At 51.3% G+C, this 69,612-nt stretch overlaps 1 protein-coding gene and 1 long non-coding RNA gene across 5 annotated transcripts; both read left to right on the forward strand.

Moving 5' to 3' along the window:
- Positions 1 to 17,733: 17,733 nt before the first annotated feature.
- Positions 17,734 to 40,420, forward strand: BCL2L11 (BCL2 like 11). 4 transcript variants are annotated; one of them, XR_011140551.1, is made up of 4 exons: positions 17,734 to 18,350; positions 29,988 to 30,100; positions 33,492 to 33,571; positions 35,000 to 36,236. XR_011140551.1 is itself a non-coding variant. In XM_068940445.1 (3 exons), the coding sequence occupies exons 1-3, from the start codon at positions 17,852 to 17,854 to the stop codon at positions 36,332 to 36,334; spliced, it is 702 nt and encodes a 233-aa protein (XP_068796546.1). In that variant the 5' UTR covers positions 17,734 to 17,851; the 3' UTR covers positions 36,335 to 40,420. The 4 variants fall into 4 exon arrangements, 3 of the variants coding, with proteins under 3 accessions (XP_068796546.1, XP_068796548.1, XP_068796547.1); XM_068940445.1 differs by lacking the exons at positions 33,492 to 33,571; positions 35,000 to 36,236 and adding an exon at positions 36,245 to 40,420; XM_068940447.1 differs by having other exon boundaries at positions 33,492 to 36,236.
- A 13,358-nt stretch (positions 40,421 to 53,778) lies between these two features.
- Positions 53,779 to 57,674, forward strand: LOC138066894 (uncharacterized). Its single transcript, XR_011140553.1, has 2 exons — positions 53,779 to 55,653; positions 55,983 to 57,674. It is a non-coding gene; the product is annotated as an uncharacterized lncRNA (long non-coding RNA).
- Positions 57,675 to 69,612: the final 11,938 nt, after the last annotated feature.

Consider the following 69,612-nt stretch of genomic DNA (forward strand, 5'->3'; position numbering starts at 1 on the left):
GTCCCATCTGTCAGCAGGTGCACGTCTACTCGTAGGGACGTGAGTGAGTGAAGATCAGCCTCTCCCCAGGGCCTCTAAGCTGATGCAGCCCCTGGCTGGAGAAAGCCAGACCTGCATTACCCCATCGCCTGCATGCTCTGTGGTGTTGAGCAGCAGTGCCATGTGCTTTCGAAGAGTTTGGGGGTTTGTGGCACCTGGTCGGCATGTTAATGACCTCCTGGTGCACGAGCGATTTTGGTGACGTCACCTGCAGGTGTCTGAGCCTTGTGGTGGAGGGCGGCAGCCTACTGTGTGTTTCACGGGGTGCTGTTAGCCACATCTGTGCTCAGCTGTGAAGGCTGTATTAACCAGAGAGCTCCTGTGAAGGATGTTTTTAACCAGAACATCCAAATGCAGTGAGTAGGCATGTTAACTCTGTGCTTTTCCTGCTACAGCTTACTCCCCATGGCTGTGGAGCAGCTCACGCGCCCAGCTTCATCAAAGCATGCTGGGGAAGTGAAGCCGTATGCCCACATACACGATTCAGCCCTTTCTTCAGTTTCTAAAGTGCTTTCTTCTTTAAACACATCAGAAAAATATCCTTCTTTCAGATAAGGGTCTCCAATTTTTTCTTTTTTGCTCCTGTGATATCTTTAAGGTGTTTCAGCAAATTCATGAACAGCTCTGTATTTGTTTGTACATTATGAATGCTGAAACACTACTGTATTTAGCATAAACTGCCTTGCTGTGTTGCTGCACTACAATAAAGGTCAGATTCCAAAACTGATTCAGATAAAGTCTCGTATTTAAGACATGCGGCTTAAACTGATTTTATCTATGAGTCTCAAGTGAAATAACATTTATCACAATGGGTTGGAGAAGCAGAAGTCATATTTTTCCATTCCTAAGTGTTGTATAATTAAAACTGAGTTTGGTGAGCAGATGATTGTAAAGTGTGTGGGTTTTTTTTTCTTTTTTTCTCTCGTACTATGGATTTCCAGCTATTTGTGGCAAGTTTGGGTCTGCGCTGGCAATATAAGAAAATCCTTAGTCTCCCAAAACCTGCTAGGATCTTCTTTGCATTCCTTCTTTGCTCCTCCCAGTTCAGTCCAGTAGAGTAGTGGTTTTCAGTGGCAGCGACAGACTGTCGGCTACTTCTAAGGGGACCATGAATGGTAACTAGAAAAAAAAAGGCAGGAGAGCAACTAGAGCAGGCTAGGAAGCTTTGGTGATGTTTCTGTTGCTGCTGGAAATGTCCAGATCAGTTCACTGGGTGGGAATGTACCTTTTTTGTTTGTCCTTTTCATGCTGAAGATTTCTCAGTTTTTGGATGGCTTTTTGCTTCAGAGTTGGAGTGGGGACTAATCATGTCCCTGCAGCATGGGAAGAACAAGTGTTGCAGTCGTTTCAGGCCAAGGTCTCCTCTAGGTATTAGCTAAGCAGTTGCACCTCCAGACCCAGCTATTCTGGTGTAGGACCCTCATCTGCTCATTTTGGGGCAGTGAAGACCCATGAAAATGAGTCTCCCAACATCCTGTGCCAAGGGAGGTCTCTGCATGGAGACCGTGGTGTCATTCTCCTTCTGTTGTGTCCTCTGGGAATCTAGTGATCTGAGTGTAAGGCTGCATGGAGAAAAGGGCAGCCCTCTGCCTCATCCCCTGAGCCAGCTCCTCTTGCTCTCCTAGGACCAAAGCATGATGCCCAGGAAACACTGGGGCAGCCGTAGCGTCGCAGATGCTGAACATGGTGCTCCTGGTGCCCCACGCAATCATCTTTGTAGAAACCATGCCAAAACATGATGGCAGTCAGGCACAGTAGAATATAGGCAGTCTCTTTGAAATTTATCAAATGTTATATCTGGTGACAGATAACACAGCTGAAGCCAAAGCTTTGAGGTTTTAAAGGAGGGAAACACTTGTTTTTTGTTAGTCAGTATAGATAGTTGGGCTTTTTGTGGGTTGAGTTAGCACAAAGGGAGGGCTGGTATGAGAGTGCGTAGGTAGCTGAAATGAATGATCTGTAGCAATTAATCTGTAATCATTTGGTGGAACTGCCCCCTTTAGATGGAGCAGCTGAGCTCAGGCCTGCCCCAAAGGCAGTGGGAAACCCCTTGCTGATCACTCCGTTTCTCCAAGTGCTTCCAGCCGAAGGCCGTGGTGGAGGACGGGCTGGAGGGAACAAATCACAGAGACCAATCAAGCAAGCTGGAGGCAGGGCTGGTGCCAGGGGCACCCTGTGGGCTGTGCAATGGCTCAGGAGATGCTACTGCTGCTCGTGGGCTGCGCTGGGGCCTTTTCTTTCTAGCTGTGATGTTTAGTCTGGCTCTTTGGTCTCCAGTCTTTGTGAGTGGCCTTGCTATTCGTCCCTTCCCCCACAGCACACGTATGGCAGGTCAGACATCTCCTAGAAAAGCCCTTGTTCTCGGGTGTTCCTAACCTCTAACCATTAGGCAGGACTTCTTTGTGCCGGTTGCCTGTCTCCAAATCATTATCTGATTTTAAAGCCTCTGCAGAAACAGCTTAGCCATGTCCCAAAGCAAAACGAAGGGAAAAGGCAGGGCACCAAGCTAGGAGATGCTGTGCAGAAACGATGGTCTTGGGGGTGAAGGGTGGCAAATCAAGCATAGGAGAGCCAAAAAACAGCAAGGGAAGGAGGTGAAGAACTGAATGCAATGAATTCTGGCCAAACTTGGGCTGGGGACTGGAGCCAGAAACCTCCCCAGCAAGAGGACGTTGTGGTGGAGTATTTGGGGCTGATATGTGCCGTCTGCCTGTGGCAGGGTTGTACACACGCACATGGGGCAGGCCGGGGTGCAAGAGAGGGCTCACGAACTCAGGCAGACCACAGGTTTTAGCCACTCATCACCTCCCATGTTTGTAGCTATGGGTGTGGGTGTGAGCGTGAGAATGGAAATATTTACTGTCCCTCCTTTCCTGAGCTTTACATCCCTTTCTTGAAGCTCTGCTAGCCCTGCCGCTGGGTTTTGCTTAGCCTTACAAACCTCACCAGTAATTTTCTGCTGGGAGAAAAGAAACTTCCTTATGGAGTAGCCTGTCATATTTTTTGTGGCATAAGCAGTGCTACGTCCAAACAGAAATTTTCTAATTGGCTGTTAGTGTGTGCCTCCTGCTCTCGTGCCCTTGGATGTGTCCAGGTTCCTTCCATCAGAGCCGCATGCCCGACCCTGTGGGTCAGACCCCCGAGGGGAAGACGGAGGCTGTGATGTGGCATCCTTGACACAGCATCCTAGAGGGACTCAAGGGATGGATGACGTGCAGTGCAAGGCTGTCCCTGAGGAGTCTGGCTCATCTCTCCCTCCCTAATCATCTTTCATGGATGACACGATGGGTTGCTTTCCACCAGCAGGCGATGAGGCAAATTGGTACATCTCTTCTCCAGCTCTCCCGGAGGTCAGGTCCACATGAGAACTGAGCCAGAAAGAGCCAATACAGTGGCAATAGGAGGGTTTGAATTAAGATATTCGCTGTGAGTGTGGCTGATAGCTGGAAGCACTCTGACAGCCAAATAAACGTCCAGGATCTTTCCAAAATCACCATCCCAAGTCTGTTCATTATTTCGCCTGTTTCTATTTACTCTCTCAGTTAAGGAATTGCAGTTTTTCAACCCCTCTTCATCGGCAGGTTTCTCCTTCAACAAGAGTGCTCAGTGCTGCACAGCATCCCACCGGACCTGCACTGGCTGACTGCTTGGCGGCAGAGGACAATAGCCATGGTATTTCTCCAGTCCAGGCATGGAAAGCAGCACAGGCTGCTACGCACAGGCTGAGCACAGATATCCTTTGGTTTGTCTGCATCGCTCCCCATTTTTCTTCCTGGAGTTGATACGGTTCATTCAGAGTGCTTTAAATCCAGGACTGGCTTGTTTCTGCTGCTAGCGTGAAATATTTCATGCTCCTGACTCCTGACACTTTGCTTTCTGCCCCACTGGCTGTTCTCTAAGCTGCACCTCACAGGTCCCCAGTGTCCAGGTCTGTGTGGGAGTTGAAATGGATGGTGCCACTCAGCAGAGCATTCCTGCAAGGAAGTGTGGGAGGAAAGCGATGCAGTCTTCCTCCGTAGCCTCTACCTTGGCAGGTGCCCGGCAAATGATTATCCAGAAGGTGTTTTATTGCTCTGGTTTCAACCATCATCTCAACCAACTTGCCAGTGATGCTTGAACAGCTGCCAGGTCTTTGAAAAACTCACAGAGACTTTTCTATTTTAATGTAGAAGCAGCATTTGCATCCTGTCCAGCCTCCTGTTTTACATCTGCCTCTCTGGCTCATATTTGGTTCGACCATATAATGTCATCCTGAAACTAACTCCCAGATGAGAGAGCATCCAAACCACTGCAGGGGGTTGTAGTTCCAGTAGCTTTAAAGGGAACCTTTTGTGTTCTCCTGCAGTGTGTGGCACTGGGTCCCTTTTCTCTGTCTGCTAGGAATAGGGCAGGCACGATGCTATTATTCCCAAAGGCTCAGGGCTTTCAGATCTTTGTGTGTTCACTTAAGAGTGACAGAGGGCTTTTGCTTGAACGTGAAGTGACTTCCTCTCTGTGCTACATTCCTCAATTCCTTCAGCTCGGTTTTGCTGAGGACCTAAGTCATTCTCTAGCTTGGACTGGCTGCTTGGCACAGCTTATGCAAAGCCATTCTGATGTGTCGAGCTCAATCTCCAAGTCTCTGGTGGAGGCCCACGCACTATTTGGGTACAACAAACCCTGCTGATTAAACTAAGAGCAAGGCAGAGAATCCAGATGGTGTTTCTTTTTTGGGTCAAAACTGGCTACCAATTTTGAGGCCTCCAAATGGTAAGTTACTAATAGCCTCCCCTTTAGATGGGGATTTGCCCCGAATCTTGAATATTTTGTCAAGTATCTTAAAGAAAATGGGAAATGCCTGCTACTAAAGTTTGCTGATGATGCAACTTGGAAGGCGTCTTAGCCATGGACGGAGAAAGATCTGCATTGCTTGCTAAGCCAAACAATGTTGAACAAGACACATCTAACCCCACTACACAGGGTCATACATGTGAAACCAGCAAGATGGGCCATATTTTCAGGACATCTGGAAAGCAGTAATTGAGGTAGACCTGGCACAACAGTCAACAACCAGCTGAACTAAATTCCTAGTGCTATAAAGTCGCTGGAAAGAACCAGTGTGATCCCAGAACATAGAAGCAGGGAAATATTGAGTTCAAAATGGCATCGCTCCCAGTGATAAATATATGGCATATGTTTGGGACATAGGACAAGTTAACAGCAGGGGGAGATAAGCCCCCAGTGCCCTCTGAACTAAGCAAATGTATACGCAGCACAAGCAGTGGGGTCTGATGCTCTGAGAGCCACAGGAACCTCTCTTCGGTCATGTTTATTGACAAGTGCCATGCCAAACTGGTTAAAATTCGATGACCTTTGAGATGTGGCTTCAATACAAATATATCTTAATATCTGAAATAGCTTACAACAATAGAAATGAGGACAAAGTCGAAACAGATTTGTTCCACGAGACCAGTGCTGTGATTCACAGGGTAAGAATGTGATTAGAGAAAGAGAAGTTTAAACAGGCGATTATCATTGCTCTTTACAAATACGCTGCAGATGTGGGGAATGAACTGCTGGAATTGCTTTGCAATCACTGCTTTTAACGCTCACTAGGAAGAAAATTGTTCCCTGGGGAAAAGGAGCCTGCCTGGCTGACACGCTACCCAGGCACCAGGAGTGCCCGGCCAGGATGCTGGTCCATGGCACAGGAGATGCTTGGCCTTCTCCACTGCCTCTTCAGGACAGGGGAAGAAGAGTCTAGCCCTGCAGAGCAGAGCGGGTGGGCAGTGGACAGAAGCAGAGGTATTTTTAGAAGCTCAGGAAAGCCTTTCTCTAGGAATCAGGTAGAAATCACGTTGGCTGGCAGAGAGGTATCTGCCCCTCCCGACTGCCATACCCAGGGCCCGAGCAGGGTGAAGAGGTGTACCTGGGAGCAGATGAAACGCTGCCTCGCCGTGAAAGAGCTCCCAGGATAGGCCACCTCTGGCAGAGCTGTCTCATGCCTGCGCAGGACCATGACCCTCTTCACCGACACCTCCCGGAGCATCCCTCTCAGGGCTCTCTTGCAATTCTAAGAAATGGGCACGTTTTATCCCTCTAAGTACACTTGAAATGTGGACTTAAATTTAGGTTTTTAAAGGACAGCCTGTTCTTGTCTTGCAAAACATTTACCCAATAACCTTTCTGTTCACATGAGCCACCCACACAGAAACCAAAATGAACTACAAGGAGAAAATAGAAAAAGCATCTGACTGCTGAAAACCATACCTTTTAACAGCCCTCTTTCATTTTTAAATAATCCTCTCCTTGCTTTTTGACAATGATCTGAATATTTTGAAATGCCTAACTGCATGTTTACCTTGTAAAGTTTAAAAGTCAATACTAGAGGATGCAAAAATTTGGGTGGCTTTTGGATCCAACGGGAAGCATCAGGAAAGCGATTCTGTCCTTTCAGAGCCATGGCATTTCTTTTTCATAGGCACCTGCTTCATGAAGTTCCAAAAAGGAGGCAGAAATCTACTTTCCTGCTCTGTCTTTGAAGGCATTTCATGGGATCTCAGCCCTGCAGACAAACAGGCTGCATTTTATATGGATATCTCCTCACTGGAGATACCTAAGTATGTAAAGGTAATGGTGCCGCCAGATGGGAAGGCCTCACATGTGAGACCTCTTTACCTCCCTCTCCTTCTGTAAGCTATGATAGCGGCTCCAAAACTGTTTAAAGAAAAATTTGAACTATTTTTCACATTCACTTTCTGAATCTCAAGCCCTTAGTCAACATGAACAGTTTTCTTCACCACTGCAGTAGCTGGGACTCATCTTTTTTCGTGATCCCAGGACTCAAAGACCTGGGGATTTAAGAAAACCATTAATATTCCTAACACTGGATAAAGCAGTGGCTCTGGACTGGAAAAAGAGCTGCACATGACCGATCAAAGCCAGCCCATATGAATCAGCATGAAGAAGCGTGGCCCGGATCTGTACAGGGCGAACCTGAGCTTTTATGACGTGATTATGAGTTGTGTGCCTTTTTATGGAGAAGGCTACATAGGTCAGAGTAAATGAGCACTTATTGCAGGCATTGCTGCACATGTGTCCTGATAACTTCCATGTGTGACAAATGAAAAGGTTTATTGGAGGCAACTGATTATAGCCTTGTGTCTGCTCCCTCAAAGACAATGGCAAAACTCCCATGGACTTCAATGGGAGCCGACCTGAACCCTATTAGTGTAGCACATGGACGCATAAATATAGTTATGCTACTCCCAGATAAAGCTCTGTTTCCAAGTCTTTATGGCCCTGATGTATGCCCTCTCTGCAGACAGCAGTCTGGCTCGCAGTTCTAAGGCAAGATGTCTTGAGGTTTGCTGGCCTCTGCCTAAATATCTTTAAGATCTTTTGGTGAACCTTCAAAGGTGCTGGCAAACAGCACACAAAATCCCATGGGGAATTCTGTGGTCACCCTAGACACAAGTGTTCCTCAGGGTTTTGGAATAAATAGGAGCCAATCAGGAAACAAGGAACAAGGACCAGCCACTACAATCTGGTAGGACAGCAGTAACACCTGTGCTGCATTTCTCTGTTTCCTGGTTTTCTTGGATCAGCCAGAAGTTGTGTGAATTTTGGTTCTGATGAACATCCACAGATATTGTCATGTTGCGCTTTGGGGGATGCAGAACTAGCAGTAGAAAAGCAGGAGAAGAGCTGGTACCAGAAAAGCACTATCCAGTAGCATCTTGTTTTTTCCAAGCTCTAGCGCAGATAGGATGCTAATGTCAAATAATCCTGCCACGAGTTCCGCACAGTGGTTTCTGACTATTCGATGTCCTTTCTAATTACTATTTCAGAGCACCTGAGCTAGAGTCCAGGCCCTGACGAGACCTCCTGCATCCAGGGAGTGCTCAGGTCTGGGGAAGCCCTTAACCAAATGCCTGGTGAAGGCATACAGATTAACCCACTGGGCTGGTCTTGTACTTAAAATTGGGCTTGGAGGGACCATGACACCCCCCTCCACACACACCTGCCCTCAGCATCAGCCTGAGTTATCATCTAAAACTAGATCATGCCAGAAATTTCCATGGAGAGTAACTGAATTGCAGCTGCGTTTGCTGGCAGAGCTCTCCAGGATAGTGAGCTGAGCTTTGTGCCATGGGTGACTTGTAGTAATGAGGAAAGTCCTTGTTTTTTCCCTCCTGACCACTGCCACTGGAGGAATACAGCTATTTCTGGCTCCAGCAGCAGTCCCTCTGCACCCACAAAGCACTATGGATCTCCAACAGCCTCTGGACCATGCAGATATAGGCTCAGGGTGATAGACCCAAGCTGTGGACACTTAGAGAGCTATGTGATGGCTGTGTGGGCTGGCCTAGTGGGAAGGCAGTGTGACCGAGAGCTGTAAATCAGGTCACAGCATCCCCTTTCCTTTTGATGGCCTGAACCATCGGAGTGGCACCAGTTATACTGGGGGCAAGGCTGTTCTCGTTGCACCCAGACTCTCATACCCATGGGAAATCTCCAGAAGAGCATCCGTGAAGAGAGCAGATGCTTGCTGTCCTGCCTGACGTGTTGGCTGGACTTTCTCCTGAGAGGAGCTGAGGAGCAGAACTGGAAGACTTGCTCGAACCCAGGTCATCGCAGAGGAAAAGCAGGTGAGTGAGAATGACGCAAGCCCAGAGAGGCAGATGCTGCTATGAAAGAAAAAGAACGGAGTAGGCGAGAAAGAGGACAAAGCCCAAACGTCCCAGAGCTTCCAACCATTTCCATGTTCTCCAGCAAAGGCTGGCAGACATGCTGGCTGACGGCAGCTCTGAAAACACCAAGCGGCAAAATAATGAAACCAACATGAAAAGCACAATGGATGCTGTGCATGGGACATGTAATCCCAAGGCTGTCCCAACAATTCATTTTCAGCAAAAGAAGGACTTGGAGGGTGTAAAGTACTCCCTCAATTCAGGGCAGCTTTGTAGCATGTCTGCAGCTGAACAGCCCTGGAGAACGAAGGGCCTGAATATATCTGGGATGAAGGGAAGTAAGGAATTAGGTGTGAAAGCATCCCGTCGTGAAACGAGTTGTTCTTCAAAGACTCGTGCCAGTATTAGAAATGCCCATTTTTTGGTCAGACCCTACTCAGAAAGGGCATTACACCAACAGTCAAAAAAGACACAAGCATTAAGCCAAAGCCTTTTTAAAGGTCATCCCTACTGAATAAAATGTTGAACGGCAGGCAGAATGTTACAGGTTTAAACATTGTCCTTAGGCCAAGCCTCTGCCTGAGTGCTTGGTTAACTGAGACTTCCCTAATGGAAAACCTTGACCGTCTGTAATCACACCATGCAACTGGGCACACTTCCTAGGAATTTCCAGTGTGAGCTGTGGTTTGAACAGTTGTCTCATCCCATTTTTTTCCTTCTCCAGCTGGTTACTTGTTTTATTTTTTTCCCTAATGTTTTTTCATCTTACATGACTATCTGGAGGCACTGCTAAAAGGCACATAAGGAGATACTCCATGCTCTTTTGCTTCTGATCCCTTCAGAGCGATGCAAAGGGGATGGGAAAACAGTTGTTGAAACCACAGTGGTTGTTGGGAGAGTGGCCAGGGAACCCCCGGGCAACGGGTAAAATAAATTGGCTTGTTGAATGGTCTTGGGCTCTTATTTATTTGATAACAAGCCACACACAGAGCTGGCTTCAGGCCTGGAAGAGGGTGATATCAGCAATGGTGTGTCTGCTTGTGCCAGAGCTAGAGGAAGTAATTTCATTCAGAAATATCCCAGAGAGGAAGAGGACACGGACAGATGCATGATACAGGGTGTGCGAATAGCAACAGCTTTTGTACATGGGATAGGGACACAGCGGGGGTGTAACAGGGAAGGAGAAATGTGGACAAAGCTGTGTCCTAATTAAAGTGCTCTTCTAGCACCTGTATGGGAAAATGTTCATAACCTGACTGTAAAGTCTCTGGAGCTGGGACTGCCTTCTCGTCTTTCTCCAAACCTATTACCGTGATCTATGGCCCGAGCTCCACGGCTGACTCGGCCTAGATAAATTACAACACTCTCCTGGATCTTTCGAGATGGTCTCATTGGTGGCAGAGGGTTGCCAGCACCAGAAAACCGAGCAGCATTAATCAAAGCTTGCTCCAAACCAAGCAGCACCTGCAGGACTTGCAGATAGCTCCAAGGGGAGGGTTACCCCCGAAAGCAGGGAGCCCATTTATCATCCGCACGTTTTTACGGCGCAGTCTTGTCATCTGTGAGTAGGAGGGGCTTGGGCTAACGAACACAACTGCTGTCTTGAGATGGCAAGCGCGACAGGAAAGTGGGTGTCAGGCACTAGCAGGGAGTTGAGTGAATTCTCAAAAGATCTCAACTGGTTTGGTTGAAACTCTTGTGTAGCCCAGAGGCAGAGTGTGACGGAGGCATGCCTGCACCTGTACCCATCCCAACAGAAGTGACCTCAGATGGACTGGAAAATCCTGCAGTACGTCCCATTAATATCTTGCACGCTCTATGGATACACGAGCTGGCCAGATGAGGTATAGCCAAGCTTGCTGCGTCTATGATGTGGGACATCTGTAGTTGCAAGCTGCGTTCTGAATGCGTCCCGTGTCCAGCACCAAGGGGACTGCCAGTGTGAGCGCACCTCACTGCTCAGTGAAGGGGTTTAGGTCTCCTGGCTAGATCTTTGACTGTGTCTTTTAAAACCTCTTTGCACTGCCTTGTTACTGCTTTGGGGGAGGGTAGTTAGGAAACATTAGCAACCATGCAAAGAAAGGTCAAAACTAAATCTAGACAGTGGGTTTTGTGCAAACAGCTTAGCACCAGGCTCCATCTAACTTGGGCCACCTTAGTGTTGCTCTTTCACACAGCTGCAATGGCCCTCCTGCCACCTCAGAACCTATTTTAGACACAGACCCTGCCCCTTGCATGCTGACATGTGATGCTGGGGGTGGGAGCTGTGTACCATGACTAGGCCACTGACTGCCCTTTGCTGTGCTGAGCCCAAAGTCATGTGCTGGGAGCTGATGACCAGCAAAGCCACCCATTTTTTTTCCCAATTGAACTCTGAAAAGTCTTGAAGTCCCAGATATTCGCCAGCCCCTGTTGCACATAGGCTTTGCCCTCCAAGGGGGTCTCCAGTGTCAGGATGAGTGCTTGGGCAGCAGGGCATGTTCAGGGTGTCCCCTTCATTTCCTTGGTAAGATGCACCAAGGTGTTTCTGGGGAGTGCAGGAGCTGGGCAGCAGGCAGCCTGAGTTCACAATCTGGTCCACAAGAGCAGGCTGAGGAGGCCAAGGATTGCAGTTGAGAGGAAGGGAGCTGCAGAATGAGCCCTGTGTGCACACTGTGCTGGACACAGCTCACATGCATGTGCGCTACCAGCATTGGCAAGATGCCATTTGGAAGCCAGGACAGGAGGTCAAGATGGGGAAGAAGCAGGAGAGAAAGTGGGTCCATGTCCGCGGCAGCTCCCTGCCTCACTGGAGATCAGCGTAGACCTTACAAGAGGAAGGTTTAGCCAAGTGCCTCTGGAGCCTGATCTTCTTCCAAGGGAGCCAAAGTGCGGTTAGAAGTGTGGGAGTACCTTGTACGATTATCTCAAATACCCTTTCTTTGCTGTATCTCAACGCCTTCATGCAGAGCAGAGCTAGCTGGAAAACAAGCTCATGGGACGGGCTACACTTCAGGAACTTTTCCCCCGGACACTGGCTAGAGGAGAAGAGACTTTTGTCATTTGTGCTTATGATGTTCTCCCCTGCTCTCAGGCTCCGTAGCACGGTGGGATGCTACTTTTCCCCTGGGCTGTAGGGAGAAGCTGTCCTGCTGTCCAGGACGCGTGGGCTCACAGACACTTTGACACTTCCAGTGCTGGGCTGTGAACCCTGGTGTTACCCTGTACATCCTCCGCTGGCTCTTAACAACCTCTCCGGGGCCAAGAGTGGCACCCACCCCGGCAAGGAGCGCAGCTGGGCTTGGGGATAGGCGGTGCGGGAGGGCACAAGCCCCACGCTCTGCAGATAAAGGCACACCCTCGTGGCAGCAGCTGGGGGACAAGATGTCCCATTGCACAACGGGGTGTTTTTCAAGATCGCCTTGGTGCTTCGTCTAGGTGTCTGGCAAGGCAGAGCACAAATCCTTTGAGAGGCGCGTGGCTCTTTGCAAGCCTGCTCGTGCAGGAGGTTGTGGGTGAGGAGAGCAAAGTGGCCAGCACAAGAGCAGCGTCCTTGGGAGAGGGCAGTGAGGGGCAAATTTCGCTTTGCCTGTCCTCGCCAGGACAAAGAGTTCAGGAGCCGTAGACCCGCACCAGCCTTGTCCTCCAGCCAGGTGGACCTGCAGCCACCTACAGTAAAAGGGTTTGAAACCTTTTGGTTGAATTACAACCAAAGACAGAAAGAAGAAAGGCTGCAAGAGCTAGTTGTCCCATCCCACACACCCCTCATGCGAGCTATTTTGGTATTTATTTTCAAAAGTACCATTGCAGACAATTCCTAGTGGAGACTATCAGGCAGCAAAACTCATCCTCCGGAAGCTGAGCCATTTTGCTAGGGGCTCCTTTGTATTTTGTTGGCTGTTGTTTTTTTTTTTTAATTTCCCCAATAAAATTCCCAAGTCTTACCCAGCTCTTGAAGTTAAGGCAAAGCAAACCGCATGAGCAAGCCACTGTCCACTACTGGAGTTAACAAAAGTGTTTAACATCTGTGTTTTTATAAGGATGTTTATTTACTTATGTAAGAGTTGGATGTAAAAGCGGACCCAGAAGTAGAGAATATGCCAGTGCTGTCCTCAGGTTTCATGCACGAGTCAACATTTGCACAGTAGTTCACAGCGAGGTGTTGAAAAGCAAGTTGTTAGCCAGAGATAAGAGTCCCCCATTTTTAGGCTTGTTAAATATTGGGCGTCTTTCTCTGCATTCCTGTTTGTTTGCAGGCCTCTTGCTAGTTCAGTCAGGCGGGAGGAAGTGGAAAAGAAGCTGTAAGGCACAGTGACGTGACTTTACTTTTTAAATAAATACTCTGCTTGCTTGCTGCCCAAAGAGAAGCGTATCCATCCAGGTGTTCGGCTTTATTGCCATGGGAATGTGGCTTAGCCCTGATCATCTCAGGATGAATTCTTCCTTGGATGGATGAGCACATGAAACCTGTGCTGGCATTTCGGTCTCCTCGGCTAACCCTGTCAAACTCCCAAACAAACTCCTCAGGGACACACTGCCAGCAGCTCACGCCTTCTCCCCCAGTGCCCATTTTGGTTAGGAAGCATGGATTCCCCTGTTCTCATGTAAAAAAGCCTATCTGCTATTGTTACCTCCTTGACAATACCTGACCAGGGCTATGGGACCCCTCTCAGATCTTGCTGACCTGGCGGTTTTCTGCAGGGACTCTGCTGCACCCTCCCAGGAGACCCACAAGAAATCAGCAGAGGCTGTTTGGCAGGGGCCTCGGGGGCCAGGGTCATAAATCCCCGGCTCTCTCGGGGGGCCAGGAGGACAAAGTATAGGCATGCGGGCAGGAATTTCTCGGTGTCCCTCCAGCCCTTTAGGGTCACGCTGCTGTCGTTCAGCACCCTTCTTCTCCTTTCAGCTGTAGCACCAGAAGCGACCCTTGGCTTCATGGGAGCCAAGAAGCGTAGGGACGAGCCATTGCCTGAGTCCCTGCGCACGGTGATGGCTGTGCCCAAAGGCAGCCCAGCTGCTCTGATCCAGAGGTACTCGATCCCACAGGCTGCTGAGCGCAGAGTGCTGAGCACTGGCAGTGCCCAGCTGAAGCCAGAAGACGCCTTTGGTGTCACGGGCATGTTCAGTGCTTTGAAGGACAGGAGGCTGAGGAAAGTGCTTTCTCTGCGGGGAGGTGGAAGAGCAAATAAATCAAGAGCAAATGTAAGTGAATAGCTGTGTTGGAAACAAGGCTCTCCTGATCTATATATTTAATTTCCAAAGTACTTAATCTCTTTATTTATTGAATAAAGGATTTTCTGAGGCAATCGGTGGGAGTCTCACCAACAGTCTGCACTCTCCATGACGCGAGGACGAGTCTGGGCCTTTACAGAGACAGAACCGAGAGGAAAATATGGAAGGAGCAGATAGCCCATCAACAGGAACGAGATGTTTGTATGGGGAACAGTCAGCGACATTCACTGCCACGAGTCTGGTATACAGACAGAAGCCGGAGTTGCCCGTTGTGCCCTGGAGAGCGTCTTAAGCAGAGCAGGAGGACAACAACTATACAAGCCACGGCAAACACTCGGGGAAAGACCTCTCCGAGGAAGGGGGTGTGCGAAGGGCAAGGGACGTGCCGGAGATGATGCAGCTTGTGCAAAAAGCCCGTTCGGGCAACGCGGACCGACATGCGAAAGTGCTTTTGGCCTCGTAGCGGGACTCAAGCGGCAAGGTGCCGGCGATCCCGTGGCCTCCGCTGGGCCGAGCCTCCACCTCTGTCCCGCGCCGTGAATCAGCAGCAGCGAAACCACAGAAGAAAAGCCGTTACAGCAGCAAGAAATTAAACTGGGACTCAGCTCCTGCAGTGAGCCAGACCAGCTCCCCCGGTCGGTGCTAGCGAGGGAGACACGCGTGCCGAGGCTTACACCCTCCGGCTTGGGGGGGGTGTCTCGCTGCGAGGAGGCAGAATCCGGCCCAGGGGCGGGGGGCACAGGGTCGGCGGGGGGATGCGGCAGGAATAGGGGATGTTGGAAACGGGAGGCGGCGTTTCGTCCCACCCTCCCCGGGAGAGCAGTTTCAGTATTAAAACACGCCGCAGCTGAGTCATGACGGAGATGAAGCAACGCGAGGCTGGGTCCTCTGAAGGACCTTCGGGTGCCTCCAGCCTCAAATTCTCCCGGGTGCTGCTCTCTCCAGGTGCTTTCCCCCCCGAATTCCCCCAGGAAACACCCTCCGGGCTGGCTTTCTCCTGCGGTCCAGCTGCAGGGACCGTCTCCAGGGGTGGCACGAGGCAGAGCCCTTAGGCAAGCCCGCGGGCAGTGGCTTCTCCAAATCTCCCCTTTCCAGCCCCCCCCATCCACCGGTGCCAGACTTCGGTCACCGAATCATCCTGGGCTTCCTTTTTCTCCCCTCCTCCCAGCTGCCAGAAGTTAATAAATCAGACCAAGGGCTGCCCAGGAGTTAGGCAGAGGAAACAAAAGCACGCTCTGAAATTTGCTCGTCGTCATTTCGCCCAAGAGCTGAGGCGTTATTTCCTAGTTTCTAGGCAGCAGGTTAATACCTCCAGGTCCTGACTGCTTCAGGATGACACCTCGAGGCCCCTGGGGAAGGGGGGAAAGGCACGCCGGTGCTCGGGGCGCCCGTGCCAGCCATCCTATGCAGCACGGAGCGGAGGCGTGGGAGTTGCACCTCCGCGTTTGGAAATCTGCTCCAGTTTTGAGTGGGATCATTTGAACTTGCTTCCCGCTGCTCCGCTGCGAAAAGCAGGGGCCGGACGGCGCTGCAGAGGAAACTGTGGTCTCCAGTTATCGGCTGCCAAAGGTGCAGTTTTGAGTTAGTCACCACAAAATAATATTGTGATTGTTCATGCAAAACATATCGTAAATGATTTTTTTTTTTTTTTCCACGGTAAAATTAAGCTCTGCAAAGCCGCACTGATTTCTGGGGTTATTCATCTCTGTCCTGCCGGAGGAAGGTGCGATCCCCCGCCGCAGCGCAGGGGCGAGCGCAGCCTGCGCGGGGCTGCCTCCCCGAGGGAGCAGCCTTGCCACGGCGGGGCGGCGGGTGGGCGACGACGGCCTTTCGCTGGCTCCGGGCGGCCGCTGGCTGGGGGATCCGGGCCGGGAGGCGGCCGGGCCGCGGGGCTGCGCGGGGAAGGCGCCGCGCGGGGCCGCCCGCTGCCGGCTCGCGGCTCCGCGCCTCTTTCCACGCGCGCGCGTGGGAGGCGGCGGCGGCGGCTCGGAGCCGTCGTTTCTCCCGAGGTGAGAAAGTCGGCGGCAGCTCCGGGAGGCGCCGCGGGTGCCCGCTCGGAGGGGCGGGAGGGCGGCGGGGTTGGTTTGGCCCGGCGGCGCTGCACGTCCGGCCGCGCTGCTCCGCGCCCGGCCGGCCCCGGGCGGGGGGGGGGGGGGTGCCGGGCGAGGCGGGTGTGCACGGTGTGTGGGTCAAGGGGGACAGTGCAAAGGGGGTGCTGGGTAAGGGGGTGCAAGGGGTGCGCGCAGTGCGAGGTGTGTGTGTGTCAAGGGGGTTAGTGCAAGGGGGTGCTGGGTAAGGGGGCTGCAAGGGAGTGTGAGCACAGTGCATGGTGTGTGTGTCGAGGGGGAAGGTGCAAGGGGGTGGTGGGTGTGCAAAGGGGTGTGCACAGTGCAAGGTGTGTGTGTAAAGAGGGATAGTGCAAGGGGGTGCTGGGTAACGGGGGTGCAAAGGGGTGTGTGCACAGTGCACGGTGTGTGTGTCAAGGGGAAAGTGCAAGGGGGTGTGTACACAGTGCAAGGTGTGTGTGTCAAGGGGAAGTGCCAGGGCGTGCTGGGTAAGGGAGGTGCAAGGCGGGGTGTGCACAGTGCAAGGTGTGTGTGTCAAGGGGAAGTGCCAGGGGGTGCTGGGTAAGGGAGGTGCAAAGGGGTGTGTGCACAGTGCAAGGTGTGTGTGTCAAGGGGAAGTGCCAGGGCGTGCTGGGTAAGGGAGGTGCAAGGCGGGGTGTGCACAGTGCAAGGTGTGTGTGTCAAGGGGGAAAGTGCAAGGGGGTGCAGGGCAGGGGAAGTGCACGGCGGGGTGTGCACAGTGCAAGGTGTGTGTGTGTGTGTGTGTGCTTTCTAAGGGAGGGTTTAAGGGTGTGCATGGATGGGCGTGTGCGTCCTGCACGGGGCGCGCGTGTGTGCAGCGCGGGGTGTGCGTGCCAGGGCGTGTGCGTCCACACAGCGCAAGGGGCCGCTGCGGACGGGGCGGGTTTGCTCAGCGCGCTCCGTGCAAGGGGACGCGCCTGCGGTGTCAGGAGAGCGTGTGCAGCGAGGGCGGGAGCGCACAGCGCGGGGCTGCGCGCGGGGCTGGGCGGAGGGGCTGCGCGCACAGCGCCAAGCCGGGGTGGGGGCGTTATGTAAAGGGCGGGTGTGCGCATAGTGCGGAGGCGGGGGAGTGCGCAGCGCAGCGGGTCCCGCGCAAGGCGGGCAGCACGCAGCACGGCGCCCCGCAGGCGGCGCCCGGCGGCGGCGGCGGGGCGCGGAGCGGAGGGCAGCGGAGGTGACGGCGCGGCGGCGGGCGCCGCGGAGCTGGTAAACACGAGGAGGAGCGAGGGCGGAGCGGGGCCCCATTGGCTCCGCGGCCGGGCGCGGGCGGAGCGGGGCCGCGCCGCGCGGGTGGGGCGCCGCGCCGGGAGTCGGCGCGCCGGGAGTCGCCGCGGCCGCGGGAGCAGCGCGCACCGCGCCGCTCGCCGGCCGAGGAGGAGGAGGAGGGAGGAAGGCAGCGAGCCGCCGCGGAGCAGCCGGGGGGGGGCTTAGCCGTAAGCGCGGCGGGGGCCGGCGGTCCGTGCGCGCGCCCGTGTCTCCTCCTCCTCCTCCTCCGCTGCCGTTTCGGGCCGCCTTTTGTGTGCGTGTCGGCCGGGCCGGGCCGGGCCGGGGCGCTCGGCGCTGCCCGCGGAGGCGGCGCGACGCGACGGGACGGGGCGCGCTGCCGCCGCGTCGGGGCAAGCGGGGCCGCGCCGGGAGGGGGCGGCGGCGGCGGCGGCAGCGGCGGGCTCACCCCCCCCCCCACCCTCCAACCTCCCCCCCCCCCCCTCCCGCGGCGGCGGTGCCCGACGGGGCGGGCGGCCCCGCGGCCGGCACAATGCCTATTGTGACGCACTTCGCGCGAGCGGCGGCCGCTGCCAAGCGCCGGCCAGACTTGCTGGGCTCAGCACTTTCGGCAGAACAATGGGGCCGGCCCGGGGGAGGCGGCCGGGGCCGCCCCGCTCGCCCCGCACCCACCCTTGTCTCTCTCCCCCTCGCAGGCGACCGGGAGCCCCGATGGCCAAGCAACCCGCCGATGTGAACTCGCCGTGCGAGCGCGCAGGCGGGCAGCTGCGGGCGCCCCAGAGGCCCGGCCCCCCCGGCCCGCACCTCCGGCCCGGCGCTCCCACCTCGCTGCCCTGGGGCGAGGGGGACCCGTCCTCCGTCTCAGCTGCCTCGGCCTCGTCCTTGCCGTCGCCCCCCGTGGCGCCCCCCACCAGCCCCAGCCCCTTCGCCACCCGCTCGCCGCTCTTCATCTTTGTCAGGCGCTCCTCGCTGCTGTCGCGCTCCTCCAGCGGGTATTTCTCCTTCGACGCCGACCGGAGCCCCGCGCCCATGAGTTGCGACAAGGCCACGCAGACCCCGAGCCCCCCGTGCCAAGCCTTTAACCATTACCTGAGCGCCATGGGTAAGCGAGACGAGGGTAAGAAAGCCGTTTGGCCTCGCCGGCCGGTTTCCCCGGGGGCGAGCGTCTACGGCGGCGCTGCCCGCCGGCCCCGAGCCCCCTCGCCTCGGTTGGCGAGCGTGTCCTGGACGGGGGCCCCCGCGGCGGGACAAACGCTGCCGGGGAGAGCAGGAGGTGACGGGTGTCCCCCCCCCCCCCGACCCCATCCCCGGCTCGTGCCGGCCGTTTTGCCGCCGCCGGGCAGAAGGACTCGGCCGTGGGAGCCGGAGCCTCTGATCCAGAGCTGCTCCGGGGACCGCCGGCGATGGCTCGCGGTCTGGGCGCCCGGGTCGCCCGCCGGCGAAGGAAGTCGCAAGAGCAGGGGGTGGAGGGGGCGGCGAAACCAAAGGCTGCGCTGACGAACGCGCCCCCCCCCCCCTTGGTAACAGGCTCCGAGGTTTTGGGAGAGGTGTTTAGGGAGTTGCTTTTAAATCGTGGCTTTTGGGGCATTCAAAATCGCCTCTAAGACTTCCCTCCCCCCCCCACCCCCCCCCCACCCCAGGACTGAAACCTTCCAGTCTGGGCGATGTGAAAAAGATGCCAACTGAGATGCAGCGTGCAGCTTTTTTAATAGGAAAATAGTATACTCAGGAAGAGCTGGCATGCTAGCTGCAGCTTTCTAATAGGAAAATAATATGCTGGATGTGTTTTGATTTCCACCATCTGGTTTGGCGACGGTGATTTTTTTTTTTTTTTTGGTTCAGTGTTTCAATTTCATGCGTTTGAATCGTGCTCCGTTACAAGATCTGCCCGCCCTCCCTCCCTCCCTCCCGGCTGTAACCTACCCCGGTGGGGAGCGTACCTGCGGAAGAGGATTGCAAAATACTCGTTCGGGTCTTGAACCTGGGCCAGAGAAAGTTTCGGACGGCCGTAGCCTCTGGATAACTTCTGCGCGCTCGTATCGGCGCGGCGATGGGCAGGGGGCTCTTTTTGGCTGGGTTCACCCTGGGAGCTGTTCCCCGCGTTGGTGCGGCTCGCGGCGGGCTGGACGTTTGCCCGGGTAGCAAAGTGTTGGAGGTTTTTGTGAGTTGTCCGTCTCGAGGCAGAGAGCACAGCCTGCTCCACATACCTGCTTTTCCCAGCCCATGTGGGGGCTTTAAATAGCTAAAGGATACCCAAGCGGGTGTTCTTCCAGCAAATTTTGGGGGGGGGGTTATTTATTTTGGGGGGACGTAGGTTGATTTCTGCTTGGGGAGAGGAGATAAAATTAGTTGAAGCAGGTGAATCCTGCTTCACAGTCAGCAGCAGGGCTGACTGCGCACTGCTTTTATGGTTGCTTGCGAGGCAAGACGAAATTTTTTTTTATTTTTTTTTTCTTAAACAAACTGCTCAGGCTCGTAGGTGCCACGGTCACAAAACTCCCGTTTGTGTTAATGAAACCAGAATTGGTATTTGAAAACATCATCTGTAGCTGGTCGGGGTTTGTGTTTACACGTGGCTTAGCAGGTAAGGCTTGAATTCAAGGCACTGAAGAAAGCACTGATATAACAACTTCTCGAAACATTTCGCTGATATCTTTCTGCTCTTGTGATTAATTCCACTTAATTGAAAGAGTGGATGCTAACCTCCACGTGGCAAAAACGAAGGAAGGTGGGCTAACTCGCGTGGTAGTGATGCAGGGACTGGTGTTGATAACGTTTCTTGGTGAATAACAAACATCATCTTCAAGCTTTACATGATCAAAACATCTTTTTTTTTTTTTTTATATAGTTAATGGCTGTGGTTACAGCTGCAAAGTGCTTACTGTAATATGCCCTTAGGAAAGATTTTCTGACATTATTGCAGTAATTACAGCTTTATGCTGGTTTCACAACCTTATGCAGAAAACACACGTAGCATTACTAGACAAGGATACTGGAGTCCTGTAGCAAGGATGGTCATAGCTATTTTTCAGCACTAAATAACCTTTTTTTTTCTTTTTTTTTGTACTCCAGAAAGACATTGAAGTTTTCTCTAAGTTTCCAAACTCCTGCTTTTCCATCCCTATGGAGAGCTCGGTGAATGCTGCTGAAATGATGATTTTACTCGAGTCTTTGTTCTGTTATTGTTGCTAGGGGCATCATCCTAAACAACTATAAGCAAACGGAAAATACGCCAGCTATTTAAATGAGACCCTTGGCTACTTTCAGACATGATTAAGCTGGAAATGTGAAGCTGCACAGCTATTTTATTCTCGTTCAGGGACTGCAAGTCCCCGAATGTGCCTTGCTGCTCGGCTAGCCTTGAGGAAGGCGTATGGGGAAGGGTTCAGAAGCTGTGTAGTTTTGCCAGATGAGGACCTGAACCTGCGGGGCTTGCGTGGCTGATGTCCTGTGGCCTCCATGGAAGCGTCTCTGATACAGGACGTGGAAGACCCAAGTCCTACAAGCTCTCCGGGAAGTGCGGGCATGGGAAGCTAGCAGGCTGGTGTATGACCCATACATGTGAAAGGATTTTTAATAGTTTCTCAGAGTAACTGCGTATCTCTGGGGTGCTTATAAAATGGGTCTTATGGAAGCAGAAGTTAAATGTCAGGTTTAAGTTCCCGGTCGCCGCTCTAGCAGTACGGTTAGTGTGGGTCTCTTCTCCACAAATGCAAAGATGAAGGTTTAAGAAGTGTTTCATGAAGTCCAGCCAGGCCCCCTAAATGGTATTGATTTCTCCTCTGTAGCTTGCGCTTTTTCCAATACTGTCTCCTCAGGAAGTGTTAATCTGCAGTTATTTTGACATAACCAGTTACTTAGTGCGCTGTATCTGTGTGCTTCTTCCTTGGTCCCATTGCCTTGGAAACGTCCTGCTGGATGCATGCTGTTAATTTTACACGTGCCGCGTGGGCATGCCTTCGCTAGGACTGCCCAGAGATGGTCAGTAAGTACTGCAGGAGCGCGGGTCACTTTTGGTGGTAGAGGCTGATGCGCACATGGGTAGATGCTTTGCTGTCCGGCTGCGCAAAGGTGTATTAACACACTCACATAAAACCCTTCTTAATTGTTCTGCTGTTGGGAGCTAAGTATGAACATCTGCTTGGCAGGTTGGGGACCAAGGTTTGTATTTTCTGTATGATATATGGCAACCAGTTCTACCTCTCTCACAGATTTTTTTTTTTTTTTTTTTGTCCCCAGACAAGTTGCATTATGCACTGTGGTGCTCCCAGCCTGTCAGAAATCAATTCCTCCTTAAGGAAATAAATGGCATCGTTTCTGCATGCCTTTCCTGGGATGGGAGGCACTCTTAAAATCTTTTTCCTGGGCCCTGGGGTGGGGAGAGATGCTAACTGGATTGCATTGACTCTAGGACACTATTGTGCACTAGAGGTGCAGGCTGTGAGATGAAGAACTTCTCCAGGAGGTGTAAGCAAGGTGGCCTTTAATAGTAAATATATGTGTCCTGTAAGGTTTGTGTGTCCAGGGCATGACGATAGACTGGTGTTTCTAACCCCTTCGGTGAGGAGCGGTTGAGCATTTCTGAGGGGCTGGTCGAGCAGAGCAAGCTCATGCTCTGCCCCTAAACCACCTCCTTGAAATTTCTAAAACTTTCACTGAAGTTTTCAGAGGTCCAGAAAACAACTGAAAGCTGAAAATGACCGTACTGGACAGAAAGGTGGAGGCACGGGGAGCAGCACCAGGGAATTCCTGGTGATGCCTTTTAGCTGTAGGAACATCTTAGCTACAGAGATGTCTAACACCTGCAACTATATAAGCAAGTGCTAATTACTGCAGGAAACACCGCTTCTGGCATGCGACACGGCAGAAGGGCGTTTTGAATGCCGCAGGGTAGGAGCAGGTTGTTGTTCGCTTGGTACAAACGCAGGAGGAAGAGGGCTGCTGGCAGAGCAGAAATGCTTCAGGTGTCAGCCAAGCAAAATTGGTTCCCTGCTGTATCTTGGGCAATATAGCTAATCTCGCGATTTGCAGATGAGCATTGCAGCCACTGAGGCCCTTTGCAAAAATTGCGATTAAGGGCAGCTGTTAAATGCTGCAAAACTGAGAGTGCTTTTGATGCAACTTTTGCAAGTGTCTCAGCTGAGATGGGTTTCCGCAGCAGATGTCCCTACTTGCCGAAGCGGAGTTGTTGTGCTCAAAGTCTGCTGTGGTGCTCAGCACCCAGCGGCCTTGCTCAGTTTTGCTGTGGGATGAGGGGCGTTGGGATGCCCGCTACCCCAGCGGGCTCCTGAAATGGTGCACTCGTGACAGCTTTACTCATTTTTTTTGTGGCTTATTTAAAAGTCAGGAAATTGGAGGCAGGATGACAATCTTGATGTGAAATGATGGATTTGTGTTTACAGCTGCAGGAAAGGGGACCTCAGACTCCCTGTTTGCAGGGTGAGTTACTGCAAGGGCTGTGTTTGCAGCTTTATATCCCAGACTGTTTAATTTGCTATGATAGAGTCCACTTTAAAAGCTCTGCTTTTGTATCTTGTTCCGGCATTTAAAATGCTTAATCTTGTTTCTTGGAAAAAAATGTGAAGCAACGAAGAGAGGTTCTTGAATGGGAGACATAAAGCAGTTTGCTGTGCAAGGTTGATCCAGCATATTAAGAAAGATACTTTTGAGGATGAGTGAAGGAGGAACAGTGATGAGCTTATTTGGCTTTGCCAGGACTAGGAAGAAGTCCCTGATGGCGAATCGAAGAGATTATGCTGGAGATTTGATGGTGGGAGAGAGGTCCTAGTGTTATATTCTGCTGAGAAACGACAGAGGAGATAGGTTTTCATGCTTTTGGATCTCCAGCATTCAAAAGAAGTGAAACAAAAGCACCCTCGTGTCCTTGGATTATATTTTCTGTTTGTCCCTTCAGCTTCTCTAGAAAGTGATGCTCTACAGGCTTGGGGTGGTGCTGGAGTGGGTGCTTGATCTTCCAAGGGTTCCAGAGTAGCTGATAGCACATCTTTCCTATCTGGAGCCAGCTTTTCCTGTCTTACTGGAAATGTCCTGCTCAATGTGTCTTTTGGTGATTTTCCCCCTTCCCCGGGACAGCAGAAAGCCTATTCCCAATCCAACTTTAACCAAGTGGAAGCTCTAGCACCCAGGAAATACTCCGTGCCCCCAGAAGGGACCATAAAGATTGAAGAAAAGTATGGCAGATGTGGTGGGTCCCCTGCAGAGCAATGGCACATGTGGAGGTGGTTTGCATGCAGGAGCGCTTGGGATAAAATGATCTGAGACAAGAAAACAACCATTCAGAGATGGTGTAAGAGTCATAGACCAGTGTTCCCAGTCCTTGGCTCTTAATGGGAGCTGCTCATTTTGGTTTATTTTTTCCCGAAGAGCAGCTTTATCTAAAAGAGCAGGAGGTGCACGTGCAGGCTTTGTATACATTTTTCTGGAGGTATTTGGAACAGGCACGTAGAAGTGCTTTGTAAATTAGTTTCCTCTGTGCTATTTTGATCTCGGTATGTTTTCCTGCCCTCCAGAAGAGGGGAAAGAAGAAGTGTGAAGTTTTCATGACTCTGCATGGAACTGTTTTGCTCTTTCTCCAGCAGAGGTGCCAGCAACCTGCATGAAAATAAATAATAATAATAATAATAAAAAAACCCTGGCTGTTGTGAGTAAAACTGTGTTGGGATACCCTTTAGGTGTTGTATAGCTCAACATGGGAGGGGAAAACAGCACTTTCATGTGAACTCAACGTGAAAGAGTGGGGGGGGAAACCCTGGGGATGTAGCAGAAAGGTGAATTTAATGGGGAAATCTTAAACCAAGAAGCTGAAAAACATGAATATGCCCAGAGCTATGATGCCTCCTTCCCTACAAGAGGTTGCCGTGCTCCTGCTTTCCACTTCACTCTTACCCCATGTTCCTGCTGGCGCTGGGGAGGGATCTTCAGTGCCTCCTGAGGAGGTGCAGGCACCTTTCTTTGCTGGAGGCTGATACTTCTGGCCAGGTGTGACTGGTTGTTTTTTGGGGGGAAAAGCAAAGAGCCACATCTCTGACATAATGGCCACGGCGCTGCCTTCTCGCCGCCAATTTTCAGGGACCTACTCCAAAGTACGGAGGTGCTAGAGTTTCTCAGCAGAAGGCTTTGGCACGCTCGGTTAGCTCTTACGGCCAATGTCTGCGCGTCCGATCTTGTTCTTGGAACTGGACCCATCTGACTTGTGGTGTAAAATGAGAGGCTGGGACTGTAAGGGGGAGCTCCAGCCCAAACAGCCAGTTTGGTAAAGCTACGAGCTGTTGGAAGCAGGCCCTTGCGCTGGAAAATAGGACACGGTGGTAGCCCTTTGGTTAATGTTACCTAATAGGTTTTCTTGTGAACGTGCCATTTCAGAGCCACTGGGTTTCTCCTTGAGCTTCATGCGTGTAACCTGGTGTTTCATCTGAAGCCATTTTCCAATGTTTTTACAAGGAGATTTTCTTAAAGGGGATTTGGATTACAAAACCTGGAAGATACAAGCGAAAAAAAAAAATTGCATCCAAACGTGGGCCACAGTGATTTTGCTAGTGGTGCCAGTCTCTAGACTAGGACATCCTCTGGGCTCAGACCTGTGAGTGGATGGGAAGCTGCTCAGGATGCACCCAAGACGTAGACCTCCCGGGGATGCTGGTGGCTGCTCGGGATGCACTCAAGACATAGACCTCCTGGGGATGCTGATGGCTCCTTGGAGCACTGGTGTGGCCCCTGGTTTCTCAGGAGCAAAGTGTTGCTGATTGCCCCAAGAGAGGAAGGACAAGGCTGCGAAGGAAGTCCCAGCTTCACAGGTCCCAGCAGAGATTTGTGCATGAGGAGAGGATTGCATAGTGGTAAAGCCCAGGCTCAGTGCCTGGGTGCCTCTGGGGCTCTTCTGTCCTTCTCCTCTTCTTCCCCTTTTCTAGACTTTTCTTAGCCCACCTGGCCCCCCACCCCTTCTCCGCTCCCTGCTGCATCTTGATTTGTACCCCGACCCCTCGTTGTGCGCTGCTCCTTCCTCAGTGCTTCATAATTTTGTGCCCATCTTTACAACTGAGAGGTGCCGGGGCTTTGGGAGAGAGGCTGTAGCAACCAACCCCTTCCCACTGAGCTTGGGTCCAGGCTTGGCTTACCCAGGTGGGACGCCAAAGGCAGGAGAGGCTGGGCCACTGCTGGCAGTGGGCCCCTGGAAAGCTGCTTGGAGACCTCCCTGGCCTTAGCCAAGGGTCTTGACATTAGTTGTCAGAATCGAGTCTGGACCTCTATTCCTGCTGTCATCTGAGCAATTGACTTTTCCTTTTTTTTTTTTCTTTTTTTTCCTTTTTTTCCTCCTTTTTTCCTCTCTTCCGTTCTCTCTTTTCTGTTGTTCCCCCTTTCCTGTCCCTTCTTTTTTTGTCTTTGCCCAAGGACACAACGTTTACACTTTAGTCTTGCCATTGACTTAAGCGGAATAATTTTGGCTTGTAGGCTTGTCAGCCAGCAGCGTTTCACATATGAGGGCAGGGGTCACATTCCTTTGATCTCGGACAGCGCCCTGTACTGAAACAGCCACATCTGCATGGGTTCGAGCAGGGTTAATGGCAAACGTGGTGTCTCTCGGCGCCTCGAGCTGCTCCCTCCATCCGGCGGAGGTCGTGTTGCGCGGCGCCACGCGTGCAGCTTGTGCTTAGTATCCGCGCGTTTGGCCGAGGAGCTCACTGGCCACTTTAAGGAAATCCTCGAGAGAAGGAGATGTTCTCGTAAGGCGTCTTTCCATGCCTTGGCTGCTAACCCGAGTTGCAACTCTGGCTGGGTTTCTCGTGTTTTCCCTCGCCGGTCTGCGGGAGCAGAGACTCGCCGACCTGCCCTGCGCGGGGAAAGGCTGCGTTTCCCCTTTGCAGCCGTTAACGGGGGCCGCGTTCGGGCGTCTGCCTTAGCAAACACATGTGACGGAGGACACAAAAAAAAAAAAAAAAAAAACGACAATAGATCGTGCAGGCACCTTGCAGGATGCAAATCTGTCACGAGTGTTTAACCGGCCGGGTTCAAAAGCAGAGGTTTGAGCTAGTGAGCCGCGGGAGCGCTCTGCGGTGAGTGCAGGCGGGCGACGGAACGGGTGCAAATGGATTGGAAAAGGAGCTGCGCCCCCGATGTGGGGCTGTCACCGGGATATGGTAGTCTGCTTTTTGAGCAAAACGTTGCCTGGTGGTCTTGGCTGCCAAGGCGAGAGAGGCTGGCCCGAGCAAAGATCTGCATGTTGTTGTGCCCGCGCAGTTCACTGCCCCTTTGCTATGAAGATGCTGTTTTCCGGTTTCCTGTGAGTCGCTTTTAGCATTAGAGGAAGGAGCGGGGATGGAAGTCGTGCCTGACCCAGAACCGCTGGGTCGACCCGTTGGACTTGCCTAGGTTGTGCACGTCCAGCGAGGCGTTTCCCGCCTAGATGGGCCTTGGAGAAGTTCTCCGTTGGCATGTGGAAGACGGGCTCCGGTCCTCAGTCATCTGCCAATCGGAGAAACACCCAAGTCCTGAAATCTTCCTGATGGCGTGGGATTTTTTTTTTTTTTTTGCGAGTGCCTGCTTTGTGTATTTCGCAGATCTGGGTTTTTAAGCATCGCGTCTTCCGCCGCAAGGGCTGTGTCGCGCTCGCGCTGGGGAGCCCTGCGGCGCGTTGTGATATGACTGGGATCGCTCACGAGCGGCACGGTGGCTAGCAAAGGCACGGTGAGCTTGGAAAGTTTCTCTGACTGGTTTTGCAACCCATTATGACTGGCCACTTTTTGATATTGCGATTTGGCAACGCCACAGAAAGTCCTTTCTGAAAACCTCAGTCTGATTTCACTCTCAACCACGGAACCGTAATATTAATTTCTCGACCGCCAGAGCTTTTATCGTTCGAGGCTCCCGCGGAGGTTCGTAGAGGCGGGTGTTGGGTAGGAGACGGAGGGGAAGGGGACTTGCACGGTCCCTGCTTCCCAGCCATCTGCTCGATGCAGGTCACCCTACCCTGACCCGAGCGGGTTTTGCATTTCCAAAGTGTCGCCATCCCATAGCGCGAGGGCTTTGCTGAATGAAATTCAGCAGCTAGCGAGATAAATACAGTTGTGCCTGATAGAGCCTGCCTAGGGTACTGCTCTTTCGCTACTACGGCGTGAAAACAAAACAGCTCTCGGAGCCAAGCAGCGTTCATTTGGCTCAGAAATAAATTTTCCAGTCGGTTTGGAGCCAGACACTTATTTAAATTTTTTTTTTTTTTTTTTTTTTTTTACTGTCCTACTAATCCTTTGAATATTTTGAGATTGGAAGCTATTTGTAGTCCCTTGTGACTTCTTTTCAGCTTTCGGGCCAAGTTTGTGAAATGCTCCGTTTTGTGTGTGTGATTGGTGGTGGTGGTGGTGGTTTTTTGTTACGGGCGGTAATGCTTGTTCAAACCCTGAACTTCTGATTGCAACCGGGGGAAGAGGTGGCGCAGGTAACGCGCCGAGCCTTGGACGTGTCACAGGCTGTTTGTTTCTCCCTCAAATGCTTGGGGCGGGGGGATGAACGGTTGTTTTAGCGTTTGTTTAGAAACTTCTTAAAATGGAAACTCAAGTGGTTGGTCATGTACAGTGAAGCCTAACTGATATATTAGTTCTTTTTTTTCTTTCGGGAGCCCAGTTCTGTTTTCTTAGGTCTGGTTTTTCTGTTTACGATCTGGAAGGCAATATTTAAAAGAAGAAAGCTCCAGTTCTTTAACGGAGATGAAAAGTCCTTAAGTTTGCTCTAAGTGCAGCTCCTCTGCATGCAAATCTAGTTGTGGCTTGCTGCTTAGTACAAGAGCAATCATTTTCCTTTCCTTGTTGGCCTTCAACAACTGTTTGGTGAAGAAATGTGAGAATTTGATTAAACTGTCAAGACAGTGGTTTGGTAAGGTTAGAGCAGAAATTGCTGCTGCGCCTGCAAGAAAACAGAACGATTTTACAAAAGAGAGGAAAAGAAGATTTTGCTTGGGAAAGAAATTGGAGGGTAGCATCTTGGCTCTCTTTGGCGTGGTTTCGGAGTTACTACGCTTGCTCGTGATGGCGTTTGGGATTTTTTTTTCCATTCGATTAGTTGGCTTTGCACTATCCTGAGGTTTGTAGAGGCGACGACGTAGCCTTAGGAGAGCAAGACTTTGACTTGCAGTTATTTGCGCAGGACTCGCAGGGGCTGGTTTTGCTCTTAGATGTGTCCTGTGCCCACCTACCCTACCGGAGGTGGTATACAGCTTGCGGAATAATCTTTTCCTGATGTTCAGGTTTAGGATTTCAGGCTGTTATACGGGATTTGGAGGCAATCTCTGCCCACATCTCTTGACCACTTCTTCGATCTGAGCAAAACCCCACCAGGGCATGTCTTGGAGCTGCTTCAGCTTGTCGCAGGCTGTTTCAGAGGGGACCAGTGCTTGGGGAAGTGCGAGGGGATGCTCTTAAAGGAAGCTGAATGAAAGCCTGTCCTGCTCTTGCCTTGTGCAGTGAGACGTAAAATACGTGACACTTGAAATGTCTCGTAACAAGGCTCCCAGGTGAAGGGGTGTTTTGTGGCTTTGAGAAAGCTGAGGAAAGTCCTCTTTGAACCGCTCGCTTCCTCTGCGTTTCCATGCTGGTAGCAATTTCAGTCTGGGGCGTGAGCGCGATTCAGGCTGATCCGACTTGTGTGAAAGTTAACCGAAAGCCCTACAGTTGTGGTGGTGGTCCTCATGATAGCTCCCCAGAGCGTCCCCTCATGAGCCTACGTCCTTCAGCCCACATCCCCATGCCGTTTCCACTGTGCCCGTGCAAGCATCGTTGTCATTAAAAGGTATAGGGAGAGGTTCTGGTCGGGCAGGCTCAAATTTTAGGAGACGTGCTTAATTCTTGCTGATTTTCACAGGCTGACAAGGCTGCCAGCCTCTAGACTAGGACATCCTCTGGGCTCAGACCTGCGGGTGGATGGGAAGCTGCTCGGGATGCACGCAAGACGTAGACCTCCCGGGGATGCTGGTGGCTGCTTGGGATGCACCCAACAGCTCTCGCTTGCAGGGGCGCTCTGGTAGCAAATTTGACTAACTGGGGGTGTTGGTCCACACTCTTGCACGCTCGTTTTAACTCAGTGGTTTCTCTTGTCACTCTTTGCAAGATGACTTGCCCCTCAAGGAGAGGAGCAGGCATAGGCAGCAGGCGGGCTAGCCCGTGGCAAGCACCTGAGCAATGTGCATCACTGACAAAGAGAAAGTTTGATCTATTTGCACCTCTGCTTCTCCAGGGAGGGCACTTCCCAGTTGTGCTGCCCCCCTCAACCGAGCACGGAGAGTTGTCTTTTAGCGTGTTTCTGTGCGTAAATCTAACGTTTCTCTTTTGAAACAACTTTTCTTTTGAAACAACGCTCGTGTCTTGCTAGCTTTGACCCTTTCCAGCAAAAGGCACCAACTGTAACAGGGACAGAGGGGTTATTTGGTGTAGGCAAAACATAAAGGCTTGTTTGGGGCTGGTTCGCCTACCCTTGATGCTTTTGATCAAAACAAGAGTTGTGGCAGATCATCAGCTCGGAGCCAGGTGTGAGAGCGGGGCTGATGTGGCACCTTGACAAACAGTGGTCCAGCTGAGGCACCTTGCATACATTAACACCAGTCCAAGCTGTCTGACTCCTGGAGGACTCTTAAGATCTGTATTTAAAAAAAAAAATAAAAATAGTTGTCTAGTGACTTTTGCCAAGCCTAACAGGCTATTTGTTTTTCTTTTTTACTGTTTTTCACATGCTCTGTTTTTGTTCTCTGCAGCTTCCAGGTGGCGGTCTCACTCGCTAGCAGAAGATATGCAGCCAGAACTATGGATTGCCCAGGAACTGCGGCGCATTGGAGATGAATTCAATGCCTCCTATTGTCCAAGAAGGGTAATTTTCAGATTTTTCTTTTCCATTTCTTTCTATGCAGCCTCTAGCAGGGAAAAGGATAATTGTGTCTGGAAACAAGTTCTTTAGCAAACATTTCATTCCCTCACATGCTTGGAGGGACGCGCAGGTGGTTGTGTTTGCTTGGGTGTAGGGGTACACTGCCTGTACTGTGGAGTCATTTGCTGTTAAAATGTCGTTAAAGCAGTTCAAAACAACCTTTAAATTGGGACTTGAGGCTTTCAGGTATAAAATTCACAATATTATTCATAGTATTGTGAGCCAGTAGAACATGTTCTATTGGTGGATTAGGACTGAACCTGAGAATAATGAGGAAGAACCTCCTAAAAGTTGTATATTTTGGTATATGTTTTGGAATGAGAAGAGCTCCCCTGGAAATGGTACCCTGCCGGGAGCCGGAGAGCCATCACGTGCGGGGACCAGGTGACAGGGTTTTCAGGGACACGGGCAGAGAGCTGATGCGGCAGGTTTCTGTGCTCACCAACCTGCCTGGCTCCTGAATTGCTGCTGCTGAAGATGATGTAGGTGGAAAACACAGTCGCAAATATGAAACTGGGTCTGATCACTGTTTTTTTTTTTTTTTTTCTTACAAAGAATCTGAGAGTGCTGTTTTTAAGAGGTGTATTTGTAACACTCTAAACTTTTACCTTTGTGTTGCAACAGAAATAGGTGAGACTGACACCTCCTTCCCCCCCAAATCAATGCAAAAAGAAATGAGGCAACAATAGTTTCCAGAAAGAACAAAGTTAGCAAGTAACCCACCTGTCCTGTATTATTAATGGCTGCATGTTCATACATGTGGTTGCTAGTCCACCAGCTTGTCCTTTTGCTAGTCTGAGAGAAGTCAGAAGCATGTAATGTGCAAGCGTCAGTGATGGAAAGCTGACTGCCTGGATCTTTATCTGTCCTCCCCAAGTCATGAGTCACCCGTGCAGCTTATTTCCTCATCCTTTCACGGATTCATATGGCAATTGTCTTTCGGCCGAAGTTTCCCCCTAAATGAGGGCCAGGCTGTCTCGGGCTGACTCGTTCTGCACCGTGTCTTTCCGGATTGCCTTGCTTGCTGCTTTTCCATCTGGTCTGTTTTCTTTGTGAATACTCTCATTTTTCCCCCATGCTGGACGGGGCGTGTGTTTGCTAGGGTCATGCTACTGATGCAAGAAAAATCCTCAGCACTTTGTTTCGATCATCTTTATGAATGGCCTGAGCTGCTCTCCCCTCTCTCTGTGGCTTTCTTCCTCCTCTCTTGTTTGCACATGCTGGTACTGAGAAGCCTACTTGTTCCACTACGAGCCTGCATCTGTTGTGCAGCAGAAGATTTCCTTCAGGTGCGCTTTTGTCGAAAACTTGCTCTGCTGTCTGGCACAGCTTTTACTATAAGCTCTACTCCCTTCCTGGACACATTCTTCCAATACAGTCAGAAGCCCAACCTGTAACGAAGTGGTGATAAGCTGCATCTCATCCAGACCCTGGAGCACATCTCCCGAGCCCTCCAATCTAGCCTGATTCCTCTTGATGCAAAATACCCGATTATTTGCACAGCAAGCAGTCTTTTCGTTTAAAAGCAGAACATCTGTTCAATGAGAGACAGGGACTAAATCGTTTCTGCTAGCATTTGGAAGTCTGAGGGCGTCTGGTAGCGGCTAGCTGATTCAGAAGGGCTTGCAGAAATGCAGGCTGCTGGGTTTGTTGTTGTTGGTTTTTTTTCTCCTCTTCACCTATCCTCCTTGCTGGCTTCTGGAGTTGTGCTGCGAATTCTCTCCCAGCCCAACTGCAGAACATCGGAACGGGGGCTGCGCAGTTCAGCTATATATGATCTCTTGCTCTTGTTTTCTTGTCTTATCCTTGAACCAGCTGAAGTAAAGGTTTTCTTCCCCTTGAAATTGGGAACCTCCATGATGGGCTTGCTCTTGTTCTTCCTTAGTTGCCCTATCGCTCCTGCCCGTGTGGTCTGAGGGCTGGAGAAGCCAGTTGTGGAACACAGTGTTTCTGCCGGTCTCTGATTCAAGCAGAAAGTAGCATCGGTCCCTGTTGGTTTAAATAGATGCTGATGAATTCTTGTCATCCGTTGTGTTCAGAAATAAGTGAGTTTCGGAGCATTTAAGCAATTGTTTTAGGATTATTGCTGCTGATGCACTTGCGTATTGCTTCCGGAATAGGTGTCTTCTCCTTCTGTGGACCGTCTTGCTATTTAGGAAAAAAGATCGTGTTTTCAGAGTAGGAGCCCTTCAGTGGAGCAGCGCCTGGGAAAGGATAGACTGTGAAGCTGTATTAACTTCACTCGCTTTGTGTGGCCAGCGCAAAGCGAGCGTAGGAGGCTCCATATAAGCCTGCCGCAGCCAATGGCTCTGCGGCTGGAGCTGCCGGTGCGCACCGCCGCCTCTCCGTAGCGGCGTCGCGTGCTGGGTTTTGTTTCCCCTTGCCGCAGCTCTGCTTGTCAGCGGACGATTTTCGTGAAGAGGGGCCCGGCGCTCTGACTGCACTGGGGGCTCAGCTTGGTTTCTTTGGTCGCTCTGGTTTGCCCTTTAAGCTGTGTCGTAAGGCAAGAAATGGGGAACTAACAGCGGTGCCAAAATAGCACTTGCTAGACAAGTCGAAGCTGTCGGACAGGTCAGTGCAGCCGTGCCTAGCAGCGGCACTCACGTTCCTCCTTTTCCTTGCTGGGCGGCATGCCCAAAACCTCGAGGTGGCCCAGAGAGCGGCGTCCTCGATGGGCAGAAAGAAAGGGTCTAATGGGCATCAGTAAAGCTTTCCTGCCCCTGCGCCCAGTCTAGTTGCGATGATGCCTAGGCTGGCATCGCCGTGTCGGTACTCGTAGGAGGCTCCGGCTCCAGCTTTGCGGTCGAGTCCAGCTTAACTCGTGCCAAGGCTGCGTTGCTGCAGCCCTGCCTTCCTCCCCCCTTCCACCCCTTCCCATCTCCTCTCCGGCATGGTGCAAACGGGTGGCCACCAAGCGCTCTTCCTTGCCGGGTTTGTTTTCGGCAGGATTGGCTCCCTGAGCCGCTTTACCTTGCCGCTTCCCGGCTCCGAGTAGTTTTATGCAGCCCGTGGGGTTTACTCCCTGCATTTTAGCTGACTTGCTTTGGGTTATTTTTAACTTGCTGAGTAACTTAGAGCTCATCCCGTCACCTTGGGCAAGGCGGTGGCGTGCCAGCGCTTTGCTGGCTCACCCCTTCTCCGCTGCGGGCCTGAGCCGCCTGGCGAGGCAGAAAGTCCCTTCTCCTTTTTGCCTCCTCATTTGTTTCTACCACTTTATTAATAAACTTGGGCGCTTCTCCTCCGTGTCCTTTTTTTCTAAGGGTCTTTTTGTTGTTGTGTCCCCCCCACCCCACCCCACCCCACCTTGCTCTCTGCCTCATTGACTGTTGGGAAGTGAGGTTGGCTTAGCCGGAAGCTCAGCAAAGCGTTTCTCCTGGCCGCCCGGCTGGCAGATGTGCGGGAGACGACTTCCAGGTGAGTAAAACCCTGCCGTCGCGGGAGGCGAACGCGCCACGGGACTGAGATGCTCCCAGCCCCCCTGGTTCTTGAGCAGAGGCTGGAAAAGCTCGTGACGCCCAGGCGAGGAACGCGATGCTGTCTGTGCGGGGTCACGGCAATGCCCTGGGGACGCGGCTGGTCTGCGCCCTCCGGTTTGGGACAGTGGTGGGTTTCACCCCTGCACCATGAGCGCCGGGGGGCAAAAGTTTGCATCTCGGTGTAAACGCCCTGATTTCTGCTCTTTTCTGGGGCACGTGCAGACGTGATTTTGCTGCGCTAAATTTAGATCGCATCGCTTTGCGAACGGAGAAGGAGAGGCGGTGACGTCTGGGCTTCTGTTTTGCTATTTAGAGAAAAAAAAAAAAAAAAAGGCTTAAAAATAAATGCGCTTCGGTGATTGCTCCTTCTCCTTTTTCTTTTCTGCGCACGTGCTTGTGCAACGCAGGTCGGGGTGTTTTGTGAATGAGGCGGCTGTTACGCCTCGCCGTTTATAGAGACCAGCGGTCCGGAGGAAAATCGGCCTGGTGTTAGCACAGGCGGGGACGCGGCAGCTGGCACGTCGCGCTCCTCGCCGGGCGAAGCAATAGAGGCAGGGGGGAAAAGAAATCCTTAGGCTGCTTTTTTTGCTGTTACCGAAGAACCAGACGTGGGCGTCTGGGCGCGGGGTGGGATTTGTCATTCCCCCCCCCATTTCCCTGAGGCTTCTTCCAGAACTCCCCCCTCTCCCCGCCAGGTCACCTCCACGTCTTCCTTGCTCGTCTGGGAGGGCGTTTTGCAAGCCGGCGCTGCCTTAGAAGTAGTAGTTTTGGAAGGCAGAGACGTCGTTCGGCTCTTGGCCTTTTGCCTCCTGCCTTTGGGGAGCGGAAGCCCGGTAGTTTTGCAGAGGTTGCGGTGCCCTTTATGGCGGTGCCCTGCTTGGAAACGTCAGGCTTTGGCTTAGACGGAGATCTGCGGCAGATCGCAGCCGCGTTCGACTTCTGTCCCGCCCGGCTGGCCGAGGCGCGGGACGAAATCCCGGCCGCTTGGCCGGCGTGGTCGTTCGCCGCCGCCGCGGGTGGTGGAAGCACAGGCGTTCACCCTCGGTTCGGCGCCGTGCCGTTCGCGGGCTCGAGCACGGCAGCTCGAGAGGGCTCCCGACCCTCTCGGACTAAGAAAAGTCAATTTTCCTCCTTCTTTAGATCTAAGCCGTCGGTGCTCGCGCGGGTGTGAAGGCAGCTGGGAGCGGGCGGCTCGGTGCCTTTGAGTATTGCAGAGCTGTTTGTTGAAAGGCGACGTGCAAGGTGGCTGGGTTTGCGTTCCTCTGCGTAAAATGCTTTGTTTCACGCTTTGAAATCTCACTTTTTCCCTGGTTTATTGCTGTGGTGGAACCAGCCTCATTTCCTCTCCAAATTAACCTGGTTTTAGTTGTGATGCGCTCTCGGTTGCAAAGAGCAGAAGGCGAATGGACCCTGAAACGTCTGCTGGGGTTAAAAGCAAACGAAAGCCACGTTGGATGTGGTCCGCCCGCACTGAGCGGCCCCAACGCACGCGACTACGACTTCCATTCGTGAGGCGGTCATCTAGGAAAGGTGCTAGTTGGGGGTTTGGTTTGATTTTTTTTTTTTCTTGTTTGATTGGGTTTTTTTCGACAAGTCTGAAGGAACCTATTTATGCTCCCTTGTCCCCGCTCAGAAGAAATCTCAAGTTTGGAGGGCAAGAACCCAAGCGATCCTATCGCCCGAGAGGGAAAAATCCCCGTCTGCAGCTTTACGGGAGTTGCCCACGTAAAGCTGATTTCCTCCCACCTTGGCACAGAGAGGCAAGGAACAAACACCCCGAGCGTACTGCAAGCCTGTTACACCACCGAGAGCTCAAGAGCCGGGAGAACAACCCGGCGAACCCCTCTCCGGAGGTTGGTTTTATGCCGGTGGTGCTGCTGGCCGATCCGGGCCACAGACTTGGCCTGTTCTCCACCAGCATGGAGCCTACAGCCTAGGTGCCTTGGGAAGGATGAGAGGCTCCCTGATTTGAGCCCAGGTCACTCCTAGCTTTGCGTGGCTCCATAGCAGAAATTGTCAGGGATTTCTGTAAATTAGGTGATAGCCTTCAGATTTCAATCTTTGGGAATCTGGGACGTTTTTGGAGTCTTGTTTAGGCAACAGTAGACAGAGAATGCCCTGTTGCCTTTTCTCGTTTTTCTTTTCTTCTTCTGTACCAGGACCACTTAGGTGTTGGAGAAAACTTTACCATCAGCTTTCAGTGAGGGTGTTAAATGGCCTCAAACAAGTTAGGCAAACAGCACAGTTTTCAAGAAAAATGAGATATAGGTGTTTAACTGCATTGCTGAAAGTAAAGTTTGGAGTCCCTCCCCTTAATAACTGTGTGTGTTTTGTGTCTCTGTAAACTAGAAGCTGTCGTGTTTTTTTTCTGTCTAATCAAATGTAAAACCAGGATTAATACTGGCAAGTTTACGTGATAGTATGTCATCTTGCCTCATAAAAGCTCCATAATGACGTGTCCTCTTTTCATAACCTCCACAATACTTTGAGCGTACTGGATTGCAGAGTGGAAGGGACCAAATGTGGATTCTCCTTCTCTGTGTTGCCCGTATGGCATCGCACAAGTCTGAAATTAGTCACTTTTTCTATTTTGTTTTTTTTTTTTTTTTAGGGTTTCTTGGATAATCGCGCGGGAAACCCCCAGATTGTCATTTTGCGCCTCCTGCGTTACATCATCCGCCTCATTTGGAGAATGCAGTGAGTGTCGGACGCTTTGCTTGCAAGACCTAGAGACTTGTCTACTTGTGCCGAAAATCGATGAAGAACAATGAGCAGCGGGTCTTTTCTGTGCCCTATACAGGCAGTTCAGAAACCTTCCTTTCCTAAAGGACATCCAGAAGGTGCCGTGGTCTCTGTCAGTGGAAACTACACACGTGGGCTGCCAGCGTTTATCTGCTCTTGGAGGCACCGGAGGCGCATGCCTTGCCAGTGGACCTATTGGGGACTCTCTGAAGCAGGATTTTGTCTGAGAGTGGTGTTTACTATGTTTCTTCCGAACTTTTTTTTTTTAAAGATTGATCTCAGAGAAAATGCTCAACAGATACTGAATAATTTTTCCATCGTTCCTGGAAACCCGTTGGGCCTGTCTTGGATCTACTCTGCAGTGGAGAAAACTGAGCCAGCCGATCTGCAGAGCTGCCTTAGTTTGTATTACAAATATTACTGTACAGACTCGCAGCCCCTTCCCTTCTCCTTGGCTGGGAGAGGACGTGCCGGGAACCAGTGGTCTCCCTTTCTCTCCTGAGTGTTTGCCCACAAAAAAGAGGCTGCTGGAGGAAGGGAGAGGGATTCAAATCAGCACTTCTTTTATCTGTAAATACCTAATGTAACCCTAAATCTAACCGTATTTGCATCATGCAAATAGCCTATTTCCTGCTGACTGATTTTTTTTCCTTTTTTTTTTTCTTTTATAAATTCTGAAATTCCAGATTTAGCTGTTGGACGCCCACGCTCCAGAAAATCACAACCAAACCAAACAAAAAACCAATCCACCAGGTTGCCTTTTTAGAAATTCTTTCTATGAAGTGTGTGTGTGTGAACACACTTATGTATTGTATGTTATATATAATATATAATGTTGATGACTTTGGATAATGCAGCAATAAAATGTTCTTGGAGGTAGGTTAAAACAGATACTCCAACCCTGCAGTTCTGCACCTGGAGATGAAGGGTCCTACTGCATAACTTCAGGAACTGTTTTCAACCATGGTTAGCGTGTTACCGTTAAACCCAACCCAGGCTTTTTAACATTTTGGATTTTTATCTGGGATCATTTTTGTGTTAGGACACGTCCAGGGTGATGTGAGAGACCAGCCCAGTGCAGGTGCAGAGCAGCATGGGGACAAATGACACAGTATCAGTGGCTTGAAGATCCTCAAATGATTTGAGATCCAGCTGGAACAAATCTTTGGCCAGTTTTGAAAGATACCGCTGTGCGTGGCAGGACTTCCACGTGCTCTTTGAAAAAGGTACAAATCCTTCAGGGCACTCACCGCGTCCCTGCGCGGTGGAGCGTTGAGCCTTCTCATGCGTCGCAGGCTAATGCTGTTTGAGGTGACCCTGCTCGAGAGCCGCGTCAGTACAACGCAAGACTCCCCACGGACGGGTCTGGGGAGTTGTCGTCCGCAGAAGCCGTCTGTCAGATGAACTTCCAAATCATGGTCTTCCCCCCTGGAAAGCCTTTCCTGGGTGATTGATGTTGTGCCGGGCTGGGGCGCTATGTGTCCCAGGGGTTATGTGGTTTCTGCTGTACCATCCGGAGACCCTGTGGCCATAAAATGTAGTTCAAAAGCTCCGCGCAAGGCACAAAACGTCATCGGAGGAAGCAGGTTTGTCTCCTTGCGTCTGTTGAGCGGATGCATCCCCATCGATGGGCCTACCTTGGCTCTCTGGTTCATCTCGAACTCGCAGTAGGCTTCTGCCTAGTGGGTGCTTTTTGAACGTGCTGTTGCTTCTACAGCCTGCGTATCTATGCACAAATGTCCTGTCTGCCTTCAGAACTGTCCCCTTTCCTCTGGCTGGTGCAAGTGGTTCCCGTTTCCTAAAACCAACTTCCAAATCCTTCAGTTTTATTTCTGGTTTCACCAGCACCGTAGAAGAAGGAAAAAACCAACCAATGAACCAGCCCCTAACTGTGGCAGTGGTTTTTCTACTCTGTCGCAATATAGGGAGAAGCTATTCTGAGTGCCATTGTGTTATTAGTAGCATTTTTAACGAAAGCGCAAACTGTACAATCTGAACTCTATGCACTGGCTACTTGTGCCTGTCCGGTAGGCGAAAGACCTGTTAGTCGAGGTGTGGGGCTGTGTTCCTCTGCTTGCACTCGTTTGAAGGATTAAGGAGAGATATTTTGGAGGTTTGGAGGTTTTCTGCAAGATGAACATCTGTCTCGGGAGTTGGCCTTGGTTGCAGAAGGGGAAAAGAGATTGGTGGAAAATAGCCAGTGACCTCGGCTGGAGTCTGAGGAGCAGAAGGGCCGCAGGGTAGGGCAGGTTCTCGCCCCCGTAATCATGTTGGTTTTGGCTCGTGGCACCTGCTCGGAGAGCTGTGCTGCCCTGAATCGTGGTTGAGCCACGGTCTTTTGGTGTTTTCTATAGGCATATGTGCATGGAGGGTTTTTTTTTGTTTTGTTTTTGTTTTTTAAGAAAGGAAGGATAAGAAAAACGAGCTTTTTCTCCGTTGAGCTGTAGCAAGTACCTCCACGTGCTGCATCGATGGGTAAAACCGTGCGTTGTGGGGGCTCGCAGCCTCAGAGCATCCTCAGCGGCCCCGATTCCTGCGGCAAACGTGTTGCAGGTTGGATATCGCGACTCGCCAGTGAGAATGTGTCTCCCGTGAGTACACCAAAGAAACGCGTCCTCGCCGTACCGCCCGGGCGCGGAGCACTTTATTCCCGTCCTCCAAACCTGACCCAGCCGAAGAGCTGGCGGGGGCCGCTCGCGTGGGTTTGTCACCAGGCTACCTTAACGAATGATTGACCTTTTTTCTTTTTTTTTTTTTTTTAATAAAAATTCTAGGAATTATGTGAATAGGCAGGGGAAAAAAGGCAGGTATTGGCACTGTGCGACTTCTCTGCACTCACCTGGAAGCCTTCCCTGCCAAAAGGTAGTCGTGAGAAAAGCAGCCCCTAAAAACAGGCTTTGTGCCTTCAAAACCTCCCCCCTACCCCCAGCCCTGAGAGTTGCGAGGTTTATTCAAAACAAAAGCAAACAAATCTCAAAACACAAGAATGACTTTTTAAATAGGTGTAAAATCCTTTTTTTTTAGCAGACTAATTGGGATGGTTTCTTTTTAAGTCCGCATAACCTGCGTTCTCTCTGTCCGGCCAAAATAATCCAATGAAGAATTTCCTTTGGTTGTGGAGAAACCAGATTTATTCTTGGAGAATCTCATGTTGTGCATTATGCTTCTCTTCTTTTGATAACTGTAAATATTTGAATATTTATTAGAGTAGGGCATGGTATTATTCTCATCATCTGAGCCAAATATCTGTGTGCAATGTATTTCCTTTCCTTTCTCTCATGTAAGTTTTGTACAGCTTTATAAATAAGTAAAAAAATTGACTGTTTTTCTAAACTTTTTTTTTTTAGAAATGAACTTGGTAAATACTGTAGATTCTTTTTTTTCCCTGTGTAATTAATGCACTCTACTGTTCCATAATGCTGTAACTTGTAGAAATGTTGTATATTTATTTTCTGCTTATTTAAGTTCCTGTTTGTTTCCCTCCCCCTTCTCTCCTTCCTGCCCCCTGGTTTTTCTGGTATGCATGAAATAAGTGATTGATTGACTTTCAAAGCACTGGCTTCCAATTTCAGTGCTGTCAATATGGTTTAGATAATGAGATTTTTTTTTTTCTTTTCAAGTGCCTAAGTCCCCTTTTCCAGTAGCGATTTAGGCATGGAAGAGATTTAAGCATTACTGAAAGTTAGTTCAAGTCTCGCTTCTACATGTCCCTAATTTTTGCCGTCCCCTTTTGAAAACACCTTTTCCTCTATCCTGGCCACGTTTTTCTGGACCAGTTTTAACATCAAGTAAAAACCAAAATGGTCACTGATGTACTGATTAATCACTAACCTGTTTCATAGGACCCAGCATATGTAGCATTTTTATCGCAATTTCCCTGGCTTACTTGTGTTTTGCACTGATGAATTTTGGACAGGGTAATTGCCACTTTACTTGTGCAATACTGCTGTAAATAATTGCAGATCTTTTTTTTTTTTTTTTTTAAGATGCAATCTTTTTATGTTCTTAATATGAGGTTTTATATGAATAAAACTTTCAACTATTATTTACCGTGCTGAGTTGTCTTCTCTGTCCTTGCACCCCGACGCGGGTTCCCGGGCAGGTCGCCCCAGCAGAGGCGGGCTGCTTGCTGCAAAGAGGGAGGTTGCAGAAGCCGGCTGCTTGGAGCTGCCGGTGGAGGGCTTCCAGCGTGCTGCAGCTGGTGGAAGACATTAACCTGCACGTCTCTCTTATTGCAACCGTCGTGAAAACCACAGGAGCTGAGCTTTTCCTTGCTTCCATCAAAGTCAAACTGAACGTTAATTCCCCCGGCGAGGACGAAGACCCCGTCCCCTGTTTGCCCCTAGCATAGGACAGAGGCAACTTTGTGAAAGCGGCTGCTGGCGGAAGCAATAAATTGGACGTCGAGGGGATATGGAGAGCCCCAGAAAATCACCGCGACCAGCTGCTTTAGCGAGCCCTAAGCGCAATGCTGGCATCCGTGGGCCATGCCCGGAGAGCCACCAGCTTCTCTCCCAGGCTGGGAAAGGATGCAACAGCGCACCCAAAACGGTACAAATTTACAGCATGAATGACAACGAAAGCTCGCAGACAGAAATGCCTATGTGTAATCTGACTAAATATCCATGTATCCGGCCTCTAGCGAGGCACAATATCTTATTTCCCTCCATAAAACTCCTCAAACCACATCAAGTAGCAAGGATTAACTGGCTTGAATCAAACCAACAGGCATCTCCTTCAGGACCCTCACTGTCCCTGTTGCTTCTTGTGATTTAGCAGAGGGATTAGGAAGTCTTGACAGCAAAGAGCCAGCCAGCACCACGGGCCTCAGCAGCGCCGTGCTGGCCCCAGGTTCATTTCTGTCCAAAGTCCTTTCTGCAAGGCTTTTATTTATTTATTTATTTATTTTTTGCTTAAACATAAATCTGCTGACCCCTGGCCTACAGGTGATGGGGTGAATTTTCTGTGCAACGCCTTGAAGGGGGATTGTAGCCAGCAGGAAAACGCCAAGGCCCCCGCATGGGTGCTGACCTGGGGAGTGGGGAGGGTCCACGCGGGCTCTTGCACGGGAGCTGGAGATGCTTGAACCCAGCGCCCTACGGGAGAGCGAAAGGAGGGACGGAAGAAACAGCGACGTCGGTCTGGACCTTCCCACCTTTCTTTAAAGATCTGGGGGAGCTGCGCGCTTTTATAGCTAGGACTTGTGAAGCTCCTTCCACCAGGCCCAGCCGGCTGGCTCTCTGCCAGGGAGAAAATCGTGTCTGCAGCACAGCTTTTCACCCTTTTCTTTTTTCGGTAACCCTCGAAGAAATCGTGTTGGTGTTGGCCCGGGGCAAGAAACGCGCACCCCAGGCGTGGGCGCAGCTCCCAGCGCCCAGCCTCGCCGGGGAGCAGATTGCAAAGGCCGAAGGCTGCTGAGCCACCGGCCTGCGTGTCTCGACTTGGCATAAGCTGGTTATATCAGTGGGTTCAGTTGTGGAAGAAGGTCCTGTCAGGCTCTGGAGGAGACACTTACTGCAGAAGCAAACTGCCTGCTAACGCAGTCCGTCTGCTAATTGTTAACATCTGCTCCTGCACGGAAACAGTCAGGCTTTCTAAGCTGGTAATTTTGTAGTTTATTTACTATTGCAAATGTGTGCGACTTATGGGCCATGTGCAAGCGATTAAACCTGGCGTTAAATTGCTGGGCTATGCCTTGTGAATCATCCCAGCGGCCCCCTCGCCCATGCCGGAGTCTGATTTTAACAGCAGCAGCGTTGGCCAGCAGGGCATCATGCGAAGGCGGGAAGAGAGCCCAGGGGCCGGGGTTCCTCCTTGCAGTCAGGATCCCCAAAGGGCGCAGACAGCCCTGGCACAGCAGTGTTGGGACGGACACGGGGCTCCGCTGGGCTCCTAGGAGACGTTGGGCGCGGTGAAACCACCACGTGCACCGCAGGAGGTCGCACCCCAGGTCAGGAACGAAGGAGGTTCAGCCATGGCACGTTCCCCAATATGTTTTGGGGGAACGAGATGACAGGTTTCAATAAGCAGGCATCCCCTGCCCTAACAGCAAGGGGCCAGCGAGACCTCATAGACCTGTGTTGGGCCTATTGCTCCCGTACTGTGGTGCTGGGTCTCTCATTAATGGGGTCCCAATGGGACAAAATAGCCAGCAAACCAACCCAGAGCAACTTGGCAAGGAGGGTGAGCAAGTGGCTGTGTGTCAGGACAGAGGGAACCGGTGCAACCCGGTGAGCCAAGGAGTGATGAGCGGATGCTGGGCAGCTAGCGAGGGTCCAGTCCAACCTCCCAACCCGCTTCGCCAAGTCTTGCCTTTTGTTTTCTTCCAAAACAAAGAGGAAAAAAGAAAAAAAAAAAAAAGAAGAAAGAAAAAAAGAGCCCTTCCTGGTCTGCAGTCCCAGGAGCACCCGGAAAAGCAGCAGCGCGGGCTCTGGCCGGTGTCGCGCTCCTCCCCGCCTATTGTGCCTGCGCCCAGGGCCGTGGCCCCATTGTGCCGGGCTTCCCGCTGCGCCGTCCCTCTTCCCCCCGGGAGAAAGCTTTCGCCTGCTCTCGGGGAGAGGTGAAAACAGCCTGGCCTCTGCAAAAACAACACAGCGAGCCCTCTTATCTTCTGCAGCCCTGGCATATCCCTCCCAGAGCCTTGCAGCGTCCTGGCCTCGCTTGTGCCTTCCCCTGGCTGCAGGGACACCCCAGCCCAGCAGTGGCCCAGGGAAAGTCGTATTTGCGGAAACACTGGCATTTTCCTCCCCTTCTTTGACTTCCCAGGGAGCCCCCGCGTGCCAGACAGGGGCTTTGACTTCCCAGCCAGCCCTTGGGCAGTGAGAGGCTGAGATTTGAAGGATGCCGCGGTTGTGAGTCTCATAGCCGGCGGGCTCGGGGACAGTCATGGTAGGAGGCGAAATGAGAGTGGGGCTCCTTTTTGCACCTCCCCCACTACTTATTTTCAGCACACTGATTAATGATTTGGAAAGGGGTGAGTAGTGAGTTTGTTGCGTTTTCAGGTGACCAGAGTGTATTTAGGTTAGCTGGGGACAAAAGGGACTCAGACGAGTGCTAGCCCTCGAGGGGAAAGATGCTGTGTTTCAGCCCCTGAATCCAACTCGGGGACCCCAGCGAGGTCTAGCTCGCTCAGGACATGGGATATCGGCTCCTACTGGACATGGGAGCAGACAGAAAGGGTTTGCTGGGGCCAACATAGTAAGTGGGCTGCGTGGAGCAATGCCACAGAAACCCACCACTTGCCAGAGACGCACAGGCTTACTTGCTGCGCCACCATCCTTGTAGGGAAAAAAGACAACTCCCAAGTGTGTGCGCAGCCCGGCTTGAGAAAATGACTCTCTAAGGGTTTTTCAGCACATGAAAATGCAGTAAAGAAAGAAGATTCCAGTCTGAAGCACGTCTCAAGAAATCACTTAGTGCTGTGATCCCGAGCAGGGCTGGGGATCGCTCCGGTAACAGGCACACAGGCAAAATGAAGCGAAAAGCCGTGTTTTCCTTGAGGCCCGTTTATTTTCCAAAGAACTCTGCAACGCTTTGGGGTCAGCTTTTCCCCTTCGTCATGAGCCCAGCCCAGCCGACCATGGCCCCCGGGCACCAAGGTGTTTCTCGTAGGACAGAGAGAATAATCCCCATGCAGAGCCCTGTCTTTAGAGCTCCTCATTTGAGCACCCTTCGGCGAAGACCTGGTCTTGCCACCGCTTCAGAGCTGGAAGTTTAGAGAAGAGCAGCCACGGCCGAAAAAGTCCCTTTTGGCTGGGCAATAGGCAGCGGAGGGGATGGCGTGGGCCACCAGCCAGTCCCCCTGGCCGCTGTGGCCACGAGGTCTCGCATTTTGGCCGTTTTCTTCCAGTCTCACCTGCCCTTTTGCCCTGGCAGGTTGAGCCCTTCCTCCCTTCCCTTCGAATTCAAAGCCTTTCCCGATGCTTTAAAGCCAGATATATTTCACAGTAAGTATCAAAGAAAGAAGGAGACTGGATAGCTTTTAGCCATATATTTTATACCCATATGCTTAGTCTTTTTTTGCTTTTATTTCGCCACAGATAATAGATGGCAGATAACTGATAGTATCAACTGTGGTTTGGAGCAATGTTCTATTGTGATTGCTCAAATATGACTTTTAACATAAAAGGAGCAGATAAGAGGTGATGGTAAAGATCCATAAATTAAGCAGAATTGTTGAAGGGGAACAATGGATGGCACCAAAAAAAGTTCTTTTTTTTTAAAAAAAGAAAGAAAGAAAAGCAGTTTTATTGAGATTTCACGTAACACACTAGGCAGTGGACAGGAGGCTCTGGGTTTTCTCCTCTGGCTGAGCAAGTGTCTGGTCAGACGGGAAAAAGCTGTTCCCGTGTTTTCAGAGATGGGTTTTCGCTCTGAAGTGATACTGTCCCAAGGGCCAAGCATCAGCTCCCGGCAGCTTCTCTCAGCATCATTTGGGTCCCTGAGGGTCTCAGGATGCCTCTCCCAGCAGGACCTGGAGTTTTCTGGCACCCTCCAGCGGTTGAAAACTCTCTGCCGTGCCAGGCCAGAGCATAGGGGAGTCCCAGCACACATTGCCCGGAGCCTTTTGGGATCCCGCTCGAGGCACCCCGAGCCCTGTGTGCCTGCCTGAAATCCTCCAGGCGGTGCCGAAGGTCCCCTTTGCCATTTGAGCAACCGGTGCGTGAAGGCAAGATCCCAATCGGAGGGTGACCTTTGCCGTCCCTGCTGGGCCCTTTTCAACACAGCTTGGCCCCCAGGCGCCCTATCTCGCCGCTCAATCTCGCCAATTAGTCTTTTGTCTCCTTTTGGAATATGCCCCTGAAATACCGACTAAGACATTGCTTTTAAATCCTTAAGGCCAAACATTTAATCCCTGCAGAAAACTCAGCATTTTTCCCAATTTCAATGGTTTTTACAGGAATTCCTTTTTTGGTATTGGGCTAAAAGGATCAGAGTTAATCCAAGATTGTGTTTGCATAGAAATATCAGCCGGTTCATGCGGCCGAATACACACCCTGTAGCAAAGCGTGCGGAGCCGGCTGCTTGCTGTACCCGTCTAGCCAGTTTCTCCTCTTTCAGGCACAGACACTCAATAAATGCCGGCCATGAATATTAAGTTCATGAATAGGAATCATTCAAGGAAGTTTGCCGCGAGCCCTCGGAGTTACTACGCCGTGTCTAGACAGCAGACAAGAGTGTCTCTGTTTACTTTCGGCACCTGTGTTTTCCAAAACAGACTCATGCGCCGTATTTTCATTCCCATCTTATCTCCCCGCACTTGGTTCTGCAAGAGCTGCACGCGAGAGATGAAGCGGTGATTCAGGCGCGACCCTCCGCTCAGGCAGCATTTCCTCTTTCTTTAGTCCTGCGACTCAATTTTTTGGGGGTGGTGACGGAAATGCAGCTTTTCCCTGGGAGGAAAAGAGACCCTGCTCCCAACGCCGGCTTTGGTCCTGCGCCTCTGAGAGGGAGCTCAGAGAGTGTCATCCCTAAGGGCGCGGGAAGAAATCACTACTCTGGTTTCTGAAGCACTCAGAGGTGCTAAAAAAAACCCACAAGCCCCTGGCTAGGAAATAAAGCTGGGGGCTGCCTGTCTAGCTCAGTGGGAAATGCTGGATGACTCTTCCCCTGCACCAAGACCAGTCCTTGGTCTGACTTTCCCTGCTCTGATGGGACCCAGGCCCCTCTGTTACCCCCGATAGGAGGACAGATAGAGAACTAGCTGTAATAACGGAGGCCAAAGCAGACAGACGGATATGGTCCTGCCACCCCCGCTCAGCTGAAACCTCTCGCTAATTTGGGATTCGTTTGCGTCTATGTCAAAGCAGGGAATTCAGCTCTTAGTCACCCTCAGGTCATGGCTTTGATTCGGGTGAGTCAAGGCTCCAAAGGCAAGAAACATGTTTGGCTGCTTTAGAGGCAGCTGAGCGGCTCCCCTGACTTTTCTGGGCGTTGATAACGGTTACGGCAACTTTGCTTCACATTTAACCGCTTGGCGTTTTCAACACGAGTTACCGGGTGAAGTCTGAAACGTCACTAAGTGTTTTAGGGGCAAAACGCAACGAGTCAGGCTCAGACAGGGAGTCAAAACTCATGAGAGGCATTTTCAGAAGCACCTTCTGCGAAAGCAACAGAAGGCCATGAAAACCCAACCTGCTTTGATGGCTTCGTATCCAGCTGCGAGAGAGATTTCGATCTAACCGTGTCAAAATTGGGGTGTGACCCAAGCACAAAGCTTTAACGTTAAAAAAAAAAAAAAGCAAGAAAAAAGAGTTTTGAAAAACAAGAGTTAAAACACACATCCTTTTACCCTCTGGTACAATCCTCAATACATAAATTGAGTCTTGGACAATTTTTCTACCCATGTTTCACACCTATCAGAAGCTTGGACTTGCTGATCGTTTTAAATCACAGCGATTAACACAGCAGAATGGCAATCAGTAATTCAATGCTTTGCCATGACACAGGCTCAAAGCTTTCTATATTGACACTAACACTGAAATATGGAAAGAGGCATTTCCGTTTCATGACTGCCCTGGGAAAAACAGCGTTATGGGAGACGTTTCCTGGTCGTGAGGTTCTGCAGCTTGCTGAGCTGCAGCGCTGCCCTGAATCAATGTGATTTACGTCGCTGAACCCGCACTCGTTTGCTCATCTTATATCATGACTCTCCGGACTGCCGGGGACTTCCAGCTTGCCTGCTGAGACAGTCCGTAAATGGATTTTGGAGCAAGCCATAAATCCCGAATTTGTGGAGTGTGTTTTTAAGAGCAGCCTGTGAATTAACAGGGGTGTAATGCAGGAAACTGGGAAAAAGTGATTCTTCAAATTTCTTACGGCATCTAGGGACGCATCATGCCTGAAGTGTCCGAGGGGCAGCAAAACATGCTCAGCGAAGCAGGTGGGCACTAAATGGATTTAGGGACGGAAAATCCCATAGAGAGGGCGTTTCTGTAGAAAGACTTCTTCAAAGTGGAAGGAGAGCGTGTTGCCAGGTTTAATTATTTGTCAGTCACAAGATCGTCTCGGTGTTCCCGAATAAAGACGATGCAGGATGAAACCACCCAAAACGCAGTCCTCCTCTCCAGCCTTGCTACGGGGGCACGCCGCAGGGAGGAGGCCGGGGCGGCCCAAGGAAAGGGGGGCCTTTGTTGGGGCAGGCTTGTCCTGAAACGCAGAGGAGCTTGGAAAACATCGTTTACCCATTTTCTAACGGGACAATGCACACTTACGACGTATAGTATTGAATCATCCTCTTCATCAATCAAAAAATCACTTTCAAATACTGAAAGGCTGTCAAACACTGCGGAAACTGTGGCAGTGCTCACTGCCCAAAGCGGCATGTCCCCGCAGAGATTTCATGCTGTTTTCTCTGGACAACCCACGTGATTTCAATGAAAGGTCCAGATCTTTGTGCAGAAGTCGGTGGAAACTTTTTTCCTGGCCCACAAAAAGCAATTCAATCAAGTGATTTCAACATGGCCAAACCCAAAGAGTAAAAATTTAATGAGAGAAGATTTTTAGGAAGACAATGGAGGCTGGATTTTTTTTTTTTTTTTTTTGCCTTCCAGCTTTCTTGAACCCTCTGCTCTTACTTTGCCGGGAAGAGTTAGATAGGGGCACTTTCACCCCTTGATACCTCTCCAGGGGTGTTTGGCCATGGCCAAGGGAGGCGCGTTGCCCGATGCGGTGCGGGAAGCAAAGGCTCGGCCAAAACGGGACGGCCAACTGGGCACCTCTGGCAGCCAGCTCAGCTCGCTGAAAGCACGTGTGTGTCTTTTTAGGAAAGGCGGCAGTAAATCTTGGTGTCTGCTGAACATACCAGCGCATGATGCAGTCAGAGAGTCGTAAACCATCGGCCACATGCCACGGCTCCGACACCAAGTGAGCTACAGCTGTCTAGCACTCGTCGCCACGGCCATGCATAAGCCTCACAGCAGCCCTAAGCTACAGCCAGGCTACTCAGGCAAGGACAATTAAATAAATGTATACATACATATATATATATAAAAATATATGCATATATAAAGGAAAGAAAGGACTTTCCTTCTCGCTCACTGTGGCTCTGCTATGGGGCAGATGCTCTGAGCCAGCTGTAAAGTGCACTCTGCTTTTCTCCTATAAATAAAAGATCTAAAACTTCCTGCCACAGTTGTGCTGGGTTCTTGGAAGAGAAAGAAAAGAAAAAAAAAAAAAAAAAGCAGGGGGAGTCACGGAGCGAGAAAGCAGATAAATCTGAGTCACTCTATGCTCTTTGCACCCTGCTCTTGTCTCTCTGCATGCGAAAGAAATCTCATGTGTTTAAAAAGAACAAAAAAAAAGAAGCAACTTTTGATTCAGTGTTGGCAAATGCCTTTGGGCAGACGCAAACAGTGGCAGATTTTGCAGTTAACAATCTGCTCGGATGGAATTTTCTGTTCAATTAAGCAACCAGTAGAGAAATAAAGCAAGGAAAAGATTTCCAGCAAAACTCCGGGTCCCGGGAAGAAAGTGTTTGCATGTAAGTAATGCAATGCAGCAGTTACTATAGCAATTATCTAGCTTTAGCAGACTGTCCATGAGTTGAACTTGCATGTGACAAGTCAGATTTGTCAGTTTTGGAAGGGGAGGGGGCGAACAGAGGTCTAAACTTGATTTTTTTTTTTTTTTGAGCAGGATGCCTTTGCCACTGCAAGACAACGTCCTGTTCTCTGTTTCCCGAGGTTTCTCTGGGCTACCGCGAAGCTGGGAGCTGGCGCTGGGCCTCCGGGGCTGGGAATGGCCATTACAGGGAGCCCCAGGGTTGCAAAACACAGCCGCAGGAATCGCCCCTGGGGAAGGCAATTTAAATAAGAGGACGAAGGAATCCACACTTGATTTGGGGGGGACAGGCAGTGCTCGGATGAGACGCAACAGGCAATTTTTACGAGCGACTAATTTCCTCTTCAATCCCCCCGGTCTGCCCTAGTCCCTCTGGAGGAACTAATCAGAGGAAAACGAGAGGGAAAAAGAAGGGGGTCTTCTTTAATTATCTTTTTTTTTTTTTTTGAATAGCAATGCCGAGCCTTCTGCACGGCGCTTGCATTAACTACATGTCAGCTTGTCAGCAAGCCATGCTGGGAAGCCTCAGATTACCAGATTGCGATGCATTATCCGAGGAGCAAAACTAATTAATGGTGGGGGATAAGAAATCCAGGCCACTGAGTGAGATAACCTTACTCCCAGCGGAGCGGCCGGAAAGGCTCCAGAAGGCAAATTGAATGCTAAATCTGCTGACGAGCATAAATAACCGCACCGCGTCGCGAGCCAAAAGATTCTCCCTATTCATCTACGGCGCGGCGGCATGTGGAGCTGTCGGGGCTGGCCCGGCTCCGCGCGCCTGCAGCCGGCCGGGAGCAGCCGAGAGCCTTGCACAGACCCCGCTGCCTTGCCTGGCCCGGGCTGGGGGAAGAGGATGTACGCCCCGAGGGGACAGATCTACCCCGTCCTGGACCCCTTTCCATTGCAAAATAAAAGAAACGCCGGGTTTGGTCTGCTCGCCTTTCTGTGCCTCTGGAAACTGTGTTTTCCAGCCCTTTTTTTGCAGCCGTGAGGGCTCAAAGCTGATTTTTCTCTTTGCCTTATTTACGGTGCAGTAAAGTAATGTGATTCCAGCGGCACTGAGCAAACATAGGCTTGATGGCGCTACCCGTGTCCCTGGCCTTAAGACCCCCGCATCGGTCCTGGCAGGTCCCCTCTCCCCAAAGCTCTGGAATGGAAAAGAAACCCACGCAGCATGGCTCACGCGGCATTAAACGCGTTGCTCCTGTGTTGACCATGCAGCTGCACGCCTCTGCTAACGGCAGCAGTGAGCTCCTTCTCCCACCTGGACCCACGCCACAGCCACGGCGGAAGGGACCGCTCCGCGCAGGTGTCGACGGACCCGGCCCACGCAGCATTTCGGGAGGCTTTGCTTTAGTTTGCGTGGTGGAGCGCGCCTCGTCCTGCCCCCCACGATCTCTCAGCCTTTCCCGCGCTGCCCTTCCCGTTCGTTTTCTCCAGTGAGCTTCGGTGAGCCTTTCTCTCTCTCTCTCTTTCAACCCGTTTTCTCCCCTTGTCCTGGGGACAACCCTGAGGAACAATCCAAGGCCATTTCAGCCAGTTCATTCACCCTGCACAACGGCTAAATTGCAAGCGGCTGTTAAGCAATCTGCAGCTTCCCACGTGATCTAGCTCAAAACCCCTTTAAGGTTGGGCAATAAAAAGCTCTCGGAGAGCTGAACGGCCTCGTGAGATTCAGCCCAAAGAAGCTCCATCAACGTATGGTCATCCCAAACTTTGGGCTGAGAAAAGGAGAAGGCATATATGCCCAGCCCTGCTCCCGGGCTAGGCTAGAGCTCAGGACCTCGCTTTTCTCATCTGAGCTGGAACTCAGCACTATTCGTAAGCGAGACACGTCGATGGTCCCGTGCCCCGAGCACCGGCACGCTGTGCTCAGCAGGCAGGGCTGGAGCCAGCCCGCCGGCGGGCTGCTGCCAGCCGCACGAGGTTGGGACTTCTGAGCAGGCAATTAGCCGCTACATGAAGGCAAGGGGCGATAATCTCGTTAAACAGCGGCATTTTGGCTGCGGCTCTGAGCCGAGCCAAATCCTGAGTCGCGGCTTGTTCACCCTGCTGCTAGCTGGAAATAACTCCCAGCCAGGGGAAAACGAAGGAGGAAATATATGAGATGAGCTAGCAGAGATGTCTGAGTCTTCAGTTGCTCTAAGACATAGGGGAGACATGGCCGAGACTGTACCAAACGTACAGCTGGTTTGTATTTCTCTCCTTGGACTGGTAAGCACATACTTTTTGAGAGGAATCCAATAAATTTTTTAAAGGATAATAAATAAAATAATAGAATCATAACAATGGTGTAAAAGCTAGGTAGAACTTTCTGCCACTTCTGGACTGGCCTCCAGTAGTTGATAGGATTTATTACACTGGCGCTCCAGCTTGCTCCGGCTCTCAAGGGAGTGGTATTTTTGTCTGATTGAGCTGAAGACTAAAGAACTGTAAAAGCATAAATAAATGTCCAAAAAACGTGACTTGTCCCTTATCAGTCTCCCTGCTACCATGCTGGGGCAAAATCCCTGCTCTTGAGTTTTGCCACTAGCAGTGCCTCTGTGGAAAAAAAAAGTTTAAAATAAGTCCTCTCCATGGACTGCAATGCTCCTTCCTTTGCTCATGCCAGTAGTTTTCTCCTAATGCAGCTTTCTGGCATGAAATGAAAGGTTTTTATCTTCCTCATGCTAGAATCCAAGCGGAGCCAGCAATGCCGTCTTGCAAGGACGCACAAGGACAGTCTTGTGACCCAAAGTTGTCTCTTCAAAAGGCACAGAAACACAGCACAAGAGCTATCCGAGCTTGATGCCTCATCTTGTGTCAGTAAACTGGAATCACCCTTTGTTTAGAAGAAATCTACTGCTCTTCATACCTGTTGCAGTGCTAATGGGCGAGAAGCAGGGGAGAGATCTTGCTCTTTTGTAGAAAACAGGATTGTAACTTCTTGCATTGAAAAGTACCCCTTAGGAACTCATGCTCGGATGCAGCACAGGCAGCAATGGGGACTGGCCTGCCTATTTGGGCTGCTCTCTACATGATCAGGGCCGATCCACGCAAGGGTTTGCACAAGCAGTGCAGCACGCATAGCAGCTCACAGCCAGAGGCTCCCTCCAGCTCATGTGTTTCCACTCCGTTCTCTCCCCGAAGCCAGCAGGGCTTTTGCTCTGGTTTGGGATACTTCTGGTGGGAGCATCTGTCCAGAAATGCATCTCAAAAGCAGAGGAACACAGAAGAAAGGTATGACCTGAAAACGGGGGCTGAGGAAGATCTGCATAAAGGGAGGGGGTTTTATCCTCCAGTCAGTTCAGATGATCTCTCACTACTCTCCAGACCTGGCCACTGGGACCTTGGTGAGTAGGAGGCTTTTAATGATGGCCAGGTTACCAGAAAAGCTTCTCTCTGCGTGGATTGGCTTTTCTTGTCCTCGGGAAGTGACCTCGGGAGCCAAGGCAGGTGAATTTCCCAACAAGGGGCTAGGATCTGCCCCGGCACAATGTCAAGTGATGTCCTGTTGCCACATTGCAGCAGGGTACCTAGCAGGGCAGTTTTCTCCTTGTGACTGAGGTGAACTTCAGAGTATACATGTTAAAACTCCTGCTATAAGAGAGAATTAACACTCTTATAGCCTCCTGTCTTGGAAACCTGAGTTTGTATCTTTGGTTGATGGACAAGATCTCCTGGGAGGGCAGGGAAAGGTTTCAAGTCACTCCCTGGGGCTGAGACATGAAACATAATTATGGGGTTTCCCAGGCCCTTCCCTGTGTCGCCACTTTTTTCTCAAGTCTGCACAAAGGTGCACTAACAGGGCAAGTGGTAAAAGCAGGGCAAAGAAATGTATTTGACGAAGGTCAGCAATAACATCCAGTGTTTTTGGGGATCCTTTGTGCTCATGGCCACGGGCAAGGCCCATGCGAACCTCCACGCACTGGAGGCTAGGAGATGAGTTTCACAGTGCCTGTCTATTTGCCCTCTCTAGGACTCTCCCTCCAAGTGACAAGGGAACCTTACCACACAAAAAGCCAAAGGAGCCTTGCTGAACATCTGTTAGCCCTCACATATGGTTCTGGTCACTCGTCCATGGGCAATTTGGCCCCTAACACCACTTTCAACTGGGAGTGACTGGGAAGTGAGCAGCCTCACATCTTGTTCTCATTTACAGTCAAGACACTTTCCAACAGCGGAAAAGCATGGTAATAACATCGATTTGGCTCCGCTAGTGCGCTTTGCAACCCCACCCGCTGCCTCCTATGGCTTGACATTTACCAAGCCGTTTCTGGAAGCACGTCCCCACCGTGGAGCACAGCCATGTGAGCGGCATCAAAGTGAGAGCGCCGAAGGGTGGCCTGATCCAAAGTTAGTCATCCCTCTACAAAGCCAGGCTTGTGGCCCTGTGGCCTCATGCCTTCCTGAGCACTAAGGTACTCTCCATCCCGCTAAGCTGCCCTGCCGAGGTCATCTCGAGCGCATGCTTTGCAAGTTCATCCATCTTGCTGTGTACATGGGAGGAACATGAGGAGCATGGAGAAAACTTCTGCATCCAGGTCGGAGCATGTGGACATGCAAGGCACCAAGATGGGAGAGCAGAGCATGAGGTCTCACGGGCACGACGGTGGTAACATGTGCTTTCAGATGAGCACCAGAAAGCAACTGGAGCCCAGTTTTCAACCAAGACCAGTCAGCAGCTAAAGGTTGTTTACCATCCCAAAGACAACACAAAATAGTTTCTGACTGGAGCGTTTTAAGGAACAAGTCCTAACAGCGAACCAGTAGGAATGTCCAATATTTAAGCAGATTTTTAGATTTAAACACAGTCATTTAAGGGCCAGATGAAGTTTACGGGCATTAGGCACCATTCTAGAGCCCTGCTGGGGCTTTAAGTACCCAAGTCCCCTTAAAAACACGTCTCCTATCCCTATCATCCCCATGCCTTTGCCGAGGCACCGGTGCTCCGGACATCCTTCCTTGCAGCTGCCAAAGTTCTGCTCCACAACTTGTAGCGTCAACTTTCCCCCTTCAGCTCCCTTAGCAGCCGGGTATCCGCAGCATCAACACTTCATGTTTCATCTGGACTTTGCTGGCAGTGGGGATCGCCCAGCTGGACGGAAACAACCCGCCAGGCCTTCTGCAGCTTGTGCTCCAGCCTCACCAGCCAGGGCTGAGGCAGAAAGTGCTGAAACTATTTTTTCCCCCTTCTTGTTTGGCGTCTGATTCAACTCACATTTTTCAGGTCTACAGTTACATTATTGACACAAAACAAACTGTTAAGCTTGATTACAGGCAGCAGGGTTTTATTTTATTTTTCTTTTGCTAAGAGGAGACACATAAACCTGAGCTGCGGCTCCAACAAACAAAAATTACTCTTAATGAACTGTCAAGAAAATACTGGCTGATCTACAATTTGGCAGCACTACAGACTATACTTGAACTACCCAGGACTGCAGCAATATGACACTGTGAGCTTTTTTTTTTTATTGGATAAATAATGAACTGCCGAGTGAAGCGTGCAGAGTAATTACCCTGCGTGTGCACATGCGCGCGTGTGCGTGCATGGCTTCATCGCTCACTAAGGGAATGGTACCTATAGATCTACGGTGAAACCAGAAGGATTTCAAGCTGTGGCTGAGCTCTGAAGCAGCAAGGAAGAAGACATAAATATCGACACCCTTGCCCATCCCTGAGCTGGATTCAAGGCTGCTGAAAAAAACCCAGGCTCCCCAGCAGTAGAGGTGCTTTGGCCAAGCCTTTCTCCTGCAACTCAACATGGAGTTGAGCAGGATCATGGAGCAAAGCAGCTTTCTGCCCTCCTTGGTGGAGCAGCCTCCCTTGCACTATGGGTATCTGCCTCGAGGCAGTTAGAGCCACATCCCTGCCCAGACTGTCCTCATGGGCCCAGCAGCCTTGAATCTAGCTCAGAGACCTGCCTCCAGTGCTCTCCGACAAGGCTCTTGCACAGCCTCCCAAATCTAGTAATGAGATGCCTTCTAATTCCCAGCCTGGACATCTCCAGGATAGCTTATCCTTTTAGCTATGGGTGTCCTTGTGCTCAAGAAGTGATTTGCATCCCCTGAAGTTTAGTCTCGTGTGTATTTTTGGACAGCTGTCATGCCCTTTCATGGCCTCCATCTGGCAAGCCAGCTTCTCCAGGCTTTCTCCCAAGAGTTCTCCATGCTTGGGCAGTCCTTGCAGCCCTTCCTGTCTGAGAAAGTCCTTCCTGCACACAGCCGGCACGACCGCCTGCCCTTCTCCAGCTAATAGATCAGCAGTCCCTTGCAAAAGAATGAGATTTTTCATATTTTCCTACCTCTGCTGGAAACTCCCTGCCCTGGCTTTTCATAGATGCCTTGTGCCAGCAGGTCGGAGCTGCCTTATGATTAGCTTATTCAGCCAGTGATCCCTGCTGCCCTGTGGCACCCTCCCCGGCAGGGATCCCTTCCCAGCTCCTTGCCTCCTCTCCGTGTCCCTTTGGCTCTGGTATTCAGCACCAGCATCCCTGACCGAGGAGGGAGCCGTTGCTTCGCCTCGGGGCCCTGCCTCCTCTATCTTGCATATCTGCCCCTCGCTGCCTGCGTCGCAGCTCCACTTCTTCTTTCCTTGTTCTCTTTTTTTTGTCATTACAGCTGTAGAGTGCTTAGCGTTCACTTTAATTCCCTTTGCAAGGGCCAAACCTCAGCAGCTCTCACTTTATTCCTCCAGCCACTGACCTTGAACCAGCTCTGATTTCTGAGCACCCTGGAGGTACCCTGCTTGCCCCCAGCACCCTCTTTGGACCTGTTATTCTCCTAGACCAGCCTGGAGACCTCCAGCAGGATTTCCTCAGTGGGATTTACACCCTTGAGGGCAGCCCTAGCCCTGCGAGGACAGAGCCCATGCAGAGGCCTCAGGGGGTATAAAGCAGTCAGGGCCAACATCCCTTTAACGCTTGTTTTCCTCCTCCTGGTGCAGAGAGGATATTCAGCCACCCTCCAGCAGCAAGCAGCTGCCTTGGTAGCCTGAAGTAGAGAGGACTTTGCCTTTGCATGACTTTTCAACACGAATTTCCTTCTTTTTTTTTTTTTGCATTGCAGCGAGGCTTTCCAAGCTGGGGAACGGTTTGCGCAGGCAGGCGTCAGCTGCAGCAGGCAGGTGCGCAAGCACAGCAGTGCCCGGGGAACCATTCGCCTCAAAGAAAGCTGGCAGGCAGGTTTCTTTAGAAATACTTCATAAAACTATCCCAAGAGCATCAGAGAAGAATTACTTCTTTTTTTTTTTAATGCCCATAATGTTAAACTTCTCTGATTCCTAATGGGCACTCAGACTCATTTGCAGGGAAACCCTGGAGGAAAACCTAAATGGTAGCTCATAGCCTGGCCTCTTCCCCTGCTTTCCTCTGCCTTTCCCCACACCTCTCCACTAGTCGCTGTGCAACCAGCCTTCTCGCACTGCTGCTGTCCTCCCGGAGAGCTTGAACACTCATTTGCATCAAGCCACAGTGCATCCTCTGCATTGTGAGAATCAAAACACCCAGGCATGCGGTTCACTTAAGGAACACGGCACCAATGTGGCAAAACATGTGGCAGAGGATGAAAGACTTGGTGGTATCCAAAAGATGCTCCACACTTTTCTAACAGCCGGTTCTAAAGCTGGGGTGAAGGGGTGGAAGGATGCCTGGGAAAAGGGAGGGGAAGATGCTACAGAGAGGAGTATCAGAGCATCCCCATCATAACCTGCCCTTGTTCAAAGCACTTTGACGCAGCCCAAAGCCTACCCTCAGGTCCCCAGAGCAAGTATCCCAGAAATACATGACTGCGGTGAGACTCAGGGGTGCACCAAGGGCTTACTGCCAGAGCAGGACGCTTTGCTTCAAGCAGGACTTAGTTATTGCAGAGTCAAGTGGCAGCAAAAAGGGTCCAAAGGGGAAAAAACGGTGTTTGGATGTGCTAGCGTGTCCCAAACTGCAGTCCCCTCCCTGTCCGGGAATGCCAGCTGCACGTTTTTCCGTATGTGTGCTGACTGCTTCATTAGCACAGGGACTTTTCTTCTTTAAACGCTTCATAGCCAGCCCTTACCCAAGCTTGCTACGAAGCGACTCGGTGCCCTCCAGGGAGACTCGCTGGCGTTTGGCTCCGTAGCAGGCCTGTACCCAGGGGAAACCACAGAAAGACCCTTCCCTTCCAGGCGGTGCCTACGCCTGCAGTTTTCTCCTATGGTAGGAGGCGGTGTGAAGGATCCTGGCTCCTGGCTTTCCCCTTTTCACCCCAAAGCCCATGCTGCAGCCCTGGCTGAGGCTTAGCCGTGCCCGAGCCTGGGCGCAGCCCTCTGCAGACCTGCTCCCTCCCTGTGCAGCACAGAGGGGCAGGCAGCGGCGATGCACTAGGGTGGGGAATAAAACAGCCAAACACTTAAAACAAGACAATACAGGCAACAGCAGCGGTGCCCGTTTGAGCTGCTTCCCGGGGTGAGACCCTGCTTGCACGCCGCAGGGCACCGCGCCGCTTGGACTTCTCTCCCCGACCCGCCCAAGCTGCCGAGCTCAGCGCGATCCATCGACACGCACCGGCGGTGCTGCGTTACGCTCGCTGAGCCTCGGGCCCATCCCGCGCGTTCAGCCCAGGGAGATATTTTTAGCCGCTTGACTTCTGAAAGATCAGCTGCACGGCCGGGAGGGCTGTCTTGCCGCTCCAGGCCAGGCGAGGGTTGACGTTGTATGATGCAACACAGCCGCAACATGACCGTGTGTCATCTGGAAAATCTGAAAGAAAGGAAGAAAGAAGGGGGGGGGGAAAAAAAAAAGAGGTTGGAGTGAAAAGAATTTGCTTTTAAACCATGCTTTGGTTTAGCTGGGGTATGGCAATGCTGCCCAAGGGAAACCTGGGCTTGTGGGCAGCTGAGGAAGGCCTGGGCAAAAAATGCATTTTAGGGGATTCTGCAAGCATCATTTTGTTCCCAGAGCAAGGCAAGACAACACAAGAGCCATATATTGAGCCAGTTCAAAAAGAATCACCCCGGCCAGAAGAGCATGTGCCAAGCGCGCTGAGCACCCTCTGTGTGCTAGCCTGGAGGTCACCTCTGCCCAGCTGAAATTTATTTAAAAAAAAAAAAAAAGTCCTGCTTGACAAACAACTTTAAAAAATTCTGGATTTTTTTTTTTCTGTTGTGTTTCAAATTACAGAAGTTCCTGAAAGGGAAGTTTATTGGTTTCAGGTGCTATTTTGGGGTCTTCTTTAACGCGAAAAAAGCTTTTATTGCATAGCCGAGGTTTTGCCAGCTGCCAGGCCATGCTATCACCCAGACTTTGTTTGTCCATTTTACATCTCAGAGCAACTCGGCAATAGGAAGAGCCTGCTGGAAAGGGCACGCAGCCTTGCAGAGGAAGAGGCTAGAGGAAACCAGCATTTCCCACAGCCGAGCTAGGTCCCAAGTTACTGCTCAAAAAACAGCAGCAGTGTTAGGAGAGGCCCATACGCGTTTTCCTTAAAGCTAGCCACAGCCTCCAAGTGGGGCAGCTCCTGGTGTAGCTGCACGAACGGGTGCATTCCCGCTGGCGGCCCCAGCCCTTCTCCCTCAGCACGACCCACGGTAACGAGATCCTTTGGGCAGTCACACGTCCGTTCCAGAAATGCAGCGAGTCCGAATTTCAGAAACTGCCCCGGAGCCTTCCCCAAAATCTCCCCCCAACTCTGCCTGGGGCAGGGGCAGCTCTTCTTTGCACTACTGCTCTGGGGCTGAACTTTTCTATTCCTTTACAAGTTGCCGGCTGCCGATTTAGGAGCTCCAGGGTGATTTCTCACCTGCTTTCTGTTCTTGCTGCTATCGCGTTCCTGGGATCTGTGAGCCAACATCCAGCCCCTCCTGATTAAGCGGCAGGGCTTCGCCTCCCCTATCTCTTCGCTCCATCACTTTGCACTCGGCTCCGCTGCTTTCATTTCACTTTTTTTTTTGTGTTGTTCCCACTGTGAATAAGCACAGATGAGAAGGCTGGGGCTGAAAGAGCACCTTCCTGGAAAACAGGTGAGCAACAGCACATGACATGTCCCTACCAATTTTCAGACTTGGAAGTTTATCCAAAATTTCCCAAGCGTTCAAATTTTTAGGCTTGTGCTGGTCTTAAAAAGGCAACCAGGTTGCTTTGTTAAAGAAGACAGAAAGAAGTGTAGAGGTCATTCAAATGCCTTTAAGCTGGGGAGAGATGTCAGCAGAAGTTTGTATTCACCAGTTTTAAAGCCTTTTTTGCTCTCTTTCATCCTCACCACCACCTCAGTTCCTATCAGGATGTGACGGGGAAAACCTGACAGAGAAAGGGAGGGTGCCCCATTCATAAACAACTTTGGGACCAGGCTTGCAAAGCTCTTATTGTCACACACATAAGCACTTAGGCAACTAAAGACCCAGATAATATCCTGATAAATCTGGTGTAGGGGATGCAAATCCTGTTTCAATCCTTGGGAAAAAAGTCTTTACAAGGTAAGCCACTCAAGGCCTTTGGAAGTGTGTTACTCCATGTCCTTGACTTCAGAGGCAGGACTTTGGCTCAGCAGTGTCTTCAAGGGGGGCTTGGGATCTGGGACCACATTTTCCTGAGGACCCTGGGCAGCAGCGACACATGGGGCGCTGAGCTCTCCCAACAAGCGACAAAGAGGCTGGGCACGGAGCAACGCCACCCCTCTTGCCGCATCTGCAGGAACAAGGAGATGTGCTGCAAGCCTCACTGGGGATCAAACAGGGGTGAGACTTGTGTCTCTGCCACCGAGCCTAGGGCTGCTCTGACTGCCAGCAGAGCTCAAAGCTCTGCCTGGCTGTGGTGGACTACCTCTTCCTGCTTGGAAGTAAGTCAAATCCTGCCCTGGGCTCCAGCAGTGCAAGCAGAGCACCTGAGGCTACCGCCCTTGGACATGCCACCACAAGGAAGGACAGGGCACCAGCCCCGGCACAAGGGCACTCTTCTTCCTGCAGAGGGATGCTCCCATGAGAGCAGTCACAGGAGATGTGTCCCCCCCCCCCCCCCCCATACCAAGCAGAGATGCGGCTGGGAGCGGTTCACGGCCATCCTGTGGGACAAGGCAGTAGGAAACCCAACTCTGAGCAAGGGGCCAGAGCAGCTTGCCTGGACGCATTGTCACACCTCTTTCTCTTGGTTTATCTTTACTGTGACTCATTTTAGAATGAGGTCATTGCCCTGCCTGAACCCGGTGACCTCAGTGAGACAACAGGAAAGACAAATCCTGTGCCTGCAGCCAAGTGCGGCGGGGCAGTTCGCCTGGCGGGTTTGTTCCTACAGCTGCCCGGCTGTTCCCAGCGAGCCGGGCTGGGAAGGCCCACTGGAGGCACGTAACCCTCGTCCACCGAAAACACAGAACCTTTCTGTGGTCTCAAGGGATTGCTTGAGCAATTAATTAAAAGAACTGCCCATTTTATCTTTGTTTTGATGATGACAAACTTCTATTCCTTAAAGAGAAAAAAAAAAATCGACCGTGGAAAAATACATCTGAAAGGATTGTTGCCACAGAGCCATGCTTACATCTGCTCTTAACAGGTTTCAGCTGAAACTACCGAAAATATACACAGGTCTATTTATGTGGAATGATTTAAATATGATAAGATTACAATCTTGAGGATAACAATAGGTTTCACTGTGAAAAAGTAAGTGTTTCTAAATGCGTCTCGTCCACACAGACTCATCGCTGTTTACTGCAGATGTTGTTGAGAATATGGAAGTTCTCAGCATTGCAAACTTAGCTCCAAACCAACTCAAGATGTTATCATGTCCTTCCCTCCAGCGCTTAACTTCTGCATCATTTGCTAATTACAAGCAGTAGCCAAGCCCTCCTGTCCTCCTGGTTTAATCCCACGGGTGGTGAGGGAAGGAGGGAAGAAACCCAAACTAGCTTTGGGCAGTATCTTGTGACTGTGATCCTGAGGGTATCCAGTCTTTGCTTCCCTGTAGGCCTGGGACGAGGTCTCCCAGTTGTGTGCTAACATTACGTTTCAGATTCACAGACTGAACTTGGCACCAGACAATAAAGCAGCGCGACGGGAAGTGGTGATATTAAAAATGTGCCATCAAAAACAATAAGCTGAAATTGGCACCTGACAAGCTCTTCGAGGAGGCCTGACACTGTCAGTGGGTTTCTCATTTCCCGCTGCACCCTGCTGGAGCTAGTCACCTGTTTTATTAAATCAAAATGTCCCATTTTAATAAATGGCACAGTGGAAAACAGTACTGAATGACAGTTTCATTAGATCTGGATTTATAGGGGTGGGACTGGATTTTATTCAGGATTACTTTTTATTTCATTTTTCATATTAACCTGCTAAGTTGATCATCTGTTTTCAAATAAACTTTTTGTTAGAGAAGGGCAAGGTGCTACCCTGCCCTACCTTGTGCCAGGCTTGAACATCTCTGTAGGAAAAGCTCTGTGACACAAGACAGACAGGATCCCATTAAAAGCGGGAACGCTGAAGAGCAGCTCATGGGAGAAGTGGAAGCCAAAAGCACCATCTCCTACAACCCTCCAGTGCCAGCACAGACCAGCCAGTGCACAACTGCCTTTCCAGCCCGCAGCTCCCAAAGCATTTGCCCAATGCCAGGGTGGTATTAAAGCAGGCATATTGGCTCTGCGTCCCATAGGAAGAATCCTGCAGAGAGCAAATCTGCTGTCTTTGTGGCCTCTGGAGTGCCACAAGACCACAGGAAGGAGAAAGCACAGCCAAAACTTCTGGCTCAACTCTTCCCTCATGGAATTTCACTCCCTGCAAAAAATGAACGTCACGGATTTTGTGGAGGCACACAAGCTAAAGCTCCCATTAAACAGGGTTTAACATTACTACGAGAGGTTACTGGATTGCACCTAAATGCCTCTGGTTCATGAGGTGCTCATTTACAAGAGCAGCCCTGGTCCTTTGTCCTTTCCACCAAGAAAGACCTTCTGCAGTGGCTTCCAGCTTTGTGCTTGGGGCAGGGAGGAGCCATCGGGAATGGGTTTACAGACACCACAGGAACAACCCGATGGCAAGTCAGATTTACTTTACATGGGGATGAACACAGCCCAAGACACTGCAATTCAGCTTTGTGCTCGCAGACAGCTCTGACCTTGCAGGGTCCTTTCTGGAAAGAGAGTAGGGCTTGGGTCCAGTTAGTAAGGTCGATGAAGCGACGGAGCCTGTTGGGTTTTACCTGCTCTAGGTCAAAATCTACCTCTGTGCCTTGCGTGTTGGCTCGGCACTCACAGCCACCTCTCCCCAGCGTTTGATACCCTCATCCAGAGAGCCTGGGCCAGGGTGAAGGCAGCGCAGAAGAGGCAGCAAAGATGTGCAGCTACGCATTGCTGGAGAGAGGACAGATGTGAGGGTTATTTAGCGTGAAAAGGAGAAGCGAGAGAGAAACCCAATGGGCTCCTTCCAAGCAATAAAGAGGAGAACAACTGCCTCATTCCCTCTTCGTCTCATCGCAGAACAAGACCGACCTGCAGGCACAGCACAGGGAGCAAGAGCCAAAGACGGGTGGACGTGGCTCCCCTGGGGATACCTGGCTCATCTCTGCTGAGCTCCTGGGCAGGGCTCGCAGGAGACAGGCAGTCTTGAGCTCCCCTGCTGCTGCTCTTGCCCTGCATGCTCCAATGGCCTGGAGGGTTACCAGAGCTTGTTCCTCATAACCGAGGAACACCCCGTACCCCTTTAGCCTGGTCCTGGTTTCATCCATCCCGCCATCCCCCATGCCTCCCTCTGCTGCACAAAGCCCTGTACTCGTGGTCCTTTCCCTGTGGGAGCCTGTGTTCCTCCAGGCCAGCTCGCAAGGCTGCTCCAGGCTCTGGGACCTTTGCAATTCCTCTCTTCTCAGTCCCTCAGTACAGTGGGTGAGCAGGAAAGAGTTTACTCCCATTGCCCTTTGGAGGTTTTAATCCTTTGACTTTGAAGACTCCGAGCAAATGGATCTGCACCTAATATCCTGATTTTGCAGCACTTTTGGATTGCTTACCCTACGATTTCTCCTACTTTTCTGCCTGTTGTTCCACGCCCAGGCCTGATCCCAGGCAGCACAGTGGCTGCTGAACTTGCACAACAGCCTCCCAGGAGGACTGTTAAGAGAAGAATATGGACCAGGTCTGCTGGGATATATTTAACCTACGGCTAAGAAAGAAAAATAAATAAACAGAACTACATAAGCAGCTGGTAGATCAAAGCAGCCTGACTTTGGCACAGGTCACGAGAGCCCGCACGCTGGGGTCATGTGAGGCTTGCTCAGGCTTTGGCTTTCTTCTAGCAGCAGAGTCTAGGATGGGAGGCATTGCAAGGCGCTGCTCTTTCCCCAGGCTGCTGGATGCCTCCAAAGTCTACCACGAGCTGGAAAAGGAGGCAACGTCACAGCAAGATGGGGGTCCAACCAGTTCAGCCCCTACCACTCCTTGCATGCAGGCTCCAAGCCACCAAGCCACCAAACACCTCTTTCCAGCTATCCTCAGCTGCAGGAGCTGGAGGGGTCCCTGCAAGGCTCTGCCAGGCCGGGTGCCATGTGGCTAGCTGGCCAAGGTTCACGTTACAAAACACTGTGGAGCAAGTCAAATCAGGTGAAAGCTGCCATGCCGAAACCAAGCAGGCCGCCTTTGGCAGGGCACCCCGTGACACCTAGCTTATCGCAGTGTCCCTGGGCTGGCACACCTCCGCCACCGCTCTCTGGCTCTGCATGGCTGCGAGCAAAGCAGAACGAGGCACCGTTGCTGGCACCAGTCCAGCTGTGACTCCTGTTGTTCCCAGTGGCTGCACACATGGTTCCTATCAGGATCATGGCTCGCAGCTCGGAGGCGGAGCACTCAGAGGTTGCACAGTTTCGGCAGATCTTGGTATCCGCTTCCAGCTCGTGGAGCGTATTAACAATTCTCTCGCGCTCAGCAGAAACCATCCCGGCCATGCAAACAGGCTGCTCTTTCGTGGCCATCCAAAGCTACAGGAGACGTAAAGCCATGCTGCCATTTCTTTTTTTTCCAATGACTTGTGTCTGACCTTTCAAACACCTGTTCAGCTTTAAACATCTAAAAATACCCACCATTTTTTGCATTTAATTTTCATATTGAAACAAAGCTCACTGTTTTCAGTGAGTTTGCTTATATTGGCTGGTAGGTTCTAGGATGTTCTACCTCTTGTCTATTTAAAACCATCATAGGTGGGCACTGAAAGCAGTGGGCAGCTGGCAAATGCAAAGCCTGAAACAGACATTAGGAAGGGCTAGGGAAAGGAGGAGAGTATTAGATGGGGCCCACACATAACCCAAGGCTTCTCTTCTGTGTGTGTGCATGTGATGTTTGGTTGAGATTCCAAGAGATTCAGCTCATTTTTTTGTTGCTTCAGCTTTTCAGGCAAGCATTTCAACAAGCCTTCCTCCCACGAGGGTTTTTGAACACTCACTTTCTTGCCCAGATCTTCAAAGCCTGGACAGCAGGGAGGCGAGCAGAAGCAGAAAACCCTTCCCTGCTCCATACCACAAACTGGCCCAACAATCATGGTCTTTGCTTATTGAAGCCCAGACCCAGAGCAAGGGCTTTGCTCCGTCGCGTGCTGTGTCTGGGAAGATGAACCTATTGCAGCGGGGAAGGAACGGCGTGTGAGGTAGCGTGCCCCAGTGCTTTGGCTTCGCTGTAATGCAAAGCTCGTTGCTTCCCAAAGAAGCAAAGGCCAAGTAACTCAGATCTGTCCTAACCCTCTGTTAGTCCAGCAGGATCCAGCCCACCCGATTATCGCAACAAACTCCAGCACATCTGGACAACAAAGCCTTCCTAGAGCCCTGCCAGAAGTCTTTTCTTGGGGTTAACCAGCCACTTCAAATCACGAGGGCTACATTTTTCCCTCCCTCTGCTTGAGGCATGCATGGAGGAATTGGGTCATTCCTTTTTCTGAAGAAGAAGCAGGAGCTCAACCCAAGCTTGCCGTGTGCAATCACTGCAGCACTGCAGGCAGCCCCTCCAGACTTGGCAGGCAGAGACAGCTCTGAGAAGGAGCAGGGATCCCAGTGCGGCTCGGGAGGCATTTTCCACTCTGCTTCGCTAGCCAGGCTACTGCCAGCGTTGCAGGAAGTATTAAAAGTTTAACAGGGAAGGGGCCATAATGCCTTGATTTCCCAGACCATGTGAGGAACTGGATCCAGCACTGCTCAGGCCTGGCGCTGATGGCTCATACAAGCCCCTTTTTGGGCACTAATCTGCAGGACTTCCAGCCAACCAGGCCAGCGGTGGGCTGGGGTCTCCTCCGTCTAGCTGCCTCTGGGGCATAGTCGCACGTTGGCACGTCTCACTCCAGGGCTGCAACGTGGACACCTCCCCAGACCTGTGGTAGTAGGCAAGGGGTAGGCTGCAAGCCTACCCCTTGCAGCTGGGCCAGGTTCACATGTCCAAAAAAATCCCTAAAAGCAGTAAAAAGATATACGTATATGTGTATTATATATATAAATATACACACATGTAGTGGGGCTAGATATGTCTTTCTATGGTAGACATGGTAGAACCAAGGGGATCTTTCTACTGCCCACCAGAGCCTACAAGCAGGGGCTCTGTAAGGCACAGGCCACCCCACTTGCTAGCTAGTTATCCTTAAATTGCCATTTCTAAGTATCCAAAGTGTTATCTAGGTCTCTTCTGATGAGTTTTCAGATGCGGCACCAGCTAAGGTCTTTGCTGTGCTAACTCCAAACTGCTCCCACCTGCTCGCTTTGAGCATGCCCGTTTTTCTCTACTGACTTCTGCATCCATCCCAAATCCACAACACACTGTCCTCTCCGGAGCGCTTGCTTGTGTCTCTCTTTGCACGTACCAGCCCAGAGAGGCACCGAGAGGGAAAAGACACATGATGCCAGCAAGAGCAAAAGCATTCGGGCAACAATCACAAATCCCTCAGTCCAGAGCACATATTAAATTAAGTTTGCTAAGAACTGCAGTGTTTAAGCTGCTCCATAAAAGCGAGATTACTGTGTTATTATTATTGGTAATACCATACTACCTACAAAGGTTAGTCATATTAAGCTAAGACACAGTAAGACCTTGGCTTTTTTCAGTAATGGCTTACTCACAGAGTAGCCCTGCTCACTTCACTGCAATGATGCACAGAGAAAAAGCGCTGCTTATTGGGAGTAGATAGCAGCAAACATTTAAGAGCCACAACATGGATCAAGGTAAAAACTAAAGCTAGTTAAAAGGGAGGGTTAGTGGAGTTTAAATTGGCTCAGAAAACCTGTCCAAGAAAAAGTAGAAAGCAAAAAGCCAATTTTCATCTGCTCCTGGCTTCCTGCCACTCCAAACTCCAACCCCAAGATATGAAAGCTGTGTGGCTAAAACTTACCAGATGCAGGTCTCTCTCCCCCACCCCAGCCGCCTCTCTTCCAGTCCTCTTGTGGCACTCTCACCTTCCTGGTATCAGCAGCCCCTTCTGCAGGAAGCCTAATGCACTAATTATACACGCGCCCGATTAACTTTTGGCAGCTCCTCTCTCCTTCCCCCCAGCGCATCCAGGCAGAGAGCTCAGCAGTCCCTCCTGCAACGGTTCAGCTAGGCTTTGGTGGCTGCCTACGCTGCGTGGTGGCCCTGAGAGCTACCAGCACCCATAACCCTGTAGTCCTGAGTGTAATTGTTGGAATCAGGGCTGGGATGACGTTGCCCCATGCAGCAGGGTTATCTTTGCACAATGTCCTCTGCCACACTGCTGAAGGACCTTGAGATGCCTGTGGGGATGAAGCAAATCCTTTTGGCCCCCAGACAGGTCAGCAGTGGCCCCCGTGTTTCACACTCCCTCCCATGCCTGCATGTTTTGGGGTTTTTTTTTTTTTTAGAGTGGATATTTTGCTTGTGCTAGTCGTCTCTGGCCTCTGTGATTCATGGGGCTGCCGAGTGAGGTTCCTTTCCGCATCACCTGCCCCCATGTGAGACGAGGGTCAGGTCCGTTAAAGGTCACAGCTCACGTTGACAATCCCAACCTGCTGCAGGTGGTTGAGTAGGCACCCCAGCCTATGCATTTGAGACACAAGCAAGGCCCATGGTCACTGGAGGAGAAGATCTCCTAGCCCTGCCCCCTAATGGCACCGTCCACTGCTCCAAGGAGCGAGCCTGTTGCTGAGCATCCCTCCCACAGCCCTTTAGGGTTTCCCACTTCCTCCAGCGTCTCCTCCCCAGGCCTCCCAAAATGTGACTGCTCCAGCAGATTTATGACCATCCAAGGAGGTCGAGGAATGACACACTGGAGCGAGCCTCCAGGTCCAGAAGCACATGTGTGGGGCAGATACTGAGCAGCTGTCCATGCAAGGACAGTACACGGAGCAGGTCCCACCCCAGCCCAAACCCACAGCAGGAAAGCCTGGTGCAAAGCAGGAGCATCCACTGCCCGCCACCGAGTCAGCACCACGCACGCGCCTCGTGGGGCACCGGGACCAGGAGACACCACCCGCCATCCCCGCAGCCTCCGTTGGGGCACTCCTGGGCTCGGCTGCACTCTGCGTGCAACCATTTGAAGCGCAATCCCTCCCTCCCACTCTCTCTTTAATAAAAATGATTCATTTCAGTATTTTGGTCAGTTTTGTTGCTCCCAGGCAGAATGGAGCAAGGTGGTTTGTGTAAGCCCTGTTAATCCGCTCCAGCGCAGCACTGATAGGGCCTGTCAGAGGGGAATGAGTGGGTCCAGGTGTCTCTCTCCCAGGGCCCTGGGGGCTGCCAAACAGGGCAGGGATCCCTTCTCCAAGCTGCAGCCTTCACTGCCTGGCTCCATTGTACAGTGTCAGGGCAGAGGGCTGCGACCCTCCTGGAGATAGGGAGAAATTTTTTTGGCACTTTGACCTGAATTGGATGCTAGCCTAGGCCACCGTGGAGAAATGCCAGGGCTTTAAATCCATGTAGCGCTCCTTTTGTGCGTAGCGCTAGGATCTCCTGCCAAGATACAACACAACATGTAGTCAAAAAAAAAAAAAAAAAAGATGATCTTTTCAAGAATTAATTTGAGGCAGAGAAGCTTGGTTTAGAGACGGAAAGAAAATCGGCACACTGGTTATATGGTGGAGCTGCTCTCTCCACAGGTGGTTTTGAGGCAGGACCCATGTTTGTGTGGCACAGGGTTTAGCACCACCAGCTAGCCACCAGGGCTCCCAGTCCTTGTTCTTGTACCACTGGTGAGATATTGCCTCCTGGCCAGATCTGCTGGCCATGCTGCTCTGGCAGCAGTTTGCTGCCTGAGACCCACCAGCCTGATGTGGCTCAGACCAAATGCAGTGGAAGAGTCATCTCCAGCCCGTGGGCTGCCAGAGCTGACCCCGCTGGGGCCATGGACCAGGCGACTGGCCTCTTTCCACGGCTTGGCTGCAGCTGAACCAGCTGCCGCGGCAGGGCTGGGATAGCCGATACCCTGGTGACTGTCCTGCAAAGTTCTGCTTCTAGCCTTTCCGCCTCTTGCATTCACTTGCTTGCTGCGGGAGGTTTGTGGAAGGTTTTGTGGAGGGACTTTTCTGCTGAGCAGAGGAGGCTTCAACTTGCCCAAACTGTGATATGAAACTACCATTGTGGCTTGCTCAGTAAATGCCACAGTCCCAGATGCTACAAATGCATCTGAGATGCTGAGCCGTAAACAGTTTGCCTTGCGGGCCGGCTGCCTTTTTACTTTTGGTAACATTCTCTGCCTTCTTTGCGGACAAAGATTTGTTGTTTTGTGGTGCTGCCATGCATTTGCATATGATTTAAACCACGATGGGTACATTATTGCTGAACTACTCAAGTGTTCTTCCTTCCCAAACTCAATGACTGCCATGGTAGCCCCTGCTGGCTCAGGGATAATGTGTGAATTTGGAGTTTGCAGACTCCGTGGCGTGGGCAGTGTCTTTTCCTGCCCTGCCTGTGGGGAGTCCTCTGCATGGTGGTGCAGCTCAGAGATGCTGTTGCATGCAGGTATTGCAGCTCGCAGGTGAAAGCTCGGCAAAGAGCAAAGGCAGAGCAGCAGGTGAAAGTGTAAGCCGCTCCTCCATGCTCAGTGCTGCAAGGCTAGGGTTTTTTCTATTTTCAGGTCTTTGACGTGCTTTTTCAGAGAGGAGGTGCTTCATCCCCTAAAGTGCCTTCGCATGCAGGCACTGCCCTGCCAGCACCCAGCACCTGCAAAGGGCTCCCCGTTCATGCTCCAGTTAGACACTTTGACAAATGTGAGGCCACCCAGGGTAGGTAGGTCAGGGAGAGCAGTGGGGAAGTTCGACCTGAGCCATGGCATAGCTCGCTTGGAGCAGCCCCTGTCTTGCTATGCTACAGTACACTCAAAGGAAGCCCCGGGTTCTACATCTGCCTGCACCCTGGGGTGAAGGGGTTTGCTGGCTCTCCCACTTTGCTGCAGATTTGGGACCATTCCCAGCTTCCACCAAGGGATGTGGCAAATATCCTCATTCGACAAAGTGGGAAGATCTGGTCTGCCCAGCAGCCCGCCTCCAAAAGCTGCAACAAGCACTGCCTAAAGGGTCTCTGCTCCTCCTTCTCCCAGGCAGATCATGCCTGCCTGGTGCAGACAGAGGTACGGGAAGAAAAGCCCGTTCCCACCCCCCTGCCCCTCCTAGAGGAGGACCCATGTCGCTGGCCTTTGCCATCAGTAAGAATAGCTCAGAGGAGCCTGACCATATTAAAAACACAAACAAAACAGAGCTCTAGCAAAACAAAACACTCCAGTGAACACACCACGCCATTCCCCCTTAGCAGAGAAAAGAGACAGAGCAAACCACAG

This window comes from Struthio camelus, chromosome 3 (assembly GCF_040807025.1).
Source record: "Struthio camelus isolate bStrCam1 chromosome 3, bStrCam1.hap1, whole genome shotgun sequence".
NCBI classification, from domain to species: Eukaryota; Metazoa; Chordata; class Aves; order Struthioniformes; family Struthionidae; genus Struthio; species Struthio camelus.

Excerpts from the sequence above, each read along its gene's own strand:
- BCL2L11 (XM_068940445.1), top strand. The coding sequence starts at position 17,852 with ATGGGGCCGGCCCGGGGGAGGCGGCCGGGGCCGCCCCGCTCGCCCCGC. Across the intron at positions 18,351-29,987 it reads CATGGGTAAGCGAGACGAGG|CTTCCAGGTGGCGGTCTCAC; the intron begins GTAAGAAAGCCG and ends TGTTCTCTGCAG. Across the intron at positions 30,101-36,244 it reads CCTCCTATTGTCCAAGAAGG|GGTTTCTTGGATAATCGCGC; the intron begins GTAATTTTCAGA and ends TTTTTTTTTTAG.